Source organism: Hypanus sabinus, unplaced genomic scaffold, assembly GCF_030144855.1.
Source record: "Hypanus sabinus isolate sHypSab1 unplaced genomic scaffold, sHypSab1.hap1 scaffold_1600, whole genome shotgun sequence".
In the NCBI taxonomy this organism is placed as follows: Eukaryota; Metazoa; Chordata; class Chondrichthyes; order Myliobatiformes; family Dasyatidae; genus Hypanus; species Hypanus sabinus.
In genome coordinates this window covers 212-72,300 of record NW_026779680.1, presented here as the reverse complement: position 1 = coordinate 72,300, position 72,089 = coordinate 212, and the positions used below count along the sequence as shown (strand labels likewise).

General features: G+C 47.5%; 1 protein-coding gene across 2 annotated transcripts; it reads right to left on the bottom strand.

The window, feature by feature from the left end:
* Positions 1-29,650: 29,650 nt before the first annotated feature.
* LOC132387180 (oxidized low-density lipoprotein receptor 1-like) lies at positions 29,651-70,308 on the bottom strand. Of its 2 annotated transcripts, XM_059959526.1 has the most exons (11): positions 70,078-70,308; positions 66,689-66,941; positions 52,300-52,403; positions 52,060-52,131; positions 50,697-50,816; positions 46,768-46,884; positions 36,932-37,141; positions 34,454-34,498; positions 32,564-32,706; positions 31,332-31,396; positions 29,651-30,269 (listed from the first exon to the last, which is right to left on the bottom strand). In XM_059959526.1, exons 2-11 carry the CDS (start codon positions 66,874-66,876, stop codon positions 30,089-30,091), a joined length of 1,245 nt encoding a protein of 414 aa, XP_059815509.1. In that variant the 5' UTR covers positions 66,877-66,941; positions 70,078-70,308; the 3' UTR covers positions 29,651-30,088. The 2 variants fall into 2 exon arrangements, with proteins under 2 accessions (XP_059815509.1, XP_059815510.1); XM_059959527.1 differs by lacking the exon at positions 70,078-70,308 and having other exon boundaries at positions 52,300-52,429; positions 66,689-66,827.
* Positions 70,309-72,089: the final 1,781 nt, after the last annotated feature.

Here is a 72,089-nt window from a genome sequence, read left to right as displayed (position 1 = left end):
ATTGGGGAGCATGTCTCATGAAAACATTTTTAGTGAACACGGCCGTTCCTCCTGCGAGTGGAGGATGAGAGGTGACATGATAGAGCTGTATAAGATTAATAGAGGCTTGGATCGTGTAGATAGTCAGAGGTTTTTACCCAGGGCTCAAATGGTTGCCACAAGAGGACTCGGGTTAAAGGTGCTGGCGAGTAGGTACAGAGGAGATGTCAGGAGTAAGTTTTTTTACTCAGAGAGTGGTGAGGGTGTGTATGGTATGATCTGCCGGCAACGTTGGTGGAGGCGGATGCAATAGGGTCGTATAAGAGACTTTCAGAAAACCTTTGATAAGGTCCCACACAGGATATTAGTGGGCAGAATTAAAGCACTTGGTATGGAAGGTACGGTACTCACTTGTATAGAAAATTGGTTGGCAGACAGGAAACAAAGTGTAGCGATTAACGTGTCCCTTTTCAGACTGACACGCAGTGACTATTTGGGTACCGGAAGGCTCGGTGCTGGGACCGCAGCTATGTACAATATACATTAGTGATTTAGATGAAGGGATTAAAAGTCACAGCAGCAATTTTGCAGATGACACAAAGCTGGGTAGTAGTGTGAAATATGAGAAGGGTGTCAGGAAAATGCAGGGTGACTTGGACAGGCTGAGTGAGTGCACAGATTCATGGCAGATGCAGTTTAATGTGGATAACTGTGAAGTTATCTACTTTGGTGGCAAGAACAGGAAGGCAGATTACTATCTGAATGATGTCAAGTTAGGAAAAGGGGAAGTACAGCGAGATCTAGGTGTCCTTGATAATCAGTCGCTGAAAGTATGCATGCAGGTACAGCAGACAGTGAAGAAAGCTAATTGCATGTTGGCCTTCGTAACAAGGGGAGTTGAGTATAGGAGCAAAGAGGTCCTTCTCCAATTGTACAGGGCCCTGGTGAGACCACACCGAGGGTATTGTGTTCAGTTTTGGTCTCCAAATTTGAGGGAAGATATTCTTGCTATTGAGGCAAAGCAACGTAGGTTCACGAGGTTATTTCCCGGAACGGCGTACCAGTCATATGTTGAAAGATTGGAATGACTGAGCTTGTATACAATGGAATATAGAAGGATGAGAGGGGATCTGAATGAAACCTAAGATTATTAAGGGATTGGACAGGCTAGAGGCAGGAAAAATATTCCCGATGTTTGGGTAGTCCAGAACCAGAGGCCACAGTATAAGAATAAGGGGCAGGCTATTTAGAACAGAGTTGAGGAAAAACATTTTCACCCAGAGAGTGGTGGATCTATGGAATTCTCTGCCTCAGAAGGCAGTGGCGGCCATTTCTCGGGATTCTTTCAAGATTCTCTACATAGAACGCTTAACGATAGCGGAGTCAAGGGATATGGGGAGAAGGCAGGAACGGAGTACTGATTGTGGATCAAATTGAATGGCCGTGCTGTCTGGAAGGGCCAAATGCCCCACTCCAGCACCTATTGACTATTGTCTCTTGACTTTTTGATAGGTACACGGAGCTTAGAAAAAATACAGGGATATGGGTAAACATAGTAATCGATAAGGCAGGAGCATGTTCGGCACAACTTTGTAGATGGAAGCCCCTGTGTTGTGCGGTGTGTTTTCTATGTTTCTATGTTTCCACCCATTAAGCCTCAGTTAGACGAGTTCTCTTGTCTGTTCTGACTCTGCTCTGCGGTGACATTTTCTCAGCTGGCCTGAGCTCACCTTCCAGTCTTTAAACTTTCTGCATTGAAATATACGGAGCTCATGGCACCAGTCGCTTGATGCACAGCCGTTTGGATCCTGACTTTTTCTTAGGACTTAATAACATCTGTCTCCATATCGACTCCGCTGTCTGCTCTCCAACTCTGAAGCCCATCCCACTGCAAATCGAGTTCAACAACGCTCGGAGAAACTTTCATGTGTACCTCTGACAAAACTTCCCGCGAGGATATCAGGTCCCCTCCAGTTTATGTGTAAACCGTCTTCCATCTATTTTGTACACGTCCCACCTTCCTTGGAAAAACTACAGTGATTCCAATTTTTTGGAGGCCTCCCACCTACACCAGCACTTGAGCTTCGTGCTGAACTGTATGGTCTTCCTCTGTCTGGGCACACAAGGACGGATAGTGGTCTTGACCTTTAATTTAATGGCTAACTCCCTGACGTCATTTTGGAAAACCAACTTCACATACATACCGATTTAATTTGTACATATATGCTGCTCACTCAGCCTCTTAAGAATCAAAGAGAAGGAATGGTGTGCTGAGAAAAGAGGAAGGAAGGGGAGGAGACTGGGGCCACTGAAAGGGTGTTCAGTTTGCAGCCGTTGGAGCAGAACGTGTGAGCTACCATTTTCTTGCTCCCTATCTCTAATTGGAGTCGGTTTAAACACCAAAATCCACTGACCCATGACTAAGAATCAGAGGCAGACCAAGAATCCTTCCATACAATCCCATCGCACACTGCTAGAAACATACACTGAGTAACGGTCCCTCTGCAAGGATCCATCACACACTACCGGGGACAGGCACAGAGTGAACCTCCCTCCACACTGCTCCCATTATGCACCCCCGGGTTCAGACACAGACAGAAACCCCTTACGTACCTTCATATCACACAGTCCCGGCGTCTGACACAGACAGAAACTCACCCTACACCGAACCATCACACCCCTGGTGTCAGACATGTGAACAACCCCCCGCACCATCGTAGCACAGTCTACCGGAGTCAGAAAATGTGCGCAGATCCCTCTCTCCCCCGGTCTCCCCACTCACCAATACCCAGCACTTCGGTGTTCCAGCAGACTCGAACTGTGTGTGTCTCTCACAGATGCTGTGTGTGTCTGTGTGACCGGATGGCGTGCTGCCAGAAGAGGAAGGAAGGGGAGGAGAGAGGAGGCCAGTGAACGGGTGGTGGGACTGCAGCCACTGATGGTGGAACCACGTGACCGGTCTGTGCATGTAGAGCTGTGGAGAGGCTCAGAAACTGGTGACAGATATCCGGTGGGAGGGGGGAGGTGTAGCACCAGACGTCCTCTCTCACTCATAGTCACCACAATTGCCTGTGAACACAGAGAGGGGAGGGGGACGATGGAGATTGTGAGGATAAAGCGTGTCACGGGGAGTGGGTGAGCCATAGGGAAGGGAGAGGATGAGGGACACGGCGAAGTGAGGGAATGGTTCACGGTGACGTGGGAGCTTGCAAAGCATGGAGGGGTGACGGAGACGGGTGGTGTAGGAGAGGGACTGATTGACGGAGATTTATTTGATCTTTTGATCTCTTCCCACCCAATGAGTTTAAACAGCACTCTGCGTTTTTTACTACAGAGCAGAGAACGTCAGTAGCAGAACAGAACAGACCCTTTGGCCCAAAAGTTTGTGATATACCAAATGAAGCAAATGCCTGCTGCAGACACCATGTCAGTCTCCCTCCATTCCCTGCACACCGTCGAGCCTGTTAAACAGCGTTAAACGCCTCTGTGGATCTCCCTTCACCACCTGCGCTGGCAGCACGTTGCAATAACTCACCAAACCCTATGACAGCAGAAACGTACCAAACACATTTCCTTTCAACTTACCCCCTCTCTCCCTAAAGCGGGCCCTCCGGTATTAGGCATTCCCACCTTGAGGGTAAAATACCCGCTGCCTGGTCAGTCTCTCGTAATGACGTAAACAGCCATCAGGTGAACCCTCAGAATCCCCCTCTACAGAGAAAAGAAACGAAAATTTCCGACCTCTGCTTTTAGATTTTGCTCTCTATTCCTGTCATCGTCACAGGGAACCCTCCTCTATATCCTCTCCAGAGAACCCCACACTCATCCTGTAAAGGGGCGACCCAAAGTGAATGAGTGGACTCGGAAACGTCAAACCCAGTCCCCATCCCGATCTACTTTGTCCGTCGGCTGCTCGCACCCTGATCCTGTTCACTGAAGTCGCGCTCTCTTTCAGTTCTTCCTAGTATTCACGTTCGGTCCCCGCCCTACTACACTGTGGTTAAACAACGCTTGGGCTCCCAACGTACCAAGTACAACTTTGCCAGAAAACAACCCGGCCGAATCCGCACTTGCCAGATCATTCCCGACTCCAGTAAAGTTGGCCTTTATCCAAGTTAGGATCTAAAACTTAGGTCAGACCGATCCCTTCCCATAATCACCTTTGCACTATTCAAACTTCTGACCCCTGTCTTGCCCCATTCCGTAGAAGAATTGCAGTCTCCCGTTAGAACTTTATAGCAACTTTTTAAAGAAATTTTCTTTAAAAAAATTGACAAACTCTCCCACTGGTCTTTCACTGCATGGGACTCACAGTCGATACCAAGAAAGTTAAAATCACCCATTTTCACAACCTTATGTTTCTCGTAACAGTCTGCGATCTCTCTACAGATTTATTCCTCTGAATCCCCAGGACTGTTAGGTGGTCGATAATGTGTCTAATGAACGAGTTCTTACCTCATTCCTCAGATCCACCCGTAATGCCTCACCTGGTCGAGTTCGCCAATCTCACCTGATTGAGCATCGGCGTGATAGTTTCCTTGTCCAGTAAAGCTGTCCGTCACCCTTCAATTAATCCCGCATTAGTACCACTAAAACAACCGATACCCGGGAATACTGAGTTAACTGTCCTGTCTGTCCGACAACCAACTCTCACGCCTGGCTGAAATATCATGCTTCCAGGCGTTGGCCCCTGCCCAGAGCTGGTGAACCTTCTGTACAATACTTCCTGCATTGAGACGGACGCTGCTCAGACATGAGTCCCAGAAGACTCAACATTCTGCGTCCCAACTTTGTCTGAGGTCTGTTCCAACAACCACTCCACTATCTGTTCAGGAGTTCTGGTCTTCATCCCCCTTCAACTCTCGTTTGAGCCCTCACACTCCCCCTTTCTAAAGGCAAAACTTCCCGCTGGGATACCAGTTCCACTCAAATCCAGGTGTAAACTGAGAGTTGCTCATGGGAGAGGAAATGAAGGAGCTGAGTATCGTGGGGGCGGAATGGCGCAGTCTCCAGGCGGCAGTGTGTGCTGCCCCCTAGGGTTCGCTCTGCAGAAAACAAAATCTGTTCTGGCCAATTGTAGGTTTCAGTGTAAACCCCAGGTTCGGCCGGCTACGTTAGACTAGAGGAAGATAGTCACCCCAACCCTCCCACCCCACCCCACAACGATGAAGTCTCGTTTGTGTGGATACTGCGTGTTGTTTTCCCCTTGTGGAACTCAGTATCACGAAAGAGCAAATGTACACCATATGCGATTAAAAAGATGTGCTTCATAATTCTCATAAAAGAGAAAAAGGGCAAATTTCAGTGAAAGTTTATTGTGCAGTTTGGGGCGCACTGTTCTACATCCTAGAATTCCACATCGATATCCGATCGTCGTCAACTCCCTGACCCGCACCCCAAGTTCACTCGGTCCTGCGGGATCCCAGCTCACTCCTCTTGTGTCTTCACTTTCAATATCTCGTCCGAAAGGCAGCAAAGTTTCTCAATGGATGGCGCACATTGCAAAGCACCTGTTATTTGTTAGTAATAACACAGACACTGCTGCAACAGAGAAATCAGTACATTATCAGTGACACCTCACAGACCGTTACATATCTGTGTGTGTGTGTGTGTTTGTGTGTGTGTTTGTGTGTGTGTGTGCGTTTGTGTGTGTGTGTGCGTGTGTCTGTGTGTGTTTGTGTGAGTGTGTGTGTGTGTGTGTGTGTGTGTGTGTGTGTGTGTGTGTGTGTGTGTGTGTGTGTGTGTGTGTGAAGACATATTGTGTGAATGTTTCGATTGATGTTCTACAATGCTTGCATCCTTTATATCTTTTGCATATATGTGTGCTTTGTGCCGTATATGATACTTGGTAATGTCTTTTTCAGCTTGGTCCTGGCTGCATGCATGAGTATTCATGTGTGATGGAATTACAATTAAGCCTGATTTGAATTGAATTGAATTGAAATGAAACCGTCTCGTCTGTATAGGTGGTACCTTCCTTGGAAGAGATTTCCATGATCCACACATAGTAAAGCTCCATCCACACCGTCATATCACACATTCCCGGGTCATAAAAGTACTGAGCCTCCCTCCACACCGTTCCATCACTCACCCCAGAGCTAGGCACAGAGTGCAGCTTCCTCTGGATCATCCCATCACACACTCTCGATGTCAGGCAAGCACTGATGCTCTCGCGAAACCATCCCATCACACACTACTGAAGTTAGACACTTTCTTTACCATCCTCTCACACACTCCCAGGTTCAGACACAAACTGAAGCTCCCTCTCCCTGATCCCTTCACACACACCCGGGTTCAGATACAAACTGAAGCTCCCTCCCCCCGATCCCTTCACACACTCCCAGTTTCAGACGCTCCTTCTCTCTCACCAATCCCTGGCACTTTGTCGTTCTACCGGTCCGGAATTGTGAGTCAGTGTCGCAGATCGTGCGTGTGTTGGCGTCCAGATGGTTTCAAGGGAAGAAAAGGGAAGTGGCGGAGAAGGAGAGCCAGTACGTGGCGTTGAGAGGTCACTCAGTGGGAGGAAGTGGTGCCGACCCACTAAACCGGCCTGTCCACACAGTATAGTGAAAGACTCAGAACCGAGAAATCGATATCCGGTGGAGGGTGCGGGGGGTTGTAACACTAGTCGTCACCTCTCCCCCTTCCTCCCCAGAATTCAATGTGAACCGAGAGAGGGAGGGATATAGAGGAGTGAGAGTGTTGATGGAACCATGGAGGGCTGTAGGGAAGGGAGACGGAGTAAGAAGTCGTGAAAGGAGGAGGTAACTCAAACGACGAGGGGTGTAAGGGACGGAGCGCTGATGTAGACGCGTTGTATAGAAGAGGAAGTTGGTGACTGAAAGGAGGTGCAGGGTGTAGGGCTGTCCTGTCTGACGGTGACGAGGTTGGTCGCCGACGAAGGATGGCTGACGAGATTGAAAGGTGTTGTAGGGGAGGAAGGGGCTGATGGAGACAGGGAAGGGTGCAGAGACTGCTGGTGGTGACAGAGACTGGCGGTGTTTAGAAGAGCGAGGGGGTCGTGCAGCCGACCCAGGGTGAAGTGAAGGGATAGATTGACTAGACCGGGTGGTGGTGCAGAAGAGGGAGGGATTTATGGAGAGGGAGGGGATTTTCTTGGAGGGATGTGCAGACGTAAAACAGTTTGTGTGTAAGGGAGGGAATACATGACGGAGACTTGCAGGGGTGCAGGTGAGTAAGTACCCGAGTTAGGAAGTCACGTTGCATTTTACCAAAACTTTGGAGACGGGCATATTGTTCGGCTCTGCTCGCCCCCTTCTCTTCCGTGACCTCTGTCTCGACGGCCGATGTAAGAATCATCCTTCAGGCGGGAGAACTCTCGCAAGGTATCGGGTTCCGAATGTGTACCTGGTAGGGCACGGAAAACCTTTGCCATCAACAGGCTGGATTGTTCAAGGACTCGGTGGTGAGGAAAGCAAATAACAGGTTCGCATTCATTTCCCGGACAAGGATTTAATTTTAAGGGTCTGGTGTGGCCTCATTTGAGTGTGCGGAGCTGTCACTTTCACTTTCAGACTCCGACTGCCAATTTCTGCCTGTCCCAATCCTTCCAGGAAAGTTTGTAATTAAAGGGTTTGCGCTGAGCTCTCAGTGCTCAACCGTAGGAGATCCATTCTAGCACTGTGGGTTGTGACTGTCACCTTGGATATCGTTACTGCCGTCTTGTTCATTTTGACTCTGAGTCGGAAGTAATTCCAGACCTTACTCTGCACTTGGGTTGAACATCATCCATAACTCCCTGGCCACAGAAGGTATTGTGACGTCAGGAGTTTGTGAAGATTTGGTGTCTCATTGAACACGAGCAAATTTCTATGGATGTCCGCTGGAGGGCGCTCTGTCCAGTCGCATCACCGGCTGGTGTGGAGTCGTCAACGCCCAGGGTGGCCAGAGACTGCAGAGAGAAGCAGACTCAGACAACCCCGTCACGGGCATCACCACTACCTCTCTTCCCCCCCTCCTTTTCTGGAGCAGACCCTCGGCATTTTGAGGTATTTATAATCTTTTTGTAATTAACATTAATTTTACATTCCTCGCCGGACTGATGTTGAAATGAACAAATCTCAGGTGATTTAAGTCACAAATAAGAACGCTGGCCTTCATCAGTCAGGACACTGAGTACAGGCGCCCGGAACTGACGTTGCAGTTGTACAAGACGTCCGTAAACCCGCATTTGAGTAGTGTGTTCGGTTCTGCGTGCTCTGCTGCAGCGAAGTTGCCGTTCAGCTGGCAAGAGTGCAGTTACTGAGAGAGGTTGGGGATGCCAGGACTTTATTCCTTGGAATGAACGGGGAGAGGGTAAATACGCCTAGTCTTTTCTCCCTATGCTCGGGGAATCGAGAATCAGAGAGCACAGGATTCAGATGAGAGTGGGGAAGATAGTGGAGGAAGAGCGAGATGGGTTAAATAAAATGGGAGAGGGACGACAGAGGGACGGAGAAATAGAGGGCGCGAGTGGGAGAAAAGGTGTATTAGACGTGGAGGGAAGTGAAGGAGGGACGAAGAGCAGATAAGACAGGGGAGTGAGAGACCGCGGTGAAAGAGGGGTTGTCAGTTGATTCAAGTCGCCCACGCTGGTGGTTGACAGAGATCCGGGATCTCTTCAGGACTATTCGGGTACAAAGATTCGGACGTCTCGCAGATGAAACGGTGTTTATCGCGATTGCAGGAGGAACACTTCCTGGATTATTTGCATTCGGTGCATTCGAACTTGCCAGCGTTCATCTTGTACACGACATGAGAGGCCATTTTACCATCAAAAAGAGATAGACAATTTCAACAGAAGCAAGATAGATCCAGTAGGCAGCCCAGAGAGTGTTCTGAAATATTCCCACTACTCCACTCTCTCCACGGCCCGTGTCAGTCTCTAAACTAATCTCACTACACCGGGATCTCCTCGCAGCCCCACGTCAGTCTCAAAACTATTCCCACTGCACCGCTCTGTCTCCACGACCTCGCGTCATTCTCCAGACTAATTTGACTGCACCTTTTAGTGATCCAGTGGGGCACCGGGACGGGTTGTGCGGTGGGCTGACAGGTGATAACGGAGAAAATAATGTGTGCAGAGAGGGAATGTGTCAGGAAGACGGGGCAGCTTGTAAGGGAGGGACAGTGACGGGGACGGGAGCGGTGTAAAGTAGGGAGTGTGTGACGGAGACAGGGAGTAGTGCAGGAGAACGAATGTAGACGGAGATGGAGAGGAGTCTTGGAGTGGGAGGGGATTTTGCATAGGGGGTGATTGTGTCCCTGCTATGGTGATGGTCGTGTCGGTGTGTCGGTATCGTTGGGCGGTGTGTTCGTGTTATGCTCCAAGGCGTGTCGGTGCGCCGGTGTCACGATGAGGGGCTTGGTCATGTCCCGTTGTGAGCTGTGTCGGTGTCATGCTGCCGGTTGTGGCTGTGTAGTAGTGAGGGCTGTGTGGCTCTTACACTGACTATGTCGGGAGGTCGTTCCCTGAGTTTCTCAATGCAGCGTCATTTTCTTTCACTTACACCGTCTCCTGAGTTTCCCATCCAATGAGTTCAAAACATTCCCTGACCCTCCTGTCGAGCTGGTGAAACGCCTCCATCAATCTGTACTCCCCAATCTCTGTGGCAGCACAGTACAATCACCCACCAGTCTCTGTGTGAATGAAAAACTTACCAACCTCATCCCCTTTGGACTTATCCCTCTCACCTTAATGTATGCTCTGTGGCATGAGACATTTTCATCCTGTGGTAAGAACACCCGCTGTCTGCTCTATCGTGTCTCGTCGCGATACCATTTGTCCCCTAAGCATTCGCCGCTACAGACAAAAGAAACCAAAAATTCTGGCTACTGCCTGTAGATAGTGCTCTGCATTCCGGGCAGCATCCTAATGAATCCCTTCTTGATCCTCTCCAAAGACCCCCACACATTTCCTTCATCGGAACGTCAGAAATTAATCAGGGAGCTCAGAAACGTCAAACCCAGTCCCAACTCCTATCTGTTCCGCCCCTGGGTTTCCCGGCCCTCTTCCCCATTCAGTGTGTGAACCCCAATCCTCCACATTGAAGCTGTGGTCTCCTGCAACACCTCCCATTATTAAGCTACGGGCCCTTCCCTTCCACACTGAGAATAAACAGCGACTGGGCTCCAATTTAGCAGGTAAATCTTTGCCAGAAAACAACCTGGCTGAATCCACACTTGCCAGATCATTCCGGATCCAATAAAGTCGGCCTTCATTCAATTTAGAAACGGAACACAGTCAAAAATATCCTTTTCCATAATTACCTTATATCTAATGGCATTATCATCAACAAATGCAAAGTGGACGCCTGCAAAAACTTCTGTCCCCTGCCTCGTCCCATCCTATCGCACTCTCCCGTTGGGAAATTTTACCTACTGATTAGGGAATTATTTGGCAAACCATCCCACTGGCCCTTTCACGGTATGGGGCTCACAGTTAATACCGAGAAAGTAAAATCACCGAATGTGACAGCCTCGTGTTTCTCTACAGATCTGTTGCTCTGAATCCCCAGGACTGTTCGGTGATTTATAATATAATATATAATATAATATAATTTATTTATAATTTATAATATTTATAATATCGCTCCATTATTCCTCAGTTCCTCCCAAAAAACCTCACTGGGACGGGTTCCCCAGTTTGTCTTGACTGACCACCGCCGTGATATTTTCCCTGACTGCAAAGTTGCCTCTCACGTTTGCATCATTTGCGCATTAGCACGACAAGAACAGCCGAATCCCGGAGTATTAAGCTAACGGCCCTGCCTCTCCTGCAACAAGGTCTCACTATTGGCTGCAATATCATACTTCCAGACATTGGCCCCTGTCCTGAGCTCATCCGCCTTTCGTACAATATTTCCTGCATTGAGAGGCACGCAGCTCAGAACATGGGTCCCAGCTGGTTCAATCTTTATCTTCCTGACTTTGTCTGATGTCTTAACTACATCTATCCAACAATCTTTTTTTTATCTATGATGGCATTACGGATTTCATCCCCCTGTATCTCTTGTTTAATGTCCTCCCCATCCCACCTTTATGCAAAAATACCCGCTGAGATATTAATTCTAAGAAGTTGATGTGTAAACTGTGAGAGCCTTTATCTGGCAGAGGAAGTGATGGAGCTGCGCACGGCAGGCCAGCTTGGCGGGGCCTCCAGGCAGGAGTCTGTGCTGCCCCCCAGTGTTCGCTCGACAGAAGACAGGCTATGTTGTTGTCAACTGCAGATATCAGAGATATTCAGTAAACCCAGTGCCTCAAGATGCGTTGGTATTTTTCTATTTTATCCATAATATGTGTGCTTTGTTCCGTGTTTGAATGCTGATATCGTGTTTTGCACCTTGTTTCTGGAGTAACGCTGTCACCTTTGGATTCATGGATGTTCATGTGTCGTCCTGACCTGTAAGACATACCTCGACTTCATCATTTTAACCTGTCTCTCCCGCCCAGAGCAAACACACTGGTGAACCTGTTATTGAGCTGCTTGGCCACAGGGGGACGCTGTACTGTGCCTGGAAGTTTAACCCTTTTGAATCTCCGGACCGTCACCCAGTTTCCTGCGAACTGAACATTCGGTCTATTTTCCTCCCAATATGACCTGACAGAGAGTCATCGTATAACGACAAGATGATGAGAGGCATTGATCGTGTGGATAGTCAGAGGATTTTTCCCAGAGCGGAAATGGTTGCCACCAGAGTACACAGGTTTACAGTGTTGGGGAATAGGCACAGAGGAGATTGCAGGGGTAAGTTTTTTACTCAGAGAGTGGTGTGTGCGTGGAATGGGCTGTCGGTAACGGTGGTGGAGGCGGATACTATAGGGTCTTTTAAGAGGCTTTTAGATAGGTACATGGAGCTTAGAAAAATAGAGGGCTATACGTGAACCCAGTAATATTTTGTAAGGTAGGGACGTATTCGGTACTACATTGTGGGCCGAAGGGTCTGCATTGTGCTGTCGGTTTTCTATGTTCCTATATTTCTATCTTTATTTTCACTTGCTGATGAAGCCGCCTTGCTGATTGGTTGAAGTGAAGCTCCCACTCACAGTCGTATAACGCATTTCCGGTGTCAACTTTCAATGAAGCTCCCTCCTCAAAGTCCCATCACACATTGTGCCATCCCAGTCGTCTGGAATTCTGTCTCGGACACTGTGAGTGCGGGTGACGGGATGTGGATTATTCAGTGCGCACGTGCTCCCAGTTTCAATCACCGATTCCGAATCCCGGGCTGGTGTCCGTCCCTCTGCAACGGGATGATAGACTCCCTCATCCGGAAACCACAGTCGGTAGCAACGTTACCGAGCGACAGGTTGTGTTGAGGAAGCAGGGGGCTGCTGAAGAGCTCCGACAGATTAGGAGAATGACGATAAACGTGGCAGATAGAATAGAGTGCCGGGAATTGTTTGGACAAGCAATTAAAAAAAAATAAAAACGTAGACTATTTACTAAGTGGAGAGAAAATGAAATTTACGGCGCATCAGGATTTGGAAGACCTCGTGTATCTTTCCCAGAAGTTTAACCTGCAGCTTGAGCCGGTGGTGATGAAGCAAATGCGATGACAGCATTCATTTCGAGAGGGCTGGGACGTAAAAGCAAGGACGTCATTCTCAGGCTCAATACGTCACTGTTGAGGTCACATTTGGAGTTTTGTGAGCAGGTTTCCATCGCTTATCTCACAGCGGATGTGAGCCATGGGAGACGGTTCACGGGAATGATAACGGGATCGGACGTCGTATTATAGGAGGAGTATTTGACAGCTCTGGGAGTCAGAACACCCACACACAACGATTCAGGAGCAGCTTCTCCCCCTGCGCCATCACATCTTTCAATGCATCAGCAAAAACCCGACATTTCTGCGGTGTTTATTAATATTTGCAATTTACATTAATTGTACATCTTTGTTCGGTACTGATGCTTCAAAAGAACAAAATCCAGGGGTTATAAGCTTCAGATAATAATTGAAATAGCGGTTCCGCTGGAAAACATCCGACAGAGTGGACAGGACACTTGGCCCGCTGGTCTTCACCAGTCACACCGACTGCAGGAGTCGGGAGGTGACACTGCCGTGGTACAATATGTCGGTGAGGCAGCCTTGGTTCAGGAAATATGCCACTGAACTGGATATATTGTACAGGGAGTTCCACGGGGATATTGCCGGAACTCGGAGGACTGAGGTATGGTGGGAGGGAGGGAAGGTTGGGACTTTATTCCCTGAAGCGTAGTTATAACCTTACAGGGTTCCATAACCCCGAGAGGGGCACAGACAGAGGGAATGCGCACAGACTTTCACCCAGGGTTGGGTTATCGAGAACCAGACGGCACAGGATTGATGCGTGAGTTAGTGGAAAACAGAAAGATAGAAAGAGTATGAGATCAGGGCGACGGAGGGTTTAGAGAGAACGGGGAGGGGAGGTATAGAGTTCCTGGGAAGGGAAGGGGAAATAGGTGAAAGAGGAGTGCAGAGGGAGCAGAGAAACTGCGGGCGGAGAAAGTTCGCGGGAATAAGGGGAGCTGAGGGGTAGAGAGGAAGGTAGAAGGAGCGTGGAAGTGCGGTACGGGGGGAATGGCGAGAAGGAAAGGGATAGACGGCGAGCGGGGTTTGTCGGTGCCTGGTGGGGAGAATATGATGGCGACAAGAGGAGATGTAGGACGGAGGGGCAGAGAGCGAATTTGAAAGGATTTCGGAGTGAGAGTGAAGCGGAGAGAAGGAAGTGAAAATGGGGGTAGTCACTGGATTCATGTCGACTCCACTGGCTGTCGGCAGAGACCCTGGATCTCTTCACGAATATCCGGGAACCAAGGTGCCGACTTCTCGCAGATGAATCTCCGATCACCATCACAAGGGTTCCTCATTACGCACGGACTGCAGAAGGTCGTTCCAGAGGGCCACTTGTACAGGAGACACCGGCTCACCGTCCTATCCAGGAGGGTTAAACAATTTCAACAGAGACAAATCAGCTTCAGTAGAGGACCCGAGCGGAGTCCGTCCCCAAGCTAATCCCATGAATTCGATCTCTCCTAATTGCCTGTGTGAGTCCCCAAACGCATCCCACTCAAACACTCTCCCCCCACGGCCCCGTGTCAGTCCCCAGAAAAATATCACGTTCCCAATGTCTCCCCACAACCCGGTGTCAGTTCGCTAACTAATCGTTCTGACACAATTTTACCCCACAGCCCCGTTTCCCGCAAACTAATCCCACCGAGCCGCTTTTTCACCACAGTCCCCTTTCAGTCCCCAAACTCATCCCACTGAACCTCTCTCTCCCCACAGCACCTTGCCGGTACCCAGAAAAATACCACGGTCCCAATGTCTCTCCACAATCCTGTGTCAGTCCCCAAACTAATCGTACTGACCCAATGTTTCCCCACTGCCCTGTCTCCCCCAAATTAATCCCACTGAACCGCTTCCCCGCCACAGTCCCCTTTCAATCCCCATACGAATAGAACAGGCCGACCCTCCCTGTTCTGATCTGTTTCAGTCCCCGAACAAACCCCACTATCCCACCGTCGCCCCACAGAGTTCTGTCTGTCCTGAATTGAATACAACTGTTCCACACTCTTCCCTCAGCCCTGTGTGGTTCCAGGTTAATCTCGTTGTCTCTTCCTCTACCCGGAGCTTCGTGTCTGTCTCCTGACATACCCCAGTTCACAGCGCTCTCTGCATAGCCTCTCGTCCGCCTCCAGAATTATGCCACCGGCACCCTCTCTCCCACATTCTTGCCTCAGTTAGCAAAATAATCCCGCTAACCAATTCCAATAACCAATCTTCACCCCACAGACAGAGATCAGTCCAAATCTCACCCGTCTTCGCATTTTTCAATCCAGTAAGCAAGGTTGTTACACAGAGGATTGAGGGATACAAAGTTCTGTGAAGATAAATTTACTTGATTAATGCCTAAAATCGAAAAGTATGTACAGAGCTTCTCTCAGTTGATTACAACATTAATCTGGGATGGGTCTGTCTGGAGGTAGATTCACTCTGTGTCTGACCTCGAGAGTGTGAGATGGGACGGTGTGGAGGGAGATTCACTCCGTGTCTGACCCCGGGAGTGTGTGATGGGATGGTGTGGAGGGAGATTCACTCTGTGCCTGAACTCGGGGGTGTGTGATAGGACGGTGCGGAGGAAGATTCACTCTGTGTCTGACAACGGGAGTTCGTGACGGGACGGTGTGGAAGGAGATTCACTCCGTGTATGACCCCGGGAGTGTGTGATGGGATGGTGTGGAGGGAGATTCACTCTGTGTCTGAACTCGGGAGTGTGTGATGCGACGGTGAGGAGGGAGATTCACTCTGTGTTTGACCCCGGGAGTGTGTGATCGGACGGTTTGAAGGGAGATTCAATATCTGTCTGACTCTGGGGGTGTCTGATGATTCCTGTGTTACTGTGGGATCTTCTCGTGCTGTGACACCTACCGCTTCTTCCCTTGAATTGATTTCCAGCAGCCTTGAATGTCGGATTGAACATTCTTGCATCGCTTTTTGGAAAGATGTTTCAAAGCTGGATACGTAATAACTCCGGTCTTTATTTGTGGCCCAGTCCTTGGAACAACTTTGATCTGAAAATCAGGGACAAGGAACAGTGACACAAAGTGTGAATCTCCCTCCGCAACGTCCCATCGTAAATTAACAAGGATCAGATACAGTGAAGATCCCTCCACACCATCCATCACACACTCCTGGGTGAATATAACATTGAGTAATACAGCACAGTACAGGCCGTGTGGTCCACAATGTTGTGCGGACCCTTAAACCCTTCCTCCCATATATCCCCCTACCTTAATTTCCTCCATATACCTGTCTAGTAGTCTCTTAAATTTCACTAGTGTATCTGCCTCCACCTCTACCTCAGGCAGTGCATTCCACGCAGCAACCACTGTCTGAGTAAAACACCTTCCTCTTATATCTCTATTGATCTTCCTGCCCCTTAACTTTAAGCCATGTCCTCTTGTACTGATCAGTGGCGCCCTGGAAAAGAGGCGCAAGCTATACACTGGACACATTCCTCTTAATATCTTGTACACCTCTAATATGTCTCCTCTCATTCTCCTTCTCTCTTTGTAAAGCCCGAGCTCCCTTAATCTCTGATCATAATCCATACTCTCTAAACCAGGCAGCATCCTGGTAAATCTCCTCTGTACCCTTTCCAATGCTTCCGCATCCTTCCTATAGTGAGCCAACCAGAACAGGACACGGTACTCCAAGTGTGGCCTAAACAAACTTTTCTAGAGCTACATCATTACCTCGCGACTCTTACACATAGAGCATAGAATAGCACAGTACATTACAGGCCCTTCGGCCCACAATGATATGCCGACCCTCAAACCTTAAATCCCATATATCCCCTACCGTAAATTCCTCCATATACTTGTCTGGTAGTCTCTTAAGCTTATCTAGTGTATCTACCTCCATCACTGAGTCAAGCAGTGCACTCCCGCACCAAACACTCTCTGAGTGAAATACCTTCCTCTGATATCCCTGGTGAACTTTCTTCCCCTTATCTTAAAGCCATGTCATTCCGTGTTGAGCAGTGTTGCCCTGGGGAAGACGTGCTGGCTGTCCACTCTATCTAATCCACTTAGTATCTTGTATACCTCTATCATTTCTAATCTCCAGGCATGCGTCACCGTTCCCTCTGTCAGACGCACACATGACCCCACTCCCAAAATCTCCCACCCACCACCACTTCCGCCATAGCTTCTCATCACATGCGCACTGTGTCAAACACAGAGTCCCATCATACACACACGGGGTGAGACGGAGATTTAAGATCCCTGTACCGTCCGATCACACGCTCACATGGTCAGACGCAGATTGAATCTCCCTCCCCATGGACCCATCATTCACTCCAGGCGTCAGACGTGGAGTGAAGCTCCATGCACACTGCCTTTTATAAACGCCCGGGGTCAGACGTGGAGTGAAGCTCCATGCACACTGTCTTTTATAAACGCCCGGGGTAAGACGTGGAGTGAAGCTTCCGCCGACATTGTCCCAACAAACACTCTCGGAGTCAGACACAGGCCCGCATTCCAGCGGGCAGACGTGATGTGAAGTTTCTTGCACACCGTCCGGTCACACTATTCCGGAGTCAGATTCTGAGTGTTACTCCTTGCACAATGCCCCTCACACACTCCCTGGATCAGAAAACAGATTTTAGATCTCTCCCCAAAGTCCACTCACACACAGCTTGATCAGACACCTGCTGAATCTCTCTCCCCACGGCCCCATCACACACTCCAGCGGTGAGACACAGAAAGAAACTCCATCAGTTCACACGACGAATATTGGAGTGAGAGTGATTCTTCATCGTCAGCTTCCCAACGCACCGCATAGCAAATTTCAGACACAGAGTGAAGCTGCCTCCACACGACCCCATCTCACACTGCCGAGTAAAGCACAGTGTGAATCTCCATTTTTAAGTCCCATCAAGCATCTCCTGGCGGGTCACAGAGTGAGTCTATCTCTGAACCGTTCCATCACACCCACCTGTGTTTTCAGACAAAGCGAAGCTCCGCCCGTACCCTCCCATGGCACACTCACAGGGTCAGACTCCCTCCACAATATCCAATCACACAATCCGCTGTCACACAGAATAAATGCCCCTCTGCACTATCCCATTACACACTCCTGGAATGAAACACAAACGCTCTCTGTCTCTGTGATCCCATTACACACTCCGGGAGTCAGACACAGAGTGAAGCTGTCTCTCCACGATCCCACCACACACTCCTGGATTCCGACACAGAGTGAATCCCCCGCTACACCGTCCCATCACATACTCCACATTCAGAGTCAAACGCTCTCTCCACGGTGCCATAACACGCTTCAGGGGTCAGACAAGGGTTCAATCTCTCGGGACACTGTCCCATCACACCATCCCATTGTCAGACACAGAGTGAATCTGGATCCATACTGTCCCATCACACTCTCTTGGATTCAGTGATAGAGTGAAATTTCCCCCACGCAGCTCCATCACACACACACCAGGTCAAACACAGAGTGACTCACCCTCCATACCATCTCTTCACACACTCCCGATGTCAAGCACAGAGTGACGCTTCCTCTCTCCATGCCTGCTCTCTGCTGAGGAGCGGGTGAAAGTGGGGTATGATGCCTCACCTCTGCTGCTGGTCAACAATTCACAGATTTGAGTTTCGTTGACAGATCTGTACTTCGTTTCCATCTCAGTGAACTGGTGACGGAGATCGCTCTGCATTCCTTGAAGAAGGGACAGATTAGAGTTGAGCGCAGAAAGCTTGGATTGAAGGGTTGAGTTTAACTCATGGTAGTTTCGGTGACAGGTTTCCTTAGACTGACGAATCTGTGATACTGAGAGAGATGGTGAAGGATGTTTCGCGTTTACAGTGACACGTGAGTCAGCTGACATCCTGACATGCAGTTTAGAATCCTTTCAAGAATTCATAAAATGGATGCCTCGACATTAAAATACGCACACAGCCCAAGATGCATGTGCAACTTCAGATCCGCCAACACGCCCAAATCTTTATTTCACCCCAAATCCGTGTTTACATGTACACAATCCCAAATCCATGTACACCTCAAATGTGGGCACCTCATCTACAACTAGGAGCGCACACTAAAATTCATGCGAATATCATACCCGCGGAGAAACCCACTTGCACATTAGATTATCCCAGAGGAATTATCATTTAAATTAACTTCCTTATTCACGTAATCGAAATGAAGCAACTTTGAGATTCGGCACACCTCCAAACCGCAGACACCCCAAATACGTGAGAAATCCGTGCGCATGTCCAAATGCAAATGCATCCCCACAACTTCAAAACTGTGAACACACACCCGCAAATTAGATTATCTCAAAAGAAAAAAAAATAGACATTCAAAAGTTGACAAAATCTGTGTACAACGAGCCCCACAAATGACTGTCGGGATTTCTGCGTGTTTGGGCTGCGCACGGATTTGTTGGAGCGCACCAATTTGACGATGCAAATGGATTTGGTGATGCGCACCAATTTGACGATGCACATGAATTTGGTGATGCACAACAATTTGACGATGCACATGGATTTGTTGGAGCGCAACAATTTGACGATGCACATGAATTTGGCGATGCGCACCAATTTGACGATGCACATGAATTTGGTGATGCGCAACAATTTGACGATGTACATGGATTTGTTGGAGCGCAACAATTTGACGATGCACATGAATTTGGCGATGCGCACCAATTTGACGATGCACATGAATTTGGTGATGCGCAACAATTTGACGATGCACATGGATTTGTTGGAGCGCAACAATTTGACGATGCACATGGATTTGTTGGAGCGCAACAATTTGACGATGCACATGGATTTGGTGATGCGCAACAATTTGACGAGGCACATGGATTTGTTGGAGCGCAACAATTTGACGATGCACATGGATTTGGTGATGCGCAACAATTTGACGATGCAGGCAGTGCATCGATGATGTGCGCTGATTTCGGTTGCCTTTTCGATCATGGGAAACACATAGATTTGGTGAGTTGACGGATCAAAATTTACGTGCGGATTATTGATGTCGAGGCTGCCATTTTCTCAAATGTTTCTATTTGTTTGTTGCTCCGGGAAAATCTGATGTACAAGTGGAGAAGTCCGCGGGTTTAGGGTGCGCACTGAACTTGCGATTGCGCAATTTTATTTTTTATTTTATTTTATTTTTATTTTTATTTTGTTTTTTGTCGTCGAGTATGGGTTGCTCACTGTCTTGTGGTTCACGTGCCTGGAGTTAGGAGCGTTCTCTAATAAAGGTTTCCAAACTGATTTAGGGGAGTCCTCCGATATCGGGGTGCGAACCTTTTAAGGGAGAGCAAATTTAGGGTAGATTCTCCACGTTTTTGTGAGTGCATATCGATTTGGTGACATACGTAGGGAATTTGGGATACATGGTGGTTTTTACCAGACAGCCATTTTGTGTTTGCAATGATTATCCGTCTGGGTCATCTAATATGCCTGTGGGGTGCGCTCGTATTTGAGGATGCGCGCAGATGTGGGGGTGCGGACGGATTTTAGTGATCCAGTTCGGGGTGTAGTCTTGAATACGGGGCTGCACACGGATCTGGTTCGACACGCAGATTTGGGTGTGTCGTCGATCTGCAAAATGAATTTGGCGCACATATGGCTTGCTAACCACTTTCTGAATTTTCTGAATTGATTGAAATGTTGCTTGTCTGGGATAATCCATTATGCATCTCGGGTGTCAGAGAGTTTGGGGTGCGCACCGATTTTGTGTTTGCGCAGATTTAGGGCTGCTTCGGCATATATGAGCGGCAACCGGTTTGCGATGCGAACGGATTTAGTGAAATTAGCGGATTTGGGGGTACACACAGATTTGGTCTCTTTAGGAGAGTTTCGGCGAGTACATGTGTGGATTTTGATGTGATGTGCGGATTTTTGAAGTGATGTGTGGATTTTAAAGTGATCAAAAATCACTTTCTGATTGGGAGGTGGCACACGATTAGGAACCAATATGGGTGCACAGAAGGCCAGTATGCATTTGGGGTGCACAAGGTTGCCTGACGGTTGGGGACGAGAACAGGTTTAGGTGCGTGTTGGCGCATATGGGTGTACATTAATTTGTTAGTGTCGGTCGAAGTGGGGTTGTGGTGAATCTCAAAGTTATTTCATTTATAGTATCTTTAATAATAGCTGCACTATGCCCTCTCTTTAAGGTGACTCCTCCTTTGGGAAAATCAGATGTGTACACGTGAGTATCAGCAGGTTTGGTGATGTACACGATCTCAGATGCTCTCAGATTTGGGGTCCTGACAAATCTCACGGTTGTTTCATTGATAGGTACTTTATTAATAAATACACTTCCGGTTTTCTACTCTGCTCTTGCTGTGATTTTTAAGTTGGAAGTTGTTACTTTCTGAAGTATGTGAAATTATTTCTCATCTCGGATAATCTGTAAGTGGGAGGTGTTGACACGTTCGGTGCGCGCACCCGTTTGGGTGTGCATACGGATTTGGGAGTGCACGTGGCTTTTGGTTGTCGGAGGAATTGGGTATAATGCCAAAATACAAATTGTTTATTTTACAGATACTCGGATAAATAATGCACTTTAACGTTGAGCCTTGTTCTTGCTATTTCTTAAAGTGGATTAAGCAATCTTGTGAAATAATTGAAATGTTTCTCTCTCTAGGATAAACAATTGTACATATAGTGGCTGACTCGGATTTGGGGGTTCTCAGAGATTTAGACATGTGCGTGGCGAGTTTAGGTACACACAGATTTGGGTGTGTCGGTGGTTTGGGGGAGCTTGACGAATTACAAGGTTGTTTCACTTATGGATACTTTAATAATAGAACTTGGAAGTTTGTTTTAGTTTATTGAACGCGAAGCTATGTTGTGAGCTGTTTGACCTGACTCGTGATTTCGGATAATCCAGCGTGCATGTGGGATTGTCGTCAGGATTGGGGTGCATGTGGATTTAGGGCGAGCTCTTACCCGGTCATGCGCACAGATTTATGGTTGAATACGGACTTGGGAATGTGCGCAGATTTAGGCGTCTGTTGTCTAATATGGAGGTGCACAGGTTACACCCAGATCTGTGTGTGTCAAACGATCTGGAATTGCAGATGCATTTTGAGAGTCGTGCTGATTTTAATGTCGAAGCAGTCATCTTCTGGTCGATTTGAAATGATTCCCTTTGGGATAATCTATTATGCATGTTGGGGAGTCAGCGTGTATGGAGAGAGCACTGATTTTTGGGATTACGCAGATTTAGGGCGGTGTCGGCAAATATGCCCTCACACACCAGTTTGGGGATGTGAACAGATTTGGTGATGTGTCCGGCAATATAGAGGTGCACACATATTTGTAACGCTCATTGATGAGCGAGGAGCGTGCAGGCCAGTATGTGAATATTTACTGGTTTTGGCAAATATGTCTTCACACACTAATCTGAGGATGCGAACCGATTCAGTGATTTGGAGTTGTTAGATATCTGAAGGTTGTTTCATTCAGAGATAATTTCAGAAACAGTGCTCCCTGAACTTTTCACCAGTGTTCTTGTAACTTCATGCTGGAGGCAGCCATTTTGTGAACTGTTCGAAATTATTCTTGCCCTGGGACACTGTATGTGGCGTGTAGGGGTGTCAACGGGTTTGCAATGCCCATTGAATTTAACATTACACAGAGTTAAAGCAAAATAGTCAAACATGTAATGCCTTTGATGGCTGGATCTCAGAAGAATGAGGGGGACGGATGTTGTTTTTGGAAATGATCGAATGTTTAAAGGCATCGATAAAGTAGATGTGGAGAGAAGGTTCCCTGTGGTGGGACAGTCAATACCAGCGGACCCACATCCGAATGGAGGTCCGTCCTTTCAGAACGGAGATTGGGAGTATTAGGTACACGTAAATGTGTGTGATAAAACCATCAGCAGCAATAGAACAGACCTGGAGTCTGGTTTTTCTGTTAGCAAACATTATTCAATTAACAACCACTTAAGATAGCATCTTAAACCAGGTAAATCGAAAGTTAAAAGAGTTATGCTGATATAGCCGAATAAAAAAAAGTTCGCAAACTCATTCAATTTCAGGTGTCATGAGTTACATTTTGACGATGGTCTGCAAGAAAGTTCAGTTCAATCCACAGAACTGAGGTGAGAGAGAGGTATTTGTAATCTGAATAAACAGGGGTCGTCGGTCTTGCCGTTCTCCTCTGAATTCTTCAAGTTAGTCAAAGGTGACTCCCCTAAGGGAACCGCCTTCAGTGGAAAATCTACTCACCCAGGCCAGGGTTAAACACACCGGTAGTTTGCACAGAGTCACCCTTGCACTCCCTGTGACGGCCTCTGATCAATCTCACTTGATCGATCCTCAAACCACCCTCGTGTGCACTCGAAGAGTTCATCCAATGACTCCTTCCTCACCGGCCTCTGTGAGTCTCTTCTGTTTGTCTGCCAGAAAGACAGTCGACCTCACACACGCAGAACATCAGCTGTCCATCATGTAACTCCTCTCTCTCCATAGCAACTCGGGCAGCAGTCGAAGACAGCTGCTTTTCTTAACACTGTATTCCGTCTCTCTCTCTCTCTCTCTCTCTCTCTCTCTCTCTCTCTCTCTCTCTCTCTCTCTCTCTCTCTCTCTCTCTCTCTCTTCTCTTTCTCCCCTTAAAGGCACAGTCCATATCGAATGAAACATAAGATCCTATCACAGGAGGAATGTATTTCCACACAGTGTGGTAAATCTGTGGAATGGGTTACACGGGCGTCTGTGGAGTCTGACTTTAGGTATATTGAAGTCAGAGATAGACAGATTGTTGATTACTCAGGCCATGAAGGAATACGTTGGAAAGGCAGGAGACTGGGGCCGAGGGGGACCTGGATCAGTCATGATGAAATGCCGCAGCAAACTCGATGGCCTAATTCTGCTCCTATATCTCATTGTCTGATTTTAGGCTCCTGTGTTGCCGGGTGTCAGCGTTTCAGTGGATCTGTCCTGGTGGGACCAACACATTCATGCAAACACGAAGAGGGTGTCATGTTCCCGACTGAACACCGCCAGGCTTCCAAAAGCCGGCACGCCCATTCCCCGGAGTGTGATGAGCAGTCACTTTCCCTTTAAGGGTCAGACTGACAATTATTACCCGTCAACATTGCTTAATGGTAAGTCTGTCGTTGACGTCACCGAGCTGAGCACTCAGTGCTCAACCGTAGGAAATCCATTTCGAGAACTATCCTTTGTGATATAAACTTTAGATGTCTTTACTATCGTCCTGTTTATTTCAAGTCTACGTTTCAGTGTGCTCCAGACCATACTCTACACTTCCCAGCACCACCATAGATCTCCCGTTGCAGAAGGAATTACGGCGTTTGAAGTTGGAGAGGATTTGCTCTTCCATTGAAGACGAGAAAGTCATCGCTGGGAGCATTCCGACTTGTTGCATCGCCGCCTGGTGTGGAGGCTGCAACGCACAAGGTCACCAGTGGCGTGCGAGTGGTGTAGAATCAAACAGCTCCATCACGGGCACAACCCTCCCCAGCATCGAGAACATCGTCAAGATGCGATGCCTCGACAAGGCCGCATCCATCAGCGAGGCCCCTCACCCCGGGGACAAGCTCCCTGCTCATTACATCGGGAAAGAGACAGAGAAGACTGAAAGCTCAACGATCCTGGAACACCTTCTTCACCTACGCATCACACTTTTGAATGTAGGAGTGAGATGAGATGTCACTTTCTCTTTAAGGGTCAGACTGACAATTATCGCTCGTCAACATTGCTTCATGGAAAGCACTGGTGAGTCCTCACTTGGAAATACTGTGACCGGTTCTGGGTCCCTTATCTCTACCGGCCAGATGAGCTTGGCATTGAGAAGGGTTGAAAGGAGGTTCGCGGGAATAATTCCGCGATTGAAACATTTATCAGATCAGGAGCGTTTGGTGACTGGACCTCAGAAGAATGAGGGGGCGGCGGGGAGAGGGTTGTTGTTGAAATCGATCGAATGTTCAAAGGCTTCGACAAAGTTGATGTGGAGAGAAGGTTCCGCGTGGCGAGACCGGTGGACCCACATCGGAATGGAGATCCGTCTTTAAGAACGGAGATTGGGAGGAATATATTCAGCCAGAGTATGGTAAATATCTAGAACAGATTACACTGAGGGCTGTGGAATCCGACAGTGGGTGTATTGAAGTCAGAGGTTGATAGATTCTTGGTTACTCAGGGTATGAAGGAATACGGTGAAAAGGCAGGAGACTGGGGCTGAGGGGGACCTGGATCAGACATGATGAAATGGCGCAGCAGACTCGATGGCCTAATTCTGCTCCTATATCTCATGGTCTGATTTTAGGTTCTTGTATTACCGGGTGTCAGCATCTCAGTGGATCTGTCCTGGTGGGGCCAACAGAGACTGGGGGAGAGGGAGAAACTGACAGAGACGGAGGAGAGGAATAGTAGGATAAGTAGGAACAACTTAAATGGGTAGTGGTGCACAGAAGGGGGAGTCACGGACCCGGGGTAGGTTTTAGCGGATGGATGGGGTAACATAAAACTGCTCGGATGTCGGAGAGGGAGGAGATGACGGAGACGAAGGTTGTAGTTGAGTAAGTATTCGAGTTGAGAAGTCACGTTGCTGTTGAAAAAGACGTTCGAGAGGGGCACCAGGTTCGGCTCTGCTCGCCCCCTTCTCTTCTGTGAACTCTGGCCCGAAGGCCGATGTGAGAATCATCACTCAGATGACTGAACACTGGCCGGTCCCCGGGTTCCGAATGTCTACCTGGTGGAAACCTTTGCCACCACCAGGCTGGACTGTTCAAGGACTTGGTGGTGAGGAAGCTCATAAAAGGTTCGCATTCATCTCCCGGGCACGGATTTAATTTTAAGGCTCTGGTGTGGCCTCATTTGGAGTGTGTTTCCCTGTCACTTTCCCTTTAAGACTCGGACTGACAATTTCTCCCTCTCACAATCCTTCCTGGAAAGTTTGTAATCAAACCGCTCGTGCTGAGCACTCAGTGCTCAACCGTAGGAAATCCATTTCCAGCACTGTTGGTTGTGATCCAACACCTCCCAGTATTCTCATGAAACAGCGCCTGGGCTCCAACTTAGCAGCTGCATCTTTGCCAGAAAACAGACTGGCCGAATCCACACTTGTCAGATCACTCCCGCCGCCAAGAAAGTCAGCCTTCATTCAATTTAGATCTAAACCCGAGGTCATAAATACCCCTTTCCATAATCGCCTTGAATCTAATGGCAATATCATCCCTTTAAGTCTCGGACTGCCACGAGATGCAAAATGGTCACCTGCACAAACTTTTGTCACCTGCCTTGTTCCATTCCGCAGGAGGAGATCCAGTATTTCACACTGTGGTTGGAAATATCTACCTACTGATGAAGGAAACTTTCTTGAAACCATTTGAGAAACTGGCCCACTGGAACTTTCACGGAATGGGGCTCACAGTTAATATCTGATAAAATATCACAAACTTATGTTTCTCTACACATTTGTTCCTCTGAATCCCCGGCACTATTAGGTGATTGATAATATGGCCCCATGATCGAGTTCATACCATTCGTATTCCTCAGTTCCGTCCAAAGATCCTCACCTAGACGTGTTCCCCGGTCTGTCCTGACTGAACACCGCCGTGACATTTTCCCTGACGCAAAGCCGCCCCTCATGTTTGCATTGTTTGCTCATTAGCACGACTAAACCAGCCGAATCCCAGAATATTAAGCTAACTTTCCTCCCCCTCCTGCAACTAAGTCTCACTACTGGCTACAATGACATGCTTCCAGACTTTGACTCCCGCCCTGAGCTCATCTGCCTTTCGTACAATACCTTCTGCATAAACGTACGCAGCTCAGAACGTGAGTCCGAACAGGCTCAACATTTTGCTTCCTGTTTTCGTCGGAGGCCTTAACGACAGCTGTTCCAACAAGCTTTCTTCTATCTGTGATGGCATTACGGTTTTCATCCCCCTGTATCTCCAGTTGAATGTCCACTCCACCTATGTTTTATGGCAAAAATTCCCGCTGAGATATTAGTTGAACTCAAGTTGATGTGTAAACTGAGAGAGATTCTCGCTGGCAGAGGAAGTGAAGGAGCTGAGCACGGTGAGGCAGAGAGGCGTGACCTCCGGGCAGGAGTCTGTGCTGCCCCCCAGTGTCCACTTGGCAGAAGACAGGCTCTGTTGTGGTCGACGGCAGATATCAGTGTTATTCAGTTGACCGAAGCCCTCAAACTGCGTTGGTATTTTTCTGCTTTATACATATTTTTGTGCCTTCTGCCGTGTTTAAATGCTGATATCGGGTTTTGCACCATGTTTCTGGAGTAAGGTTGTCACGTTTGGCTGTATTCATGGATGTTCATGTGTCGTCCTGACTTGTGAGGCATACCTCGACTTGGTCATTTTAACCCGTCTATCCCGCCCAGAGGCATACAATCTGATGTGACTGTTATTGCTCCATTTGGCCACAGGAGGACGCTGTACTGGGACTGGATGTTTAACCCCTTTGAATCTCCGGACTGTCACCCAGTTTCCTGCGAACTGAACATTCGGTCTAGTTTCCTCCCAATATGACCCGATAGAGAGTCATCGTATAACGACAAGATAATGAGAGGCATTGAATGTGTGGTTCGTCAGAGGCTTTTATCCCGGGGCTGAAATGGTTGCCAATAGAGGACGCAGGTTTAAAGTGCTGGGGAGTAGGTACAGAGTAAATGTCAAGAGTAAGTTTTTCACTCAGAGAGTGGTGAGTGCGTGGAATAGGCTGCCGGCAACTGTTGTGGCGGCGGATAAGATAGGGTCTTTTAAGGGACTTTTGGATAGGTACATGGAGCTCAGAAAAATAGAGGGCTATTGGTAAGCCTAGTAATATTTTTAAAGGTAGGGACGTGTTCGGCACAACATTGTGGGCCGAAGGGCCTGCATTGTGCTGTAGGTTTTCTATGTTCCTATTTTTCTATCTTTATTTTATCTTGCTAATGAACCCGACTTGCTGATTGCTTGCTGTTCAAACAAACGCGAGGCGCTGATTTATAATGCACACATTTCCCGCTCTCGAACTCTGATTGGAGGCTGTCTCAAGGGGAAAATATATATGAGTCTCTGACACCGTCAGTCAGACCCTGAGCGAGACCATCCCATACCATACCATGGTATCCATTCCATCCCATCATACACACCCGGGGTCAGACGCTGAGTCAAGTTCCCTCACCAACAGTACAACACACAAGTTCAGAGTCAGACAAGGAGTGAAGCTCCCTCCGCGCTGTCCCAAATTTTCGGAAAAGGAGTGAAGCTCCCAGTCACAGTCGTATAACGTATTTCCGGAGTCAGAGAGAGACTGAATTTCCTTCAAAACTGTCCCATCACACACTGCTGAGGTCAGACACAGAGTGCGTCTGCCTCCACGCCGAGCTAAAACACACTCTCGGGATTAGACACAGTGTGAAGATCTCTCCACACCGTCCCATTACACACTTTCTGGAGCAGACACAGAGTGCTGCTCCCTCCACACCGCCCCATGGCAGATCCCCGACATCAAACACGTGACGCTCCCTGGACACTGTCCATCGCAGACACAGAGTGAATTCCCTTTTCCCCATCCCTTCACACAAGCACGATTCAGATATTGTTTAGTTCAACTACAACTCTCCAGCTCAAAACCAGCACAATCACTTCACACACTACCCAGGTCAATAGGAGAGCTAAATCCCCTCCGTCCTCCACTCTCCCCTCTCAGCAATCCCCAGCGCACCGCCATCCCAGTCGTCTGGAATTCTGTCTCGGGCACTGTGAGTGCGCGTGACAGGATGTGGAATATTCAGCGCGCACGTGCTCCCAGTTTTAATCAGCGACTCCAAATCCCGGGCTGGTGTCCGTCCCTCTGCAACGGGATGATAGACTCCCTCATCCGGAAACCACAGTCGGTAGGAACGGTACCGAGCGACAGGATGTGTTGAGAAAACAAGGGGCTGGTGAAGGACTCAGACAGAATCGGAGAATGAGAACCGATGGGGCAGATAGAATACAGTGCCGGGAATCGTATGGTCCTGCAATTTGAAAATAAGATAAATAAAAACATCGACTATTTTCTAGATGGAGATGATTTATTTTTTAACGCAGGCAAACTGTTATATTTTCTATTCCTTAACAGAATAGTCCGGGACAATTTCAACGCGGCCCAATAATCCCCTCATAACAGGTGTCTACACAAAATTCTGAACCACAGATCTGCTTAGAATGTATAAATTGCCTGTCTGACATTAATAAATGGAATGATATACCCTTAATTATTGTTTCAGAGATCAAAAATCCATTTCAATAGATATGGATCTAATCTGACCCGGAGCAGCTTCAATGTACAAATATTTGTTGCACCTGTACAAAAGTTAGAAATTTTTAGGTATTTCCATGTTTGAGCATTTTGGGTCACTTTAGGAAAAGTCATCAAATTTCGGCTGAGAATGGCATTTGGGTGTTTTTACTGCTGTCACATGTCAAAACGGGTCAAACATGACCGGTACGGTATGTAAGGGTTAAAAACAATCTGCGGTGCAGAGGGATTTGGGAGACTTCGTGCAGCTTTCCCAGAAGTTTAACCTGCAGCTTGAGCCGGTGGTGATGAAGGCAAATGCGAGGACTGCATTCATTTCGAGAGGACTGGGACGTAAACGCAAGGACGTCAGTCTCAGGCTCAATACGTCATTGGTGAGGCCACATTTCGAGTTTTGTGAGCAGGTCTCGATCTCTTATCTCACAGGGGATGTGAGACATTGGAGACGGTTCCCGGGAATGATAACGGGATTGAACGTGGTGTTGTCGGAGGTGTATTTGACAGCTCCGCGAGACAGAACACCCACACACAGAGATTCAGGAACAGCTTCTTCCCCTGCGCCATCACATCTTTCAATGCATCAGCAAAAACTCGACATATTTGCGGTGTTTATTAATATTTGCAGTTTACATTAATTGTACATCTTTGTGCAGTACTGATCCTTCAAAAGAACAAATTCCAGGCGTTATAAGTTTCAGATAATAAATGAAATAGCGATTCTTGAGGAAAACATCCGATAAGAGTGGACAGGACACTTGGCCCGCTGGTCTTCACCAGTCACACTGAGTACAGGAGTCGGGAGGTCACGTTGCCGTGATACAAGAGGGGCACAGACAGAGGGAATGCGGACAGACTTTCACCCAAGGTTGGGTTATCGAGCACCAGACGGGACAGGATTGAGGTTAGAGTGAATTGAAAGCAGAAAGAGAGAGGGAGAGAGATATCAGGGAGACGGAGGGTTCAGAGAGAACGGGGAGGGTAGACAGAGAGTGTCTGGGGGAGCGAAGGAGAGAGAGATGTAAGAGGTGTGCAGAGGGAGAAGAGAAAGAGTGGGCGGAGAAAGTTTGAGGAAATAAGGGGAGGCGAGGGGGTAGAGAGAAAGGTAGAGGGAGCGCGGAAGAGCGGGACGGGGGAATGGCGAGAGAGAAGGGGATAGACGGCGAGAGGGATTTGTCGGGGTCTGGTGGTGAGAATATGATTGCAACAAGAGGAGATGGAGTAGGAGGGAGGGACAGAGAGTGTGGGGAGGGAATTTGAAAGGATTTAGGAGTGAGAGAGAAGGTGGAGAAAATGGGGGCATTCACTTGATTCATGTCGACTCCACTGGCTGTTGGCAGAGACCCTGGACCTTTTCAGGAACATCCGGGAACAAAGGTGCCGACTTCTCGCAGATGAACCGCCGATCGGGAACATCACAAGTGTCACCACTTCCGCACCGTCTGCAGACGGTCGTTCCAGAGGGCTTGTACAGGAGACTCTGGCCCACAGTCCTATACAGGAGGGTTAAACAATTTCAACAGAGACAAAACAGCTTCAGTAGAGGACCCGAGCGGAGTCCGTCCCCAACCCAATCCCATGAATTCGATCTCTAATTGCCTGTATGAGTTCTCAAACGTCCCACACAACCACTCTCCCCCACGTCCCCGTGCCGGTACTCAGAAAAATACCACGGTCCGAATGTCTCCCCACGACCCTGTGTTAGTTCCCTAACTAATCTTACTGACCCAATGATTCCCCACAGCCCCGTATCCCCCAAACTAATCCCACCGAACCGCTTCCTCACCACAGACCACTTTCAGTCCCCATACGAATCGAACAGGCCCACCCTCCCCCCTCTGATCTGTTTCAGTCCCCGAACAAACCCCACTGTCCCACCGTCTCCCCACAGACCTATGTCTGTCCGAAATGAATCCCACTGTTCCACACTCAGCCCTGTGTGGTTCCAGGTTCATCTCGTTGTCTCTTCCTTTACCCAGAGCTTCGTGTCTGTCTCCTGACATATCCCACTACACCGCGCTATCCCCATACCCTCTGGTCCGCCTCCAGACTTATACCACTGGCACCCTCTCTCCCACCTCCTTGCCTCAGTTCGCAAACTAATTCCGTTATCCCATTGTGTACCACCGCCCTGTATCTGTCTCCAAACTAATCCAAACTACTCTCTCCACTCAGATACATGTCATTCACCAAACTCATCCCACTGTTGCTCCCTTTGCTCACAGCCAGGCGAAAATCTCCAAAATAATCCCACTGCACGTCGCTTACCAATCCCACATGCGTCAGCACGAAAATAATCTCTGTCACTGATCTCTCCCCACTGCCCTCTGTCAGTTTCCAAAATATTCCCACTGCAGTGTCCTCCCCGACAGACACTTTCAGCCCGAAAATGTTCCCATTGTACAGCACGCTCCCGACAAACTCGGACTGTCTACAAACAAATCACAATGCCCCTCCCTTTCCCCACGAAACTAATTCAGACCGTAATCCCAATTGCTCCCGTCAGGACTATGTCAATAACCAATCTTCACCCCACAGATTAGTGATAATCTCACCCGTTTTCGCATTTTTCAGTCCAGTAAGCAGGTTTGTTGTCCAGAAGATTGTGGGATACAAAGCGCTGGGAAGTTAAATTAACTTGATTAATGCGTAGAATCGAAAAATATGTACTTCTCTCAGCTGATTACAACAGAAATCTGGGATGGGTCTGTCTGGAAGGAGCTTCATTCCGTGTCTGACCCCGGGAGTGTGTGATGGGACGGTGCGGACGGAGATTCACTCTGTGTCTGACCCCGGGAGTGTGTGATGAGACGGTATGTAGGGTGAATCACTCTGTGTCTGATCCCGGGAGAGTGTGATGGGACGGTGAGGAGGGAGCTAAACTCATTGTCTGACCCGGAGATTTTGTGATGAGACGGTGTGGAGGGAGATTCACTCTGTGTCTGACGCCAGGAGTGTGTGATGGGACGGTGTGGAGGGAGATTCACTCTGTGTCTGACCCGGGGAGTGTGTGATGGGACGGTGTGGAGGAAGATTCACTCTGTGTCTGATCCCGGGAGTGTGAGATGGGACAGCGTGGAGGGAGATTCACTTTGTATCTGACCCCGGGAGTGTGTGATGGGACGGTGAGGAGGGAGCTTAACTCATTGTCTGACCCGGAGATTTTGTGATGAGACGGTGTGGAGGGAGATTCACTCTGTGTCTGACGCCAGGAGTGTGTGATGGGACGGTGTGGAGGGAGATTCACTCTGTGTCTGACCCGGGGAGTGTGTGATGGGACGGTGTGGAGGAAGATTCACTCTGTGTCTGATCCCGGGAGTGTAAGATGGGACAGCGAGGAGGGAGATTCACTTTGTATCTGACCCCGGGAGTGTGTGATGGGACGGTGAGGAGGGAGCTTAACTCATTGTCTGTCCCTGGGATTTTGTGATGGGACGGTGTGGAGGGAGATTCACTCTGTGTCTGACGCCAGGAGTGTGTGATGGGACGGTGTGGAGGGAGATTCACTCTGTGTCTGAACCCGGGAGTGTGTGATCGGACGGTTTGGAGAGAGATTCACTCTGTTTCTGACCCCGGGAGTGTGTGATGGGACGGTGTGGTGGAAGATACACTCTGTTTCTGACCCCGGGAGTGTGTGATGAGACGGTGTGGATGGAGATTCACTCTGTGTCTGACCCCGGGAAAGTGTGATAAGACGGTGTGGAGGGAGATTCACTCTGTTTCTGACCCCGGAGGTTTGCGATGATTCCTGTGTTACTGTGTGATCTTTTCGAGCTGTGACACATACCGCTTCATCACTTGAATTGATTTCCAGCAGCCTTGAGTCACGGTTTGAACATTCTTGCTCCGCTTTTTGGAAAATGGTATCAAACGTGGATACGTAATAACACCGATCTTTATTTGTGACCCAGTCCTTGGAACACGTTTGCTCTGGAAATCAGGAATAAGAAACAGTGAGACACAGAGTGAATCTCCCTTCAGACTTTCCTGTCACACGCACCCGGGGTGACACACAGAGTGAAATTCTCTCCACGGGGTACAATCACGCACACCTGAGGTCAAGCACAGAGTGAATATCCCATACACAACGTCTCATTGTAAATTAACAAAGATCAGACAGAGTGAATTTCTCTCCACACCATCCATCACACACTCCCGGGATCAAGACACAGGGTGAATAGAACATGGAACATAGAATAATACAGCACAGTACAGGCCATGTGGCCCAAAATGTTGTGCCTATACTTAAACCCTTCCTCCCATATATCCCCCTACATTAATTTCCTCTATATGCCTGTCTAGTAGTCTCTTAAATTTCACCAGTACATCTGTCTCCACCACTGACTCAGGCAGTGCATTCCACAAACCAACCACTCTCTGAGTAAAAAGCCTTCCTCTAATATCCCCCTTGAAATTTCCACCCCTTACATTAAAGCCATGTCTTCTTGTATTCAGCAGTGGCGCCCTGGAGAAGACGCGCTGGCTGTGCACTCTATCTATTCGTCTTAATATTTTGTATACCTTTATCATGTCTCCTCTCATCCTCATTCTTTCCAAAGAGTAAAGCCTTAACTCTTTCAATCTCTCTTCATAATGTATACTCACTAAACCAGGCAGCATCATGGTAAATCTCCTCTGTACCCTTCCCAATGCTTCCACATCCTTCCTCTAGTGAGGGGACCTGAACTGGACACAATACTCCGAGTGTGGCCTAACCGGAGTTTTGTGGAGCTGCATCATTACCTCGTGAATCTTAAACTCTATCCCTTGACGAATGAAAAGTAACAGTCCTTAAGCTTTCGTAACTACCCTCTCTACCTGTGAGGCAACGTTTAAGGATCTGCAGACATACACCCGCAGATCCCTCGGCTCCTCCACACTACCAAGTATCCTGCCATTTACATTGTACTCTGCCTTAGAGTTTGTCTTTCCAAAGAGTAGCACCTCACACTTCTCCGAGAGGAACTGCATCTGCCGCTTCTCAGCCCATTTCTGCATCTTGTCAATGTCTCCCTGCAGTCTTTGACAATCCTCCACACGATCCACAACACCACAAACCTTCGGGTCGTTTGAAAACCTGCCAACCCAGATGTCTACCCCCACATCCAGGTCGTTAATAATATTCACGAAAAGTAGGAGTCCCAGAACCGACATTGTGGGAAACCACTAGACACAGCCCTCCAATCCGAATGTACTCCCTCCACCACGACCCCCAGTTTTCTGCAGGCAAGCCAACTCTTAATCCACCTGGCCAAAATTCCCTGGAGCCCGTGTCTTCTGCCTTTCAGAATAAGCCTACCGTGTGGAACCTTATCAAATGTAGGTTCCGGTGAGTTTTGTTTCGTTAGTTTAGAGTTATAGAACATGTCAGGCAGGATGTTGGAATGTACTCCTTGAAGGGGGAGGGTAGTCAGGGAGACCTTCTCTGTCGCTAACAACGACACCTGCAGGAAGTGCATCCAGCTGCAGCTCCTAACCTCCGGATCAATCCCGAGAATGATGAGTTTATAGATAGTGGTTTCAGGGAGGCAGTTACGGCAAAGAAGCAGCGCACCGGTAATTGGGTTATCGTCAGGCGAGGGAAGGGGGAAAGGGCAGACAGAGCAGGGATCCCCCGTGGCCTTTCCCCTCAACAACATGTATACCGATTTGGATGATGTTGGGAGGGATGACTTACCTGCGACAAGCTGCGGCTGCCGGATCTCTGGCACTGAGTCTGGTTCTGCGGTGCAGAAGGGAGGGGTTAGAGGAGGAGAGCGGTAGTGATAGAAGACTCGATAGTTAGAGGTATAGAGTTAAAAAAAAGCTTCCTTTAATATCCCCCTTGAACATCCCACCCGTTAACTTAATGTCATGTCCTCTTGTACTGATCAGTGGTGCCCTTCAGAAGAAGTGCTGGCTATCCACTCTATACATTCTTCTTAATATCTTATACACCTCCGACATGTCTCCTCACATCCTCTTTCTCTCTTTGTAAAACCCTCGCTCCCTTAATATCTGATCATCATCTATACTCTCCAAACCAGGTAAATCTCCTCTGTACCCTTTCCAATGCTTCCACATCCTTTCAATAGTGAGACGTCCAGAACTGGACACAGTACTCCAAGTGTAGCCGAACCAGACTTTTCCAGATCTACACCATTACCTCGTGACTCTTAAACATAGAACATCGAATAGTACAGAACGTTACAGGTCCTTCAGCCCACAATTCCTCCATATACTTATCTCGTAGTTTATTAAACGTCACTGGTGTATCTGTCTCCCCCACTGACTCACGCAGTGCATTCCACGCACCAACCACTCTCTAAGTGAAATACCTTTCTCTAATATCACCGGTGAACTTTCCTCCCCTTATCTTAAAGCCATATCCTCTTGTATTGAGCAGTGGTGCCCTGGGAAAGAGGCGCTGGCTGTCCACTATATCTATTCCACTTAATATCATGTATACCTCTATCATGCCTCCTCTCCAGGCATGCGTTAACGTTCCGTGTGTCAGACACACACATGAACGCAAACCCAAAACCTCTCACCCAACCCCCATTCCCGCCATAGCTACTCATCACACGCGCATAGTGTCAAACACAGAGTCCCATCGTACATACACGGGGTGAGACACAGTGTTAAGTTCCCTGCACCGTCCGATCACACACTAACACGGTCAGACGCAGATTGAATCTCCCTCCCCGCGGACCCATCACATACTCCAGGCGTCAGACGTGGATTGAAGCTCCGTGTTCACTGCCTTTTATAAACGCCCGGGCTCAGACGTGGAGTGAAGCTTCCATCCATATTGTTCCATCAAACACTCTCGGAGACAGACACAGACACTCATTCCAGCGGTCAGACGTGATGTGAAGTTTCTTGCACACCATCCTGTCACACTTTTCCCAAGTCAGATTCTGAGTGTTCCTCCTAGTTCACCGCCCCTCACACACTCCCGGGGTTAGGCACAGAGTCCGGCTCCCTCAACACCGCCCCTCACACACTCCCTGGATCAGAGAACAGAATTTAGATCCTCTACAAAGTCTAATCACACACAGCTTGATTAGACACAGCGTGAGTCTCTCTCTCCACGGCCCCATCAGCCTCTCCAGCGGATAGACACAGAAGGAAACTCCCTCAGCGCACACGACGAATATCGGAGTGAGAGTGATTATCCATCGTCTGCTTCTCAACGCAGCAAATTTCAGACACAGAGTGAAGCTGCCTCCACACGCCCCCATCTCACACTCCCGAGTATACAACAGTGTGAATCTCCGTCTTTACGTCCCATCACGCAATTCCTGGAGGGTCACAGAGTGAGGCTCTCTCTGAACCATTCCATCACAACCACCTGTGTTTTCACACAAAGCGAAGCTTCGCCCAGACCCTCCCATGGCACACTCATGGGGTCAGACTCCCTCCAATCACACAATCCGGTGTCACATAGAATAAACATCCATCTGTACTGTCCCATCACCACTCCTGGAATCAAACACAAACTCTCACTCTCGGCGATCCCTTCACACACTCCCGGATTCAGACACAGATTGAATCTCCTTCCACACAATCCCGTCAAACACTCCCGGAGTCAGACACAGAGTGAATCTCCCTCCACACCGTCCCATCACACAATCCCAGGGTCAGACACAGAGTGAATCTCCCTCCACACCGTCCCATCTCACACTCCCGGGGTCAGACACAGAGTGAATCTCCCTCCACACCGTCCCATCACAGACTCCCGGGATCAGACACAGAGTGAATCTCCCTCCACACCGTCCCATCACACACTCCCGGGGTCAGAGTGAAAAGCTCTCTCCACGGTGCCATAACACACTTCACGGATCAGACATGGGGTGTATCTCTCTGGGCAGTGTTCCGTCAGACAATCCCGCTGTCACACACAGAATAAATTTGGATCCATTAGACACTCCCAGAGTGAGACATGGAGTGAAGCAGCAATGTTACGTCTCACAATCCCGTGTTCAAAAACAGAGTGAATCCACCTCCACAACCTCCCATCACACTGTCCTAGATTCAGTGACAGAGGGAAACACCCTTCATGTAGTCCCATCATGCTCGCCGGGTCAAAGACAGTGTGATTCACCCTCCATCCCATCTCTTCACACACTTCTGATGCTAAGCACAGAGTACCGCTTCCTCTCTCCATGCCTACCGTGTGATGAGGAGCGGGTGAAAGAGGGGGATGATGCATCACCTCTTCTGCTGATCAGCAATTCACAGATTTGAGCTTTGGCTTCTTTGACAGATCTGTACTTCGTTTCCATCTCAGTGAACTGGAGACGGAGATCGCTGTTCATTCGTTTAAGATCGGACAGATTAGATTTTCGGTGACATGTTTCGTAAGACTGACGAATCTGTGACACTGAGAGAGATGGTGAGGGATGTTTAGCGTTTACAGTGATACATGAGTCAGCGTCACGCTACCGAATGGGTCACAGAGAGTGTTTTGTCAGTGTCACGGTGAAGAGTGTCACAGTGAAGGATGTGCTGTTGGCACAGTGAGAAGCGTCGGCGCCACATTGTCGGGCGTGTATGTTTCACACTGAGGGGTATATCAATGTCCCGTTGAAGGTGTTGTTATTTCCATGGGCGAGGAAAATGTGTGGGTGAGGGGACTTGTGGTGTCACGGTGGGTGGAGTATCTGTGTCATGGTGTGAGCTTCGCTGGTTTCACAGAGAGGGGTATGTCTGTGTCACGGAGAGAGACATGTCATGGCCACGGTGTGAGTGAGAGGGTCACACTGAGCTGTGTGTCGGTGTCACGGAGAGCACTATGTCGGTGTTATTGTGAACTTAGGTGTCTGTATCCCGGTGAGGGTTTTGCCTGTGTCAGGGTGAGATGTGGGTTATTGTCTCAGTGATCTGTGCATCGGCGTTATGTTAAGGAGCGATACTGTCACAGTAAGGGGTGTCACATAGACGTCTGAGTCTTTTTCAAGATGCGGTGCGGAGCGGATCACATTGAGGAGCGTGAAGATGCCACGGTGTACGCAACCTCAGCGTCACGGTGAAGAACGTGTCAGTGTCACTGTGAGGTGTGTTTGTTTGGTGCCTTGAGGAGTTTATCAGTAACACCGTCAGGGACATGTCGTTGTTACTGAAGGGTAACATATGGTCAGTGTGACAGACTTGTGCGTGTCACTGCGATGGTCTTGTCGGTTTCGCGGTTAAGTGTGTATCTATGTCTCTTTGAAGGTCGTGACCGTAATACGGTAAGAGCATTGTCAATGTAATGGTGAATGGCGTGTCGGAGTCAGCATGAGTCTTGATCGTGTTACGGTAAAGACCGTGTTCTTATCACGGTCAGGTAAGTGTCCGTGTTGTAGGAGATAGAGCATAGAATTGTACAGCACAGTACACGCATTTCGGCCCACAATGTTATGCCGACCCGTAAACCTTGCCTCGCATATAACTCCCCACATACCTGTCCAGCAGCCTCTTAAATTTCTCTGATGAATCTGCCTCTGCTATTGACTCAGGAAGTGCATTCCACGCACGAACCACACTCTGAATATTTTTTTAAAAAAGAATTTCCTCTAATATCCCCCTTCAACTTCCTAACACTTACCTTAAAGCCACGTCCTGTTGTATTGAGCAGTGGTCCCTTGGGGAAGAGAAGCTAGCTGTCCACTGTACATATTCCTCTTAATATCTTGTATACCCCTATCTTGTCTCCGCTCATCCTCCTTCTCGCCAAAGAGTAAAGCCTTAGCTCACTTAATCTCTGATCGTAATGCACACTCTCTAAACCAGGCAGCATCCTGGTAAATCTCCTCTGTTCCCTTTCCAATGCTTCCACATCCTTCCTATGGTGTGGCGATCAGAACCGTGGACAGTACTCCAAGTGTGGCCTAACTTGAGTTTTATAGAGCTACACCATTACCTCACTTAATTATGCTGTTGGCGAGGAAAACCGACCAGGTGTGAGCCAAAGTGCCTCTGGCACTGAGTCTGACCCTGTGTTGCAGAAGGATGGGACGGGGAAGAGGAGAGCTGTCGTCATTGGGGACTCTATATTCAGGGGTGCAGACAGGAGATTTTGTGGATGTGAGAAGGAAACCCGCATGGTTTGTTGCCTCCCGGGTTCCAGAGTCCGGGATGTCTCTGACCGAGTGTTGACATCCTGGCACGAGACGGAAAGCAACCAGAAGTCGTGATCCATGTTGGTACCAACAACATAGGCTGAAAGAGTGATGAGGGTCAGAAGAGTGAGTTACGGGAACTAGGCAGAAGGCTGAAGAACAGGACCTCAAGGGTTGTGTTCTCAGGATTACTGCCAGGGCTACGTGATAGTGACGGTAAGAATTGGAGGAGATGGCAAATGAATGCGTGGCTGAGGAGCTGGTACATGGTGCAGGGTTTGAGATTTTTGGATCATTGGGATCTATTCTGGGGATGTTAGGACGTGTGCAGATTGTATGGGTTGAACCTAAACTCAAGGGGGAGCACTATCCTTGCGTGTATGTTTTCTACTATGGTTCTGGAGGGTTGCAAGGTGCAAGGTGATGGGACCCGGAGCGATAGGAAAGTGCAAGAAGTGCATGGAGTAAAGCCAGATCTAACATATAGGGAGGCATTGAGGAAAGAGAAGCCGAATAAAGGGTTTAAAGATAGTAAAGTAGAAGGGCTAAATTGTGTGTACTTCAATGCAAGAAGAATCAGGAACAAAGGTGATGAATTGAGAGCTTGGGTACATACATGGAATTATGATGTAGTGGCCATGACAGAGACATGGTTGGCACCAGGGTAGGAATGGATTCTCAATATTCCTGGTTTTCAGTACTTTAAAAGGAACAAAGAGGTGGGAGAGGGGCGGAGGGGTGGCATTACTGGTCAGGCATACTATTACATCTACAGAAAGGGTTTGTAATGTTGCAGGATCCTCTTTTGAGTATGGGTGGAAGCCATGAAAAGAAAGGGAGCTGTTACTGTACTGGGATGATTCTACTGGTAGCAGCAGAGGTACAGCGGAACAGATTGGAAGGCAGTTATGAAAGGTGCAAAAATAACAGGGTTGTTATCATAGGTGGCATTAACTTCCCTAATATTGATCGGCACGTGTTTAGTTCCAAGGGCTTAGATGGGGCAGATTTTATTTACTGTGTCCAGGACGAATTACTATCACAGTATGCTAACATGCCGACTAGGGGGAATGCCATACTAGATCTAGTATTAGGTAACGAAACCGAGAGGGTCACGGATCTCTCAGTGGGTGAGCATCTGGGGGACTGTGATCACCGCTCCCTGGCATTTAGCATTATAATGGAAAAGGATAGAATCAGAGAGGACAGGAAAATTTTTAATTGGGGAAGGGGAAATTGTGAGGCTATAAGGCTAGAACATACGGGTGTGAATAGGGATGATGTATTTGCAGTGAAATGTACTATGAATATCTTGCAGGACTTTAGGGATAAATTTGTCCCGGTGCAGAAGAGAAAGAATTGTAGGGTGAAGGAACCTTGGGTTTCAAGTGAAGTGGAAAATCAAGTCAGGTGAAAGAAGGCAGCATACATGAGGATTAGGAAGCAAGGATCAGATGGGTCTATTGAGGAATACAGTGTAGAAAGAAAGAAGCTTAAGAAGGGGTTGAGCAGCGCAAGAAAGCGTCATGAGAAAGCCTTGGCGTGTAGGGTAAAGGAAAGCCCCAGGGTTTCTTCAATTATGTGAAGAACAAAAGGATGACAACAGTAATGGTAGGACCAATCAGAGATAGAAGTGGGAAGATGTGCCTAAAGGCTTTGGAGGTGAGCGTGGTCCACAATGAATACTTCTCTTCGGTATTTATCAATGAGCGTGAATTTGATGACGGGAAGGACAATATGAGTGAGGTTGATGTTCTAGAACATTTATATTAAGGGAGAGGAGGTGTTGGGGTTGTTAAAATGCATTAGGACGGAAAAGTCCCCGGGGCCTGACGGAATATTCCCCCAGGCCGCTCCACGAGGCGAAGGAAGAGATTATCGAGCATCTGGCTAGGATCTTTCTGTCCTCGTTGTCCATGGGAATGGTAGCAGAGGACTGGAGGTAGGCGAATGTTGTCCCCTTGTTCAAAAATGTTAGTAGGGATAGGGATAGGGTAGTAGGGATATAAAACTCTGCTTAGGCCAAACTTGGAGAACTCTGTCCAGTTCTGGTCACCTCACTATAGGAAGGATGTGGATTACTGGAAAGGATACAGAGATTTACCAGGACGCTGCTTGGTATATAGAGTATGGATTATTATCAGAGATTAAGGGCGCTAGGGCTTTACTCTTTCGAGAGAAGGAGGATGAGAGGAGACATGATAGAGGTGTACAAGATATTAACAGGAATAGATACTGTGGACAGCTAAAATTATATTAATTATAGAAAGTGAGCCTTACGTCTGTGGCGGGAAAGCTTTTGGAAACGATTCTTAAAGATAGGATCTATGGGAATTTAGAGAATCATGGTCTGATCAGGGACAGTCAGCATGGCTTTGTGAAGGGCAGATCGTGTCTAACAAGCCTGATAGAACATTTGAGGTGGTGACCAGGCATAAAGATGAGTATAGTGCTGTGGATGTGATCTACATGGATTTTAGTAAGGGATTTGATAAGGATCCACACGGTAGGCGTATTCAGATAGTCAGAAGGCTTGGGATCCAGGGAGGTTTGGCCAAGTGGATTCAGAATAGACTTGCTTGCAGAAGTCAGAGGGTCGTGGTGGAGGCAGTACATTCAGAATGGAGAGCTTTAACTAGTGGTGTCCCACAAGTATTTTTTCTGGGACCATTAATTTCCGTGATTTTTATTAACGACCTGGATATGGTGGTAGAAGTGTGGGTTAGCAAGTTTGCGGACGACACAATGGTTGGTCGTGTCGTAGATAGTGTCGGGGATTGTCGAAGTTAAGGAGACGGAAGTTCAAGGGGATATTAGAGGAAGGTTTTTCACTCAGAAAGTGTTTGGTGCGTGGAATGCACTGCCTGAGTCAGTGGTGGAGGCAGATCTAAGAGAGAAGTTTAAGAGGCTACGAGACAGGTATATGGAGAAATTTAAGTAGGGGGGTATAGCGGATGCAGTATTAGATTTTTGGCACAGCATTGTGGGTTGAAGGGCCTGTAATGTGCTGTACTATTCTATGTTCTATGTTCTCACAAATGATAAACTCTACCTCTCGAAATTTGATTGCTAATACCCCATACGCTGTCTTAAGTACCCTATCTACCTGTGAGGCACACTTTAGGGATCGGTGGACATGTACACCCAGATCCCTCTGCTCCTCCACACTGCCATGTGTCCTGCCATTTACGTTTTACACTGCCTTGGAGGTTGTTCTTACAAGGTGTACCACCTAACACTTCTCGGGGTTGAACACCAACTGCTTCTTCTCAGCCAACTGCTGCATCCAAACAATGTCTCTCTGCAATCTTCGACAATCTTCTACACTATCTAAAACACCACCAAACTTTTTGTCGTCTGCAAACTTGCCAACCCACCCTTCTACCCTCACATCCAGGTCGATAATGAAAATCACAAAAGGTAGAGGTCCCAGAAAGGATCCTTGATGGACAGCATTGGTCACAACCTTCCAATCCGAATGTACTTCTCCCCTCCCCCCACAACCCTCTATTTCCTGCAGAAAAAATAAATACCGCATTCACCTGGCCAAATGTCCCGGTATCCCATGCCTTCTGATTTTATGAATTAGCCTACAGTGTGGAACCTTGTCAAACGCCTTACTAACCGCCATCTATACCATATCTACTGCAATACTCTCATCTGTAAGTTTGGTTAACTCCTCAAAGAAATCTATCAGGCTTGTTAGACACGATCTGTCTTTCATAAAGCCATGCTGACGGTCCCTGACCAGACCATTATTCTCTAAATTCCCATAGATCATCTGTCTAAGAATCTTTTCCAACCGGTTTCCCACGCCCGACGTGAGGCTCACTGGTCTATAATAACCCGGACTATCCCTACTACCTTTGTCGAGCAAGAGGACAACTTTCGCTTCCCCCCAATTCTGCGGTACCATTCCGGTGGAGAACGAGGACATAACGATCCTAAACAGAGGCTCAGCAATCATTATCCTCACATCGTGGAGCAGCCTGGGGAACATTCCGTCAGGCCCCTTTACTTACCCGTTCTCATAAATTTGAACAACAACACGTCATCTCCACTACAATCAACATGCTCCAGAACATCAACGACCATCATATTGTCCTCACCGTCATCAGGTTCTCTCTCATTGGTGAATACCGAAGATAACTATTCATTGAAGACCTCGCTCTCTTCCGCAGTCTCCAGGCCCAACTTTATCCCACCTTTCTCTCTAATTGGTCCTTCCTTCACTCCTGTCTTCCTTTTATTCTTCTGATAACGGAGGAATGCCTCACCCTACTCGCAAAGGCCTTCTCATGTCCGCTTCTGGCTCTTCTGAGACCCTCTTAAGCTCCTTTCTTGCTATCCTTTATTCTTCAATAGACACATCTGTCCATTGCTTCCTAAACAGCAGGTATGCTGCCTTTTTCCAACTGACGAGATTTTCCACCTCACTAGTTACCCATGGTTGCTTCACCCTACCGTTCTTTATCTTAGTCTCAAGACAATTTTATCCCTAACATCCTGCCAGAGATCCCTAAACTTCGACCATATATCCTGCCACAATTTGTGTGGTTGGGACTAGTGGGATCAGTGCTGGGTCCATTTTTATTTGTCATCTATATCAATGATCTGGAATGTAAAGTAGTAAATGTGATCAGCAAATGTGCTGATGATACCAAGATTGGAGGCGCAGTGGACAGTGAGGAAGATTTTTAAACTTGCAGAGGTATTTGTACCAGCTGGTAAAATAGGCTGAAGAATGGCAGATGGAGTTTAATACAGACAAGAGTGTAGTATTGCAATTTGGAAGGACAAACCGAGGAGAAAATACAAGGTAAATGGTAGGGCACTGAGGAATGCAGTAGAACAGATGGATCTGGGAATACAGATACAAAATTTCCTAAAAGTGCCGTCACGGTTAGATAGGGTAGTAACGAGAGCTCTTGGTACATTGGACTTTATGTATCAAAGTATTGAGTATAAGAATTGGAACGTTATGATGAGGTTGTATAAGGCATTGGTGAGGAAGAATTTGGAGAATTGCGTGACGCTTTGGTCACCGAATTACAGGAAAGTTATTAATAAGGTAAGAATGCTGAGAAGGTTTACATGGATGTTGCCGGGATTTAAGAAACTGAGTTACTAAGAAAGGTTGAATAGATTTGACAAGGTTCGACATGGAAGGTTAGTTAGGAAGTTTCAATCGTTAGGTATTAACATTGAAGTAGTAAAATGTATTCAACAGTGGCTGGATGGGCGATGCCAGAGAGTAGTAATCGATACATCGTTGTCAGGTTGTAGGCCGGTGACCAGTGGTGTGCCTCAATTGTATTTATCATATACATAAATAATCTGTATGATGGAGTAGTAAATTGAATTAGTAAGTATGCAGATGATAATAAGATAGGTGACGTTGTGGACAATGAAGTAGGTTTTCAAAGCCTGCAGAGTGATTTCAGAGAGGTTTAGTCTAGTTAGAGGAGTGGGCTGAGCGATGGCAGATGAAGTTTAATGCTGATGTGTGAGGTGTTACATTTTGGTAGGACTAATCAAAATTGGACATACATGGTAAGTGGTAGGCCATTGAAGAATGAAGTAGAACAGAGTGTTCTAGGAATAATGGAGCCTAGTTCCTTGAAGATGGAAACTGAAGTGGATAGAGTCGTAAAGAAAACTGTTGGTATGCAGTCCTTTATAAATCAACGCATTGAGTATCGGAGTTGGGATGTATGGTTAAGAATGTACAAGGCATTGGAAGGCAATATTTGGAGTATTGTGTACAGTTCTGGTCAACGAATTATAGGAAAGATGTCAACAAAATAGAGACAGTACAGAGGAAATTTACTAGAATGTTACCTGGGTTTCAGCACCTAACTTACAGAGAATGGTTGACCAAGTCAGGCCTTTATTATTTGGAGCGTAGAAGGTTGAGGGGGTCTTTGATAGAGGTATTTTAAATTAAGAGGGGGATAGATAGAGTTGACGTGGATAGGCTGTTTCCATTGAGAGTAGGGGAGATTCAAACAAGAGTACATTAGTTGAGATTTAAGGGGTAAAAGTTTAGGGGAAACACCAGGGGAGACTTCTTTACTCAGAGAGTAGTAGCTGTGTGTAACAAGCTTCCAGTCTTAGTGGTAGAGGCGGGTATGATATTGTCATTGAAAGTAAAATTACAGAGGTATATGGACAGCAAAGAAATGGAGGGTTATGGGCTGAATGCAGGTCGGTGGGTCCAGGTGAGAGTAAGCGTTCGGCACGGATTAGAATGACCGAGCTGGCCTGTTTCCTTGCTGTAATTGCTTAATGGTTATTGAGTTTAGATTAAGACTTTATTCCCTGGAGCGTAGAAGAATGAGGGGATATTTGATAGAGTTATATTCAATTGTAATGGGTATAGATAGAGTGAATGCAAGTGGGCTTTTTTCCACTGAGGCCAGGGAAGGAAAAAAGAGAGGACATGGGTTAAGGGTGAAGGGGGAAAAGTTCACTTTTAACATTTAAGAAAATGCTGGAAATGTACGTGGATGAGAGGTGTATGGCCAGTGTGACTGGCCAGAAAAATGTTTAGGCACACCCAAATAAGGGACAAAAGACCAGTTTCTCTGCCGCAATGTTCTGCGGTTCTATGTCCATAGTTTATTTCCCTGCAAATTATCATCGCAATTAACACCCGCAAATTCTAGTCTGATTGCTTCACATTTTCCCTTCCCCAACTAAATTATTTACTGTCCTCTCTGAATCTAGCCTTTTCGATGATAAATCTAAAGGCCAGGTAGCGGTCGTTACTGCCCCCCAGATGCTCCCCCACTGAGAGATCTGTGACCTGACCCAATTCGATTTCTAATACTAGATCTATTTGGGCATTACCCCAGTCGGCCTGTCAACACTCTGTGACAGGAATCCGTTCTGGACACACATATCTGACTCTGCCCCGACTAAGCTGTTGGAACTAATCAATTCTCAATCAAAATTAGTGAGGTTAAAGTCATCCATGATAACAACCCTCTTAAATATGCACCTTTCCAAAATATGCTCCTCGCTATCTCTACTGCTACCAGAGGGCATATAGAATACTCCCAATAGAGTAGCTTCTCCCTTCTTGTTCCGGAATTCCGCCCATACTGACTCAAAAGAGAACAGTACTACATTACCCACCCTTTCTGCAGCTGACCAGTCATGCCACCCCTCCTCCCCTTACAGAAATATTGAGAATCCATTCCTGCCCTGGTGGCAGCCAAGTCTCCGTAATAACCTCTGCATTATAATTCCGTGTATGGATCCAAGCTCTCAATTCATCATATTTGTTCTTGATGCTTCTTGCATTAAAGCAGACGCACTTTCGCCCTTCTTTCTTATTACTTTTAGACCCTTTATTCTTCTACTCTTTCCTCAATGCCTCTCTGTATGTTAGATCTGGCTTTACTCCATGCACTTCTTTCACTGCTCTATCGCTCCGGGTTCCATCCCCCTTGCAAATTAGCTTAAATCCTCACGAATCATGCTATCACCCCTACCAGCATGGATATTGCTTCCCCTCGGGTTCAGGTGCCACCCATCAAATCTATACAGTTCCCACCTTCCGCAAAATGGATCCCAATGTTCCAAAAATCTATAAGCTTGCCCCCTGCACCAACCCCACAGCCGCACATTCAACGGCCATCTCCTCCAGTTCTTTCCTTCACTATCACGTAACAGAGGCAGCAATCCAGAGAACACCACCCTTAAGGTACTGTGCTTCAGCCTTCTGCCTATTTCCCCAAACTCACAATTCAGGACCTCATCCCACTTCCCTATGGTGAGCTGTTTTTAATCGGTGTTACGGTAAGGGGGGATGTTGGTTTCACTGTTGTGTTTTGCCATAACAATTTATTCCACTCTCTTTATTAATGGTCTGACTCCACTCGGAGCCCGTTCCACTCACCATGGATTGAGAGACCCACCACCACCACCATGAGGGCGGACGTAACTAGGCAGAGTAGGCAGATCAGACTGTACGGTCTATTTCCGATCTTCACTTTCGACTCCTGTTCCTGCGCCGCTGCGGAGAGACCATACAACCATCAGACCATGATATATACTTTATAAATCCACAGTAGCAACTTAATGATAAATTCACTTCAGTAACTTAGTGACTGTAGTGATACTTGCTGCAGACTGAAAAGCTTGAGGATGTGGATATTTAGAAAGAGAATATGCTGGAGTTTTAGGAGAACTTCAAGTTGGATAAGTCGCTTGGAACGGACGAAATGTAAAGAAGGCTACTGTGGGAGGCGAGGGAGGAGATTGCTGAGCCTCTGGCGATGATCTCTGCATCATCAATAGGGACGGGAGAGGTTCCGGAGGATTTGAGAGTTGCGAATGTTCTTCCATTATTACACAAAGTGAGTAGAGATAGCGCAGGAAATTATAGACCAGTGATTCTTACCTCAGTGGTTGGTAAGTTGCTGGAGAAGACCCTGAGAGGCAAGACTTATGAACGTTTGGAGAGGTATATAATATTTAGGAGTAGTCTGCATGGCTTTGTCAAGGGCAGGTCGGGCCATACGTCCGTGATTAAATTTCCGTGAGGATGCGGCTGAACAATTTGATGAAGGAAGAACAGTATATCTAGTATATATAAATTTCAGCAAGGCTTTTGATAAGGTACCCCATGGAAGGCTAATTGAGAAAATAAGGAGGCATGGGATGAAATGGGATATTGCTTAGTGGATCCAGAACAGGCTTGCATACTGAAGACAAATAGTGGTTGTAGACGGATCACATTGTACATGGAGGTCTTCAGTGGAGTACCTCAGGGATCTGCTCTGTGACCCTTATTCTTCGTGATTTTTATAAATGACATGGATGAAGAAGTGGAGGGATGGGTTAGCATGTTTGCTGATGACACATAGTTTCGAGACGTTCTGGGTAGTGTGGAGGGTTGCAAGAGGTTGCAGCGGGATATTGATAGGATACAAAACATGGCTGAGAAGGGGCAGATGAAGTTCAACCCGATAGGTGTGAAGAGGTTCATGTTGGTAGTTCAAATATCATGGCAGAATATAGCATTAATAAGACTGTTGGCAGTGTGGAGGATCAGAGGGACCTTGGGGTACGAGTCCATATGAAGCTCAAAGCAGCTCCACAGATTGACTCTGTGGTTAGGAAGGCCTATTGTGGTTAGGAAGGTGTATTGGCCTTCATCAATCGTGAAATTGAATTTAGGAGCAAAGAGGTAATGTTGCAACTTTATAGGACATTGGACAGACCCCACTTGCAGTACTGTGCTCAGTTCTGGTCGCTCACTAGAGGAATGACGTGGCAGCCATCTAACTGGTGCAGAGGAGATTTACGAGGATGTCTCCTAGATTGGGGAGCATGCCTTTTAAGAATAGGCTAAGTGAACTCGGCCTTTTCTCCTTGGAACGAGGGAGGATGAAAGGTGACTTGATAGAGGTGTATAAGGTGATGAGAGACATTGATCGTGTGGATATTCAGAGGCTTTTGGCCCAGGGCTGAAATGGTTGCCACAAGAGGACACAAGTTGAAGGTGCTGGGGATTAGGTACAGTGGAGACGTCAGGGGTATTTTTTTTACTCAGAGAGTGGTCAGTTCGTGGAATTGGCGGCCAGCAACTGTGATGAAGCCGGATAAGATAGGGTATTTTAACAGATTAGTATTGCGCTGTAGGTTTTCTATGTTTCATAAGATATAGTAGCCGAAGTAGTACTTTCGGACCATCGAGACTGTTCCGCTATTCAATCGTGGGCTGATCTAATTTTTTCAGTCATCCCCACTCCATTGTTTTTGCCCAGACCCTCTGAAACGCTGGCTAATCAAGAACCTATCTCTCTCTGCCTTAAATGCACTTGATGACTTGGCTCCCACAGCTGCTCGTGGCAAAAAAATTCCATACATTTACCTCCCTCTGACTGATGTAATTTCTCCTCAGTTCTAACAGGACGTCCTTCAATCCTGAAGATTTGCTCTCTTGTCCTAGAATTCTTTACCAACGGAAGGAACTTTTCCATATCTAGACTGTTCGTAAATGTTCAGCATTCGGAAAATTTCTGTGAGATCTTCGCGTATTCTGCTGAACCCCAAGGAATACAGACCAAGAGCTGCCGGATGTCCCTAATACAGCAAATCTCTCATTCCTGGAATCATTCTAGTCAATCTTCTCTGAACCCTCTCTGATGTCAGTATATATGAGGAACCCAAACTGAACACAATACTCTAAGTTTCTTCTCACCAGTGCCTTTTGGTACCTCAACAAATTCCAAATTCCTTGACTTGGTAATGGCTGACAGGTGTCTGACCGAGTCCAGAGATCTGTCAGATCTCCCCTGTACCTCCTCCGCTCCAGAGAAAGCAGCCCAGGTGTCCGACCTCTCATTGTAAGACATGCCATCTTATCCCGGCAGAGTCCTGTTAAACCTCTCCGGAGACTCCCCAAAGCCCTGACATCCTCCCGATAATGGGGAGACCAGAACTGTATTCAATGAGCCTGATTCAGCATAACTAGTGATTTTTATGAAGTTGCAACATAACTCCCTGACATTTGTACTCAATGCATCGACTAATAAAGGCAAGAAAGCCATCGGACTTCTTAACCATCCCATCAAACTATGCAGCCACGTTCAGGGAGCTATGAACATGGAGCCCAAGATCCTCTGCCCATCTAAAGTAAGGAAACGTTCGGCACAGCATTGTATCCGAAGGGCCTGTTCTCTATGTTTCTATGTTACAGCACTGTTTATGGTTTTGGCTTTGATAGTGTGTCATTTCGTTCATTAGAGTTACCGAGGTGCAACATTTTAGGCTTGTCCCTGTTAAACTCCATGCAACTCCCGGTTTCCAAACCATATCTGTAACTGATCTGCATCCCACTGAGAATACTTTGCCGGTCTCCTCCGCTCTCCACAGCGCCACTTCTCGACGTATCATCAGCAAAGCTACTAACCCACCCATCTGTAATTTCATGCAGATCATTTATATACATTTAAGAGCCGAGTGGTAATTTTGCAGTTCCTGTTCAGACTCCACTTAGAGTACTATGCTCAGTTCTGCTCGCCTTGGAAACACGTCGAAACCATAGAAAGTGTTCAGAGGACATTTGGAAGAATGTTTCCTGGATTGAACAGAATGCTTGATGAGAATAAGTTGAGTGAATAAAAACCCAAAATGCCGGCAGAACTCAGCAGGCCAGACAGCATGTATGGGAGGAGGTAGAGACGACGTTTCGGGCCGAAACCCTTCATCAGGAGGGTTGAGTGAACTCAGTCTTTACTCTTTTGAGCGACCTCGGATGAGAGGTGACCTGATAGAGATATATAATGTTATGAGAGGCATTGATTGTGTGGATAGTCAGAGGCTTTTCCACAGAGCTGAAATGGCTCGCAAGGGAGGACATGGTTTTAAGGTGCTTGGAAGTAAATGCAGAGGAGATGTCAGGGGTAGGTTTTTTAGCAGCGAGTGGTGAGTGCGTGGAATGGGCTGACGGAGGCGGTGGTGGAGGTGGAAACGAGAGGATCTTTTAAGGGACTTCTTAATGGCTGCATTGAATTTAGAATAATAGAGGGCTATGGGTAAAGCCCAGGTTGTTCTAAGGTAGGGACGTGTGCGGTCAGTTTTTTGGGCCGAAGGGCCTGTATTGTGACGTATGTGTTCTATGTTTCTATGTTTCTAACACACCCATCTAAAATTTATATACATCACAGACAGAAATTTAACTGTGGAGTCGAGTGACAACGTTTTATTACCCAGATGTTGTAAGTCTATGGGACACAGAGACAGATGCATTAGAAACTTGGACAATTGCGAGTATGACACGTGATCCCTCCAGACGACGTCATCACTGTGAACACTAACCTGTTTGTGCAGTGGTTGACAACCCGCCAGGTGCCGAGGCAATGGGAGGATCTTCACGCTGATCGATGCGGATTTCCTTTTTCCGAATGTTCAAATCAGAGTAGGTGGAGTTCAGATCGCCTGGGAGAGGGAGAGAGAGCAGATAAGCAAGAGAGTGAGAGCGGTAGAGAATGGGGGAGGGTGTCAGGAAGAGAGAGGAGGGGGTGAGAGAAGAGAGAGAGGCAAATGAGGGAGACAGAATGAGTGAGAATTCGAGTGAGAGGGTCAGGGAGAGTGGTAGAGACTCAAGAGGCTCTCGGGGGCAGCAGAGGAGAGCGATGGACAGAGAGAGGGTTGTAGCGACAGTGGTGCTGGGAGGGAAGATGAAAGAGTAAGTATCAGAAGGGAGAACGGGGTGAGAGAGGTGGAAACAGAGTGAGAGGGGCGGGGAGAGAGTCGGGAACAGTGAGAGGGCAGGGAGAGGTGTGAAAAAGGGCGAAAAAGACGGGGATTGAGAAGAGGGAGTGAGGGGAGAAGAAATGTGAGAGGGTGATGGAGAAGAGTGAAGAAGAAAATTTGAGAGAGAGGGCGAAGAGCGAGGGGACACAGTGTAGGGGAAAGGGCATGACCCATGGATCGTCAGGAGGAGAGGGCGTGAGGGGAGTTCAGGGGCAAAATTAGGGACAGAGCCAGGTTGTAAGACCGGAGGGGCGGACAGGGAAGGATAAGAGGGAGCGGAGAGAGATGGACAGAACGCGAGGGGGAGACCGAGAATGGTAGAGACGGTGACTGTGATAGAGGAGAGACTGGAGGAAGGGGGGCAATGAGAGAGGGCGAAGAGCAGGGGACAGTGGGGGAGAGTAGGGAAAACGGGGAGAGAGGGGGTGAAACGGAGAGCGGAGTGTGAGGAGGTGAGGGAGCGGAGGGGAAAGAGTGTGGGGTTAAGAACATTGAGAGAGCAGTTATGGATTTATACAGCGCCTCATCCTCACCGTTTCTCCCACTGCGTCCCTCCTCACCCTCCTCCCTCCTCACGGTGCTCACTCATCACCACAAACCCACCCTACAGCGCTCACTCCTCAGCGCCCCTTCCTCCACAAGGCACATATCATGCTAGCTCTCCTCACCGACCCTCAGCACACACTCATCAAACCATCCTACGGCGCTCCCTGTATACTGTCCCTACCAGGGCGCTCACACCTAACGGCACCCTCCCCACCGTTCCTCCCACAAAGTTCACCCACCCATCGTCTTTCCCATGCGTTCCCTCCGTCTTATGCTCAAACAAGCAATCCTTAGGGTGACTGTACGTTTGCCCTGAGATCTCTGGACAGGATTGAACACGTCAGCTAAACAGTGTCAAACCAACAAAGATAAAACTGACCTCGATCTTTCCGCACCCGGGGCGCAGAGCGAGTCTTGAAATTCAGTTCAGCGTACGATACATCAGGTTCAGCTGGGGACAGAACAGCGAGGGTCAGAGACAGACGGAAGTTCCCTCCACACAGTCGAATCACACACTCCCGGGGTCAGACACAGAATGTAGCACTCTCCACCGCGTCCCATCACACACACCAGGATAAGCTACAGAATAGATCAGCCCCTGTCTCTCTGCCCCACTCACCTCGGGAAGGGGACCGTGCGTCCGTTTTTCCCAACTTCACATTCATGTGACTCTCGTTCCGGTCCATCCTGCCGAGTATTCTCTGCGTCTCTGAGCTCAGGTAGCTGAAACAACCGTTGTCAGAGGAAGCCTGTGTAAACAAGTGGTTTAGACCGGTAACAACCAACGCCGGATGAAGAGCTGATGAGAGTGGGGAGAAAGAAGAGAAGACTGCGGTCGAGGATAGAGAGGTTGTGCCAATGGAAAGACTGGGGAGAAGGAAGCGAGTGAATGGGTGTGTCCAGAGAACAGGGAGGAAGGAGTGATGGAGATGGGGGATAATGAGCGGAGAGGGTGAGACTTGGAGAAATTAAGGCAGGAGAGTTGGGGAGTGATTGGAGAGAGAGGGTCGGTGAACGGAGGTAAGGGTGAGAGATCAGGATGGAACAAGACAGCGGGGAGGAGGAGAGGAGGAATGGAGATCGCCGTTCAGATGGAGGAGGAATTCCGGAAGGTCTGAAGAAATGTGGAAACGAAGAAGGGACAGAGAAAGGAAAGGATTTGGAGGAGATGAGTTGAGAGAGGAATGAGCTGAGTGCAGGAATGAGAAAGGAGGGAACGACCGAGGAATTTTGTCACTCGTACAGAGTCAATTATCAAGGACAGATGCACCTCCAGCTGGTTTCTGCTTTGAGCATTGGACTTTCCCTCCCTCCGAGTGAGGTGAAAAATTCACCTCGAAACATGGTCCATTCAGAGCGTTTCCTCGCTTTCCTCGTCCAGTGGCGCACTCTCTCATTCTCCCTCCTTATTCCGTGGCATTCCCTGTCTCTTCCTCTCGTTCTCCTTCGACAAGCTTCCCCCACTCTCCACTTTTCATTCTACTTTTCCCTCCCACAATTCTTTCTCACTTTCTATCCCATCTCCCTCCCCTCCTCAAACCTTGCTCTTTTCTCTACCTCCTCTCTCCCACATTTGCCCCACTGTCTCCCCTTCCCCATTGTCTTAATCCACACTGTCACCCAACTGCCCCTCCCTTTTGCTTCTCTCCACGACCAACACTTCTGTCACTTTGACAGGCAGATGTGCTTACACGCTCACAGATCCTTTCAGTATTCCCCGTCCCTTCCGACTGTCTACCTTCATTTCCTTCGTCCCATCTCCACCCCTACTCCCATCCGAGATCCCCGTTCTCTCCCAGCACACCTTACTCCTTCCCGCCCCCACTCTTTCTCTGCCTTTCGTTTTCCTCAGTCCCTCGCATCCTTCTCCCACCCTCGCCTGGCACTGGCTCCTTCTGTCCCACACAACTCAGCCCCTTCCACGGCTTCCCTATTACGCACCTGCCCTCTCCCCTTCCTCTACACTATCCACTTTTGACGATTTTAACGGCTTTCTTTCCTCCTCTCCTCTTCCCTCATATTTCCACTCCCACTTCAGTTATGCCTTCACTCGCCCTCTTGGATGCCGTGTTTCCCTACTTTCTCAATAATCCTCCTATTGGATACCTTATCAAATGCCTTGCTGAAATCCATATACACTACATATAATGCCCTTCCTTCATCAATGTGTTTAGTCACATTCTCAAGGAATTGAAGCAGGCTTGTAAGGCACGACCTGCCTTTGGTAAAGCGATGCTGACTATCCCTAATCATATTATACCTCTCCAAATGTTCATGAACCCTGCTTCTCAGGATCTTGTGCATCCACTGGTCAATAATTCCCTGGGCTATGTCCAACCCTTTCTTGAATAAAGGGTCAACATCCGCAACCCTCCAATACTCCGGAACATTTCCCCTCCCCGTTGATGATGTAAAGATCTTCGCCAGAGCCTCAGCAATCTCCTTCCTCGCCTTCCATTGTAGCCTGGGGTACATCTCATCCGTTCCCGGCGACGTACCGACCTGATGCTCTCCAAAAGTTCAAGCTCATCCCCTTTCTTAAAATCCACACGCTGAAGCTTTTCAGTCAGCTGCAAGTGATCGCTACAATCACCAAGATCCTTTTCCATAGTGAATACTGGAGCATAAAACTTCATTAAGGACCTCTGCTATGTTCTCCGGTTCCATACACACTTCTGCTCTGTCACACTTGATAGGTCCTATTCTTTCGCGTCTTATCCTCTTAATCTCCACACACTTGAGGAAAGCCTTGGCATTTTCCTTAATCCTGCCCGGCAAGAATTTCTCATGGCCCCTTCTGCCCCACCTATTTTCCTTCTTAACCTCATTCCCGTTAGCCTTATAATCTTCTAGATCTCTAACGTTAGCCATTTCTCTCAATCTTTTTGCAAGATGTTCATTTTCGTCTTGACTAGATTTAGTACAGCCTTTGTACACATGGTTCCTGTGCCCGACCATAACTTCCTTGTCGCGTTGGAACGTACCTTTGCCGAACTCCACACAAATATCCCCTGAACATTTGCCTCATTTATGCCGTATTTTTCACTGAGAACATCTGCATCCAATTTAAGCTTGCAGTTTCCTGACTGATAGCCTGATGATTCCCCTTACTCCAACTAAATGCGTTTCTAACTTGTCTGTTCCTAACTCTCTCCAACGCAACTGTAAGGAAGATAAAATAATGTTCGCTATCTCCAAAAAGGTCTCGCACTGAGTGTTGTGCTACCTGACGAAGTTCATTTCCCAATGCCATAAGAAGTGCATCCTCTCCTCTTATGGGGTTATCTACATATTATGTCAAGGAAATTTCATGAACACACCTAAGAAACTCGACTCATCTAAATTCCTTGCTCCAGGGAGATACCAAATGATATTTTGGAAATAAAAATCTCCCATCACGACACCTTTATTATTATTACACCTTTCTACGATTTTCTTCCCAATCTAGTCCTCGATATCCCTGTTGCTATTGGGCGGCCTAAAAAAAAAAAAACACCTGGTAAAGTTATTGACTGCTTCTTGTACGTAACCTCCACCCACAGAGATTCCGTAGATAATTCCTCTATGCTATCCAACTTTCCTGGAGCTTAGTCACTATCTTTGATAAAGAGTACCCGCCTCCATCTCTTTTGCCTCCCTCCCAGTACTTCTTGACTGTCTCTAAATATCCAAGTATCTGTAATGGCCAAAATGTCATATCTCCAAAGGAGATAGTGATCACACACTACATCCCTAACCATAGCTTTGGAGAGGGATAGGAGGAGATAAGTCAGCAAAGCGTTTAGTTGGAATCGGGGTAAAATATGAGGCTATTACTCGTTTACTCTCATATTGTGTACTGTTTGCAAACATCGCCGAATATCCACCCAAACGAGATTTCGTAAGTTTATCGGTCCGGGGGCTACCATCACCCAGATGAATCCCGGAGCCGAACCGATGATCGCATTCCCGCTATTTTTTTAAATTTTCTTGTAAACTCTTTCTTTAGCTTTCACAAGAGCTTCGAGTTCCCTTTTAGGTTTGAATTGGATACTTCTTGAGAACTGAGAACTTATTTATTTTTGGAATACATTTTTCACAGAAACGAAAGCAATTGCTGTTGTGCTGACAACCCTTGCAGATGTGGTTGGAGAAATGGCAGAAGAGTTCAACCCGGACACATAGAAAGATAAAGCACAGTGTTAAGGACAAGACCGTGTCGATGAGCAGAGGGATCTTCCGGTCCGTGTCTGTAGCTCCATGAACGTGGCTCCGCAGTTTGCAGACGATATGAGGATAAGTGGAGGGGAAGGCAGTTTTGAGGAAGTAGAGAGGCTACAGAGGGGCTTAGACAGCGCAAAGTAATGGCAAATTTACTGTTGTGTTGAAATATGTATGGTCAGGCACTTTGGCAGAAAATAAAGGTTTGACTATTTTCTAAGTGGAAAGGAAACACAAAAATCACAGAGAATCAAGGGGACTTTAAAGTCCCTGTGCGAGATTCCCTAACATTTTTTAGGGAAGTCTAGAAATCTACAACACATTCCCGGCCCCTCAGCCCACAATGTTGTGTCGATGATGTAAACTTCTCAGGGAGAGTCTGTGATGAGGAGGGCAAATGCAAGTCAGCATTTCGACGCTGAAACTTTATAAAGCACTGCCGAGGCCTGACGTAGAGTGTTGTGAACAGTTTTGGGCCTCTTATCTTAGAAAGATGGTGCTCAGAGTGGAGAGGGTTCAAACGATGTTCACAAAACTGATTCCAAGATTGAAGGGCGGCATATGGGAAGTGCTGGATATCTCTAGGCCTGTACTCACTGGAATTTAGAAGGAAGAAAGGTGACCCCATCGAAGTCTATTGAATATTTAAATTCCTTGATCGACTGGGTATGGAGAGGATAGTTTCTATAGTGGAGGAGTCGATTACCAGAGGACAGAGACTTAGAAGAACTGCGCGTCACAAGCAGAACTTACTACAGCCAGTGAGTGGTGAATCAGTGTATTTCATTGCCACAGGCGGCCGTGGAGGGCAAGGTACATTTTTATGGCAGTAGTTCTTGATTGGTCAGGGCGTGAAGGAATACAGGGAGAAGGCAGGGGATTGAGGCTGAGAAGTAAAATGGATCAACCACAATGAAATTGTGGAGCAGTCTCCATGTGTCGATTAGTCCAATTCTGCTCCTAAATCTTACGTTCTTATGATGTTACTTCTGTTTTATTGTGGAAAGGCTAAATGCTATTGCTCGGTTTGACTGTCAGAAGACTGAGGTCACGAAAGTCACAGGATAAGATGCAGAAGCTGCCTTGCTTGTGTGAGCTAACAAAAGCTAGCAGCATTTCATACTAAGAATGAGCTAATGTTCACTTTTACCCAACTCTGCCTTGGTAATGGAGGAAATGACTGCAGACGTGCAGTTCTAATTTTGTGCACTGCCCGGTCGCATCCATAGACTGGCTGAAACTGAACAAGTGCTTCTTGAAATCGCTCACTGACTAAATTTGGCTGTTGGCTCGTGCCCAAAATACACTGTACAATTGTAAGAGATAACCTGATATTGGCGGAGTGGAAAGGCAACGGGATCACCTATTCGAGGGTTAACCGTACACCAATGTCTGTGTATTTACTTCTGTTTGATCCCAGGATAAATGCTTTTACAGTCCAATTTGGTAAAACAGGGTAAATTCTATCGAGAGGAATGATGTGGGACCCAGGGAGAGATGACCGACTGATTTGATTGTGCATGACCTATTTTTCCATTGGTCTATGTAACATACATAGACATGTCCATTAAGAATATCCCAGATGGTAGACACCCTGGGAGATGGAAGTTTCGGAGAGACGGACATGAACTGGAGTGGTGAGAGAGGGAAAGAGAGGAGGAGATTTGGAGCGTGGAACATCGAAGGGGAGGGAGTTATCAGATGGCGTGAGACCCAGGGACAGTTGTCGGTTTGATTTGACCGGGGAAGGTAGATCACGCACGGATAGTAGATGTGATTTTCATGGAATTTAACAAGGAATTTGACAGGGTCCAGTTTGCAGACTTCATTGGAGGATGATGTGGAACCCGCGAACACCTCTCTGAGCAGTTTGATTGCGTTCAGCAATATGGCGGTTTCCCCGAGAATGTACACTGTGCAGTTAATAACCTTGCCGAAGAGAGTAATGTTGGTGGCGTTGTCAACAGAGAGGACAGTTATCATTGACAGGAGGATCCTAATCAGCTGAGGAAGATTGCCGAGCGCAGCCGCATGCAGGTTAACTCGTTAAGGGCGATCAGACATATTTCTGGACGACAAACCACGGGAAGACTTTCAGAGTGAACGGGAAGGACTCTGGAAATTATAGCAGTGCAAATGGACCTGTGCATCCAGGTACACGTTTCCCTGAAAGTGGAGTCACATGGACCCTGGGGAGTGTTGTAGAGGAAACCAGGGACACAGAGAACTATAAATCAAAACATTGAGCGCAATGCAGGCCCTTCGGTTGACAATGTTATGTTGAACGTGTACTGACTTTAGAAATTACTTAGGGTTACCCATAATCCTCTAATATTGACGGCTCCATCGATGAGTCTATAACAAGTTCCAATTGTATCCGCCTGCAGCAGGGTCGGATGTAGCACATTCCTGCCCTCACCACTGTCTACGTAAAAAAAAACTGCTCCTAACATCCCCTCTGTCCTACTGCCAGCACCTTAAAACTGTTCCCTCTCCGGTTAGTCATCTTAGCCCTGGGAAAAAGCCTCTGACGATCCACACGATCGATGCCTCTCATCATTTATACACCGCTATCAGGTCACCACATATCCTCCGTCGCTGCAAGGACAGAACTCCGAGTTCACTGAAACTATTACCAGAAGCCATGATTCCCAATCCAGGCAACATCCTTATAAATCTCCTCTGTGCCATTCCTATAGGTTCAACATCATCCCTGTTGTCAGGTGACCAGAACTGAGCACAGTTCCCCAAGTGGGGGTGGGGTGGGTGACCGCTGTGCATCATGGCTGCAACATTACCTCTCGCTGTTGAACTCAGTTCCACGGTTGATGATTACTAATGCATTGTATTCGTAAACACAGAGTTAAACTGCGCAGCAGCTACGAGTGTCTGATGGAATCGGACACCAGGATCCCTCTGATCGTCCACACTGCAAGGTTTACCATTAGTAATATATTCTGCCATTATATTAAACCTACACAAATGAACCATCTCCCACTTACCTGGGTTGAACACAATCTGCCACTTCTCAGACCAGTTTTGCATTTATAAGACCATAAGACAAAGTAGCGGAATTCGACCATTCGGGCCATCGAGTATGCTCCGCCATTTCATCATGAGCTAATTCATTCTGCCATTTAATGCCACTCCTACGCCTTATCACCTTATCCTTTGATGCCCTGGCAACTAAAATAACTATCAATTCTCGCACCCAATTACTTGAAATCCACTTGCGCCCGTGGCAACAAATTCCACAGATTCACCACCCTCTAGATAAAAAAATAAATCTTCGCATCTCTGTTCTGAATGGGCGCCCTTCAATCCCTAACTCATCTCCTCTCGTACTGGACACTCCCACCATGGGAAACAACTTTGCCAAAACCACTCTGCGTATGCCTATTAACATTAGAAATGTTTCTATCAGTTCCGGCTCATTCTGTTAAACTCCGAGGAGGGCAGTTCAAGAACCGACAAGTGCTCCGCATATGGTAACCCTCTCATTCCCGAAATCATTGTAGTGAAGCTTCTCTGAACCCACTCCAAAGTCAGCTCAGCCTTTTTTTAAATAAGGTGCCCAAAACTGTACACAGTACTCCAAGTGAGGTCTTAGCAGTTCTTATAGAGCCTCAACATCACATCCTTGCTCCTGTACTCTATTCCTCTGGAAATAAATGCCAACATTGCATTCGCATTCTTCACCACCGACTCAAGCTGGAGGTTAACATTAAGGGTATCCTGCACGAGGACTCCCATGTCCCGTTGCATCAGAGAATTTTGAATGGTCTCCTTAGTTAAATAATATTCTGCCCGTTTATTTCTTACCAAAGTGCATGAACGTACACTTTCCAACATTGCATTTCATTTGCCACTTCTCTTCCCATTCTCCGAATCTATCCATGTGTCCCTGCAGACTCTGTTTCCTCAGCACTACTGGCCTCTCCACCTATCTTTGTATCATCAGCAAACTTAGCCTCAAAGCTATCTATACCATAATCCAAATCGTTGACATACAGAGTAAAAAACGCAGCCACAACACGGACCCGTGTGGAACATCATTACTAACAGGCAGCCAAGCAGAATGGGATCCGTTTATTCCCACTCTGTTTCCTGCCAATCACACAATGCTCTGTCCACGTATGTAACTTTCCCGCAATTCTATAAGCTTTTATATTTTTTAGCAGCCTTATGTGCGGCACCTTGTTAAAGGCCTTCTAAAATTATGAGCCTTCTACAACAACTCTTTGCCTTCTGTGGGCAAGCCAGTTCAGGACCTCCAAAGCGTTGTCCCCTTGGATCCCCTGCATCCTTTCTTTCTTAATAAGCCTTGCCTAGGATACCTTATCAAATGACTGTGCGAAATCAATTTCCATTAAATCTACTGTTCTTCCTTCATCAATGTGAATAGTTACATCCTCAGAAGATTCAATCAGGCTCGTAACGCACAACCTGCCCTTTACAAAGTTATGTTGTCTATTGCTGACATATTAAACCACCCCACATGAGCATTAATTCTGCCTCTTACGATCTTCTGCATCAACCTAACAACCACTGAGATAGGACTCACTGGTCTAGAATTTCCTGGGCGCATCTACTCCCTTTCTGGAATAAAGGAAAAATATCCGCAACCCACCAATCTTCCGGAACCGCGCACGTCCCCATTGATGATGCAAAGATCATCGCCAAACTCTCAGTAACCTCCTACCTTACTTCGCCGAGTAGCCTTGGGTACATCTCATCCGGTCTCGGTGACTTATCCAAAAGATGCTTTCCTAAATATCCAGCACATCCTCTTTTTAATTGTCTACTTGTTCAAGCTTTTCAGGATGCTGCAAGTCATCACTACAATCACGAAGGTCATTCTCCACTGTGAGATCTCACTAAAATCTAGCAACTCCCCAAGTTAATGTTCCAATAACAAATCAAGAACAATTTCCCGTCTTGCAGGCTTATCTACATAATTGTAACAATAAACCTTCCTAAAAACACCTAACAGACACCAACCCATCCAAACCTCTTGCTCTATGGAGATGCCAATCGATATTTGGGAAATTAATATCTCCCATCGCGGCAACTCTGTTATAATCATAGCTTTCCATGAACTGTTTCCCTATCTGCTCCTCGATATTCCTGCTACCATTGGGCGGCCTATGAAAAAAACAACCAGTAAAGTTATTGGATTTATCCGTAGGTAACTCCTTCATGGCGTCTGCCTTTCCTGCAGCTGTGTCACAATCTCTGATCAACGGTGCCACGCCCTCAGCTCTTTTTCCCACCCGCGCCCGTTCTGAAACATCTAAGAGTTGGCACATGACGTACCATTCCTGTCTCTGAGCCTTCCAAGTCTCTGTAATGGCCACCAAATCATATCTCCAGGTGATTACTCTGGAAGATTGAACGGGGCACGACGCGCAAGCGCGTGAACGTCGGCCCGTGAGGCAGCAGGAGAGTTTAAAAAGCGAGCAGATTAACAGAGCGGGGGACGAAGTGGAGGGAGACAGGGTAGGAATGCTTTGGCTCCAGAGGCTTCGGCGAGCTGATGTTGAGGACTAGCTTCCTTGCAGTGAGATAAGGCCAGGTAATCTCCCTCAATTAATCTAATTAATTTAGGAATAGGTAATGGAGGCAGCAGTTAGGGCAGTCGAGTGTTCCGTTAACAATATGTCGAAAGTCCAGGCGAGCACAAACGTGCCTGATGACCACACCTGCAAAAGGTGCATCCAGAAGCAGCTCCTCACAAAACGTGTTAGGGAGCTGGATAAATTTCAGATCATTCGGGAGGCAGAAGGAGAAATAAACAGGAGTTACAGGGAGACACTCACCCCTAAATGCCAGGAGGCATGTAGCTGGGTGACTGTGAGCGGAGGGAAGGGGAATAGACAGAATGAGCAGAGTATCCCTGCGGCGGTTCCCACCAATAATAAGTATACAGTTTTAGACACTGTTGGTGGGGACGACCTACCAGGGACAATTTGTAGTGGTCACGTCTCTGGCAGTGAGACTGGATCCTCAGCTCAGAGGGGATGAAGTGGAGAGCAGTAGTGGTAGGGGATTCGATGGTTGGGGAGAGAGATAGGAGGTTCTGTGGGAGAGAGCGAGAATCGCGGATGGTCTGTTGGCTTCCTGGTGCTAGGGTCTGTGATATCTCGGATCGAGTTCTCAGTATTCTCAAGTGGGGGTGTGAGCAGCTGGATGTCGTGGTCCATGGATGGACAAATGACGTGGATAGGAAGTAGGAGGAGGTCCTGCAAAGAGTGTTTAGGGAGTTAAATGCAAAGTTGGAGGAAGGGACCTCCAGGGTTGCCATCTCAGGATCGCTACCCGTGCCACGTGCTACTGAGGCCAGCAATAGGAAAATCATGTAGCTAAATACGTGGCTTAGGACTTTGTGCAGGAAGGATAGATTCATGTTTCAGTACAATTCGGCCTTGTTCCAGGGAAGGTGGGGCTTGTACCGACGGGACGGGTTGCAACTGAACTGGTGGGGGACTAACATCCTTGCGGGAAGGTTTGCTAGTGCTGCACCGGGGGATTTAAACTAGATTTGCAGGTGGAGGGGAACCAGAGTGTTAGAGCAGATTGTGAGGTGGAGCAGTATAAAGGTCATGCGCGAGCTGCAAGTACAGTACATGGAGTAAAGGCAGATCCAGCATTTGAGGAAAGAGAAACAGAATAAAGTCTGTAAAGATAGTTAGGCAGAAGGGCTAAAGTGCGTGTACGACAATGCAAGAAACATCAGGAACAAAGGTAATGACATATTGCCCTTACTATATCTCAGTTCTATCCATACTGACTCTACATCTCCTGATTCTATGTCACACCTCGCAATGGACTGAATTTCATTCTTCACCAGCAGAGCCACCCCATCCCTTCTGCCCATCTGTCTGTCCTTTCGATGGAACGTATACGCTTGATTGTTCATTTCCCAGTGAAAAGTGTCAGATACGTTCACCTCGGAGAAGTGTGAGGTGGTATACTTTGGAAGGACAAACTCCAAGGCAGAGTCCAAAGTAAATGGCAGGATACGTGGTAGTGGGGAGGAGTAGAGTGATCTGGGGGGGGGGGGGTGGTACATGTGTGCATTATGATCAGAGATTCAGGGAACTAAGGCTTTACTCTTTGGAGTGAAGGAGGATGAGAGGAGACATGATAGAGGTGTACCAGATATTAGGAGGAGTAGATAGAGTGGATAGCCAGCGCCGCTTCCCCAGGGCACCACTGCTCAGTACAAGAGGACATGGCTTTAAGGTAAGGGGTTGGAAGTTCAAGGGGGATATTAGAGGAAGGCGTTTCTACTCAGAGAGTGGTTGGTGCGTGCAATTCACTGCCTAAGTCAGTGGTGGAGGCAGATACACTAATGAAATTTAAGAGACGACTAGACAGAGAATTGGAAGAATTTAAGGTGGGGGGTTATATGGGGGGCATGGTTTAAGGGTCGGCAGGGCATTGTGGGCCAAAGGGACTGTAATGTGCTGTATTATTCTATGTTCAATGTTATAACATTGCCAGATATTTCTTATTCGTCACTTCCGCCTATGAAGCCTCACTTAGACGAATTGTCTTGCCTGTCCTGACTGTTCACTACAGTGACATTTTTTCAGCCTAGTGATGTCACCCCTCCTCCTTTAATTCCTTCCACTTTCTCACGGCTAAAAATAGGGAAACCCGAAATATCTTGCTCTCCTGCTTGCTCCTCCTACACGCAATTCACAGTAATGGCTACAATGTCATAATTCACGCATTGATTCATTCCCTGAGCTCAAGCGCCTTTTTTAAAGCGTCCTGCAGTGAAATATACGGAGCTCAGGGCACCAGTCGCATTATGTCTAAACTCTTGACATCTGACTTTTTCTGCGATCTTACCATCATCTGTCTCCATAGCGACTCCGCTATTTATTCTGGAGCTCTGCATCCCATCCCCCTGCAACTCGAGTTCACCAACTCTCCCAAAAACTCTCACGCACAGCACTGACAAACGTTCCCGCTAGGATAACAGTTCCCCTCCAGTTCAGGTGTAAACAGTATTACATCTCTTCTATCTAGACTCATCTTCCTCGGAAAAAAAATACAATGATTCCATGTTTTAGAGCCCAAACACTTATACTACGTGCTAATCTGTATGGCCTTCCTCTGGCTGAATACACTGGGGCGGGTAGTGGTCCTGTCCTTTAATTTAATAGCTATATCCCTGTCCTCACTTTGCAAAACCACCTTCCCATAGATACCGTTTTTATTTTTACATATATGCTGCTCACTCACTTAAGAATCATAGAGAAGGAATGGTGTGCTGAGAAAAGAGGAAGGAAGTGTAGGAGAGTGGGGCCACAGAAAGGGTGTTCGGTTTGCAGCCCTTGGTTCAGAACTTGTGAGTTACCATTTTCTTGCTCCCTATCTTTGCTTGGAGTCAGCTTAAAATCCGAAATCCACTGACCCATGACTCGGAGTCAGAGACAAAGCGAGAATCCCTCCGTATAATCCCATCACACACTCCCCGGGTCAGACACAGACAGAATCTCCCTCCGCAACGATCCTTCACACTCGCCCGGGGTCAGGCGCAGAGTGCAGCTCCCTCCACTCTGTCCCAACACACATACCCTAGGGCATACACGAAGCGAAACTCCGTCCACACCGTCCCAGCATACTCTTCCAGGGTCAGTTAACCTGCGAAGCTCCCTAAATGTTATCCCATCACACTCCCGGGGTCGGAAATGTGAAGTACCTCCCGCAGCGTCGCAGCACACCTTACCGGAGTCAGCAAAAGTACGAAACCCTCTCCCTCCTCCGTTTCCCCCACTCACCAATACCCAGATTTTCGGCTTTCCAGTAGTCTTGAATGGTGTGTGTGTCTCGGAGATGGCGTGTGTGTGAGCGGATTGTGTGTTGCCGTTAGAGGAAGGAAGGGGAGGAGAGAGGAGACCAGGGAAAGGGTGCTGAGAATGCAAACACTGATGCAAGTGGTGTAGAACACATGACCGGACTGAGATGCAGAGTTGTGGAGAGTTTCAGATCCTGGTGATCGATATCCGGTGCAACAGGTGGGGAGGTGAAACACCACCCATCATCTCTCCCTCTTACTACTCATAATTTCCTGAGGGATGGGTGACGGAGACGAGAGTGGTGTATTGCAGACAGTGTGTGACGGTGACGGGAATGAGTGCAGGGTTGAACGTTTGACGGAGTTTAGAAGGATTTTGCAGAGGGAGGGTGTTATGCATACGGAGTGGTGTTTTCAATTGTTTTGGAATTACATTGCAGGTTAACTTTTTCCCAATATGTGCTCCCTATCACACTCTCGGCATCCCCAATGACCCTGAGTCCATCCAGTTCCATTTCCAGCTCCTCAAAGCGGAATGTTACAATATGCAGCTGGATGCTCTTAAGAACGCGTCTATCTAAGAACGCGTCTATCTAACCCTTTCTTGAAAGCATAGAGAGACCTGTCCTCCACTGCCTTCTGAGGCAGAGCATTCTATACATCCACAACTCACTGGGTTATATATTTTCCTGACCTCCGTTCTGAATTGGTTACTCCTTAAACTGTGCCCTTTGGTTCTGCACTCCCCCATCATCGGGAAAATGTTTCCTGCCTCTAGCGTGTCCAATCCCTGAATAATCATATATGTTTCAATCAGGTCCCCTCTCATCCTTCAAAATTCCAATGTATACAAGCCCAGTTGCTCCAATCTTTCATCACCCGACAGTCCCGCAATCGCGGTAATCAACCTCGTGAACCTTTGCTGCACTCCCTCAATAGCAAGAATGTCCTTCCTCAAATTTGGAGAACAAAACTGAACACAATACTCTAGAAGTGGTCTCACGAGGGCCCTGTGCAACTGCAGAAGGAACTCTTTGCTCTTATACTCAACTCCCCTTGTTATGAAGGCCATCATGCCATTAGCTTTCTTCACTGTATGCTGCACCTGCATGCTTACTTTCAGTGTCTGATAAACAAGGACACCTGGATCTCATTATACTTCATTTTTTCCCAACTTGAAACCAATCAGATAGTAATTTGCCTTCCTGTTCTTGTCACCAAAGTGGTTAACATCAAATTTATCCACTTTAAACTGCATCTGCCATGCATCTGCCCACTCATCCAACCTGTCCAAATCACCCTGCATTCTCCTAAAATCCTCCTCGTATTTCACACTACCACCCAGCTTTGTTTCATCTGCAAATTTGCTTATTTTATTTTTAATCCCTTCATCTGAATCATTAATGTATACTATAAATAGCTGCGGTCCCAACACTGAGCCTTGAGGTACCCCACTAGCCACTGTCTGCCGTTCTGAAAACGACCCGTTACACCCTACTCTTTGTTTCCTGTCAGCCAACCAATTCTCTATCCATGTCTGTACTCTACCCCCAATACCATGTGCTCTAATCTTGCCCACTATTCTCCTGTGTGGGACCTTATCAAAGGTTTTTTGAAAGTCCGGGTACACGACATCCACTGACTCCCCTTGTCCATTCTCATAGATAGATTCTCATAAACTTCCAGATTAGTCTTGCAGAGTCAGACAATAGATGTGATACCCACCACACGGACCCAACACACAGAGCCTAGGTCACAGACTGAGTAATCCTGTCACACACACACACACACACACACTCTCTCTCTCTCTCTCTCTCTCTCTCTCTCTCTCTCTCTCTCTCTCTCTCTCTCTCTCTCTCTCTCTCTCTCTCTCTCTCTCTCTCTCTCTCTCTCTCTCTCTCTCTCTCTCTCTCTCTCTCTCTCTCTCTCTCTTTCTCTTTCCTTTCCTTTCCTTTCCTTGAGAGTAGGAGCGGGGGAATGGGGGATTTTACCTCACCTTTCCTGCTGGTCAACGTTGAAAGAATAATTTGCTTTCGGGGATAGACCAATGTGGTTGAGGACGCACATATTCCTGAGACTGGTGGTCTGGCAGAAGTCCCGAAGTGAATTCGCGATTGTTCTGGATTCAAGGGCCGAATACAACTCAAGGGATTTTAGTCGATATTGGCTCCGGGTCCTGTTCATCTCCTCATATTGTTCCACAAGTCTCAGCTGGTCTCGTTCGGAAGAGATCAGGGAGGGGCGAAACTCTGTCAAGAAGAAAAGAGAAATTTGCAAAAGTTTCGGAAGGCTAGGTATTTTTTAAAATATTATAAGGCTAGCAGGAAGGATCTTAAGAGGGAAATTAGGAGAGCCAGAATGGGCCATCTGAAGTCCTTGGAGGCAGGATTAAGGAATAATTATTCGGGACTGGATGAGATGTACCCCAGCTACAATGCAAGGCGAGGGAGGAGACTGCTGAGCCTCTGGCGATGATCTTTGCATCGTCAATGGAGACGGGAGAGGTTCCGGAGGATTGGAGAGTTGCGAATATTGTTCCTTTATTCAAGAAAGGGAGCAGAGGTAGCCCAGGAATTTATAAACTAGTGAGTCGTAACTCAGTGGTTAGTAAATTGATGGAGAAAATACTGAGAGGGAAGATTTATGAACATTTGGAGACGTATGATATGATTAGGAATAGTCAGCATGGCTTTGCTTAGGACAGGTTGTGCCGTACGAGCCTGATTGAATTTTTTGAGGATGTGATTAAACACATTGATGAAGGAAGAGTAGTAGATGCAGTGTATATGGATTTCAGCAAGGCATTTGATACGTTACTCCAGGTAATGATTATTGAGAAAGTAAGGAGGCACGGGATCCAAGGGGACATTGTCTTGTGCAACCAAAACTGGCTCACAGAAGGTAATGAGTGGTTTTAGACGTGTCATGTTCTGCATGCCAGTGGTGTGCCTCAGGGACCTGTTCTGGGACCCTAACTTCTCGTGATTTTTTAGTGACCTGGATGAGGAGGTGGAGGGTTGGGTTAGTACGTTTGCTGCTGACACAAAGGTTAAGGGTGTTATGTACACTGTGGAGGACTGTCAGAGTTTACAGCGGGAACTTAATAGGATGCAAAACTGGGCTGAGAAGTGGCAGATGAATATCAACCCAGAGAAGTGTAAAGCGGTTCATTTTGGTAGGTCAAATATGATGGCAGAATATGGCATTAATGGTAAGGCTCTTGGCAGTGTGGAGGATCAGAGGAATCTTGGTGACCGAGTCCATAGGACGCTCAAAGCAGCTGCGCCGGTTGACTCTGTGGTTAAGAAGGCGCATGGTGTATTAGGTTTCATCAATCGTGGACCTAAATTTAGAAGCCCAGAGGTAATCTTGCAGCTATATAGGTCCCTGGTCAAACCATTGGAGTACTGTGCTCAGTTGTTTTCGCCTCACTGAAGAACGGATGAGGAAGCCATAAAAGGATTGAGAGGAGATTTACAATGATGTTGCCTGGAATGGGGAGCATGCCCTTTGTGAATAGGTTGAGTAAACTCGGCTTTTTCTCGTAGGAGCGACGGAGGATAAGAGGTGACCTGACAGAGATGTATAACATGATGAGAGGCACTGATCGTGTGGACAGTCAGAGACTTTTTCCTACGGCTGAAATGTCTATCAGGAGTTGGCACAGTTTTAAGGTGCTTGGAAGTAGTTACAGAGGAGATGTTAGCGGTAAGCTCTTTACTGAGAGAGTGATGGGCTGCCGGCAACGGTGGTGGATGGGAATACGATAGGGTGTTTTAAAAGACTTTTGGATAGGTACATGGAACAGAGTAAAATAGAGGGTTAGTGGTAAGCCAAGTAATTTCTAACGTAGGTACATGTTCAGCACAACTTTGGTGGCCGAAGGACCTTATTGTGCTGTAGGTTTTCTGTTTTCAGGAAAACTACACAACTCAGAACATGGGTCCCAGCAACATATCATCCAGGACTCTCATTTCCTCCACAGAGTATCCTTTTGTTACCCTTGTTAACGAATCCCGACAGCTCGCCTCTGCTCTCCTTCAAATTGCCTTCTGAGCCACAGAATATTAAACAGAGCCGCCAAATTGCTGTCAGCAACTACCACCACACACACACACACACACACACACACACACGCGCGCGCGCGCACACACACACACAAACATGCATTCGAAGTGGGTGGTGATCTAGTTGGTCCTACAGGGAGTGGTGTCCACGCAGACATGGGTTCACTGATGCAAAGCTCCTCCGGCACCATCGCAGCACACTCTAATGGAGCCTGAAAAACTGCGCAACTCTCTCCCTCCTCCGCGCTACCCACTCACCAACACCCAGCCTATAGGCGTACGAGTGTCCAATTGAGTGTGCCTCTCCAAGATGGTATGTCTCTGCGTGTGTGTGTGTGTGTGTGTGTGTGTGTGTGTGTGTGTGTGTGTGTGTGTGTGTGTGTGTGTGTGTGTTTTTGTGTGTGCGTGTGTGTGTGTGTGTGTGTGTGTGTGTGTGTGTGTGCGCGTGCTGCGAGAAGACCAAGGAAGGGGAGGAGAGAATTGGCCAGGGAAAGGGTGTTAAGATTGCAGATACTGAAGCAAGTGGTGTGGAACCACACGACCGGCCTGTGCATACAGAGCTGCTGAGAAGGTCAGATCCTGTTGGTAGATATCCAGTGGAAGGGCGATGTGTGATACTAGGCGTCATCTCTCCCTTATACTGACCAGAATTGCCTGACACACAGAGAGGGACGGGGGAGTGAGCGGAGTCGACGTAGATTGGGATCGTTTAGCAAACGGAGTGTATCTCGGATACGGAGATGGGCGTAGGGAACGTACAGTATGTGAGAGCGGGCAGAGAGAGTGTGTCAAATAGAGAGAGAAGAGAGTCAGCGCAGAAAGAGAGACAGGGAGAGGGAAGTAGAGACATAGAGATTTGGGTGTGGGCAGAGAGTGTGTGTGTGGGCGTAGAGTGAAGCAGGAAGAGAGAGAGGGAGGGAGAGAGAGATAGAGAGAGATATAGATCTATAACCAATGGAATGTCCGTACAGACAGGACCGGGGTCAGACAGAGTGAAGCACCCACAATTCCGTCCCATCAATCATACCCGGAGTTAGACACAGAGTGATGATCACTCCACACCATCTCATCACAGTAATCTTGCGTCAGACACCGACCCTTTCGTTCCCTGGCTATCTGTAGCTATCTGTTTGTCTGTCTGTCTGTCTGTCTGTCTGTCTGTCTGTCTGTCTGTCTCTCTCTCTCTCTCTCTCTCTCTCTCTCTCTCTCTCTCTCTCTCTCTCTCTCTCTCTCTCTCTCTCTCTCTCTCTCTCTCTCTCTCTCACTCTCTCACACACACTCTATCCTTAAGGTTAGGGGCGTGGGAGGGGTGTTTTACCTCACCTATCCTGCTGGTCAACAGTTGGGAGAATTTGCTTTCGGGTACAGAGAGATTCTTGTTGAATGTGTAACCACGCTTGAGACAGTTGGTCTGGCCGAGGACCAGAAGTTAATTCGGGGTTATCCTCGATTCAACGTGTGAATGCAACTCATGGACATTTAGACGATATCGGCACCGGTTTCTGTTCCACTTGTTCCCAAAGGTCTTCCTGTCTCGGTCGGAGGTGATCGGAGAGAGACGAATATCTGTCAAAAAGAAAAGTAAAGCTTACAAAAGGGGTTTGTAAAGTTTGGTAATTTTAGAGATCTCGATTATAAGGCTACTAGGAAGGTGCTTAAGAAGGAAATTAGGAGAGCCGGAGGGGGCCATGTGAAGGTGTTGGCGGGCAGGATGAAGGAAGACCCCAAGACATTCTACAAGTGTGTGAAGAGCAAGAGGGTAAGTCGTGAAGGAATTGGACCCATCAGGTGTGACAGTGGGAAAGTGTGTACGGAACCAGAGGAAATAAGAAAGGTACTTAATGTATACTTTGCTTCTTATTCCCTATGGAAGAGGATCTTGGTGATAGTAGTGATAACTTGCAGCGGACTTAAAAGCTTGAGCATGTGGAAAAGTCACTCGGACCGGGTGAGATGTAAACTAGTCTACCATGAGAGGCGAGGGAGGAGATTACTGAGCCTCTGGCGATGATATATGAATCATCAGTGGGGACGGGAGAGTTCCTGGAGGATTGGAAGGTTGCGGATGTTGTTCCTTTATTCAAGGAAGGGAGAAGAGATAGCCCAGGAACTTATAGATTAGTGGGTCTTACGCCACAGGTTGGTAAGTTGATGGAGAAGATCCTGAGAGGCAGTGCTTATCAACTTTTTGAGTTGTTTGATATGATTAGGAATAGTCAGAATGGCTTTGTCAAGGGCAAGTTGTGCAGATTTCAGCAAATCATTTGTTAAGTTTCCCCATGCATGGCTTATTGAGGAAGGAAAGAGGCATGGGATACAAGGCGGCATTGCATTTTGGATCCAGAACTGGCTTGCCCACAGAAGACAAAGTGTGGGTGTGGACGGTTCATTTTGGGCTTGTAGGTCGGTGACCAGTGGAGTACCTCAGGGATCTGTTCTGGGACCCTTACTGTCCGTGTTTTTTTTTAAATCACCTGGATTAGGAAGTGGAGCGATGGGCTAGTAAGTGGAATTGATAATGCAGTGGTGGTTGGGAGTGTGGAGGTGTGGTGACATCTTGGGGTCCGAGTCCATAGAACGCTCAAAGCAGCTGCGCAGGGTTGACGCTGTGGTTGTGAAGGCGTCCGGTGTATTTTCCTTCATCAATCGTGGAATTCGATTTAGAGCCGAGAGGTAATGTTGCAGCTATATATGACCCTGCCCAGATCCCACTTGGAGTACTGTGTTCAGTTCTCGTGGCCACAATACAGAAGTAATTTGGAAGCCATAGAAAGGGTGCAGAGAAGATTTACATGGATGTTCCTTCTATTGGGGAGCTTGCCTTCTGATAATTGGTTGAGGTATTCTCCTTGGAACGACGGAGGATGAGAGGTGACCTGACAGACATGGACAATATGATGAGAGGCTTTAATCGTATGGCTAGACAAAGATTTATTTTTTTCCCTAGGGCTGAAGTGGTTGCCACAAGAAGGCACAGTTTAAGTAGCTGTGGTGTAAGTACACGGACATGTCAGGGGTATATTTTTACTCAGAGAGTGATGAGTCTGTGGAAATGGCTGCCGGTAACGGTGGTGGATGGGGATAGGATAGGGTCATTTAGGAGACTTTCAGATGGGTACATGGAGATCAGTGAAGGGCTATAGGTAAGCCAAGTATTTTCTAAAAGAGGGACATGTTCGGCACGACATTGTGGGCCGAAGAGCCTGTATTGTGCTGTAGGTTTTCTATGTTTCTATGAAAACTGCGCAACTCAGAACATGTGTCTAAGCAACATACCATCCAGGACTCTCATTCTCTCCACAGAGTCCCCGTTTGTTACCCATCACAGGG

What these genes read in the sequence shown, in the direction of transcription:
- LOC132387180 (XM_059959526.1), bottom strand. Translation starts at nt 66,876, where the DNA reads ATGAACAGGACCCGGAGCCAATATCGACTAAAATCCCTTGAGTTGTAT. An exon ending in AACGTTGACCAGCAGGAAAG is followed by an intron (nt 52,404 to 66,688) that starts GTGAGGTAAAAT and finishes CGGTTGTTTCAG; the next exon opens with CTACCTGAGCTCAGAGACGC. An exon ending in GTCAACCACTGCACAAACAG is followed by an intron (nt 46,885 to 50,696) that starts GTTAGTGTTCAC and finishes GTCTCTCCGCAG; the next exon opens with CGGCGCAGGAACAGGAGTCG.